Consider the following 72,089-nt stretch of genomic DNA (forward strand, 5'->3'; position numbering starts at 1 on the left):
CAAAACATTCAATTATGACACCTGACATTTCTTCTCCATCACAAATACATGTACAGTATCAAATGGAACTGCAACTAAAATTGCGTTGCGGTTGCTAGCATTTTGTTTCATATTTGGCATGTTCCAAAATTTCATACTGCTATAAAATTTAGAATAGAACAAACATTGTGTTGTACATGCCCTTTAAGATTGTTGTAAAATAAGTTACTAGAAAATAGAAGTTTTTGAATGTGTAAAAAAGAAACTTTGAAGTCGCTGTTCTGAAGGGTTTGTGCTGCTAACTAGCGCCTACATTTTTGGTTCTGCTCTACCTGGTAAAGCCTAGTATCGACCTGAAAAGAAATGGGCAAAAAGATAGGCCAAGAAATGCTGAAGAAAAGATTTTCCGTTTGCGATTTCTTTACCAGTATGCACCTCACAAGAAATATTGTTTTACTTTCAGATGGCGCAGTTTTACATGCCAGTGAATTGAAACGTCACTTTTCCGTACGGAATAATATCCGGCGCAATTATTACCACAAGAAAAAATGACAGATAATTGCTTGCCTTGCAGTTGTCAAAATTTCTTCGGTAAATACCAGGATTTTTTCTTGAGCTGTTTTCTTTTCAGCTGGATACTAGGCTTAAGGAGAGAATTTGTTCTGGTAATTAACTAATTAATGCAAATAAGACAGGGATTTTTTAAGTTATAAAGATTAGCCTTATTAGCCTATCGAACTACAGAAATTTTACTAGGAATTTTTGATATGTGCGAAGAAATAGAAACGAAAATACTTCATTTTTCTTGATCCAAAGGTGCATAGGAATTCCTAAATCCGTAGAACTACAGTATATCTGGCATCTCTGCCGGCCGACATCCAGTCTCTCGCTAAACGATTTTGCTCACGAGAGAGGAGAGACTCTGCGGCACTTTCTTTTGGCGCCCTGCGCTGTCATCCAATCGTGAATCGAGCCCGCTCCGGAGAGGCAAGTAATGTCCCACAGTTCTCAATTTACTCGCAATATGCACTGAAGGCGCGTAAATGTGACGCTTTTTCCGTACACATGTTTTGAACGAATCGCGAGTCCGATGAGTTATGCCAGTTTTCCCCAGTTCCACCATGATTGCGCACAAGCGATGGGGACTAAATACCTTACTCTGATTGTTTCTACATTTCACGTCGAGCTAGATTCGTATCAGGCATAATTCAGATCGTCTTTTCTAATTAAGAGCAAATTTATTGATCATACTGACGAGCTTACTCAGTCACATCCACCGTCTGTCTGGCTTGTAATTGTGACCCTTTGTCGGCACTATCCGCCTTTTCTAAGTTCTAAATTATGCTAACTCGGGGTGTTGCGGGTACGAATCAAGATCAAATTAGCGCACGTCTTTTTCCCAGGGCATTTGTTTAGACCCCCTTTAACTTCAATGAAGAGCTGAAAGGCGTTCGATCACCCAGTAAAGAACGTTAAAAACAACTTCCCAAATACAGCACTGTTTTATTGACTTCATTTCTTAAGAGACCACTTCAAAGTTATTTTTTATTCTCATCCTTTACAGTCACATTCTTGTACAAGAAGTAAGCTACACAATTTCCATTGCTATTACGATTTGAGTCCTTCGAAATGTTCAGTGTGTTGTCGATCGATTCGAACGTGTTCAAGCAAAACATATCCGGTGAAGCTGAAAGCTTTACGATATTCACGCTTATTTTGCAATAATGAGAACAGTCGATGATAAGTTTTTCGAAAAAGAACTCCTCAGTTCTCAATTCTATCGTAAAAGCCACGTCTTTCTCAACTGTGAATTTTCGTAGCAAACCACGCGGGCCGGAGTACTCAATCTCCATTTTAACTTTTAGTTTCGCATCGGCAGTCGGTTGCGATTGTGACTTAACAAAAATCCCCAATCCGTATAAACCAATTGGGTTGGACCTATAATTTTGGATTTGTAAGAACGTAGTAATACTTGAAAAAAATATCCAACGCTGAAAGTTGTGAAACCCCAAAGAGTCTTGCTTTCGATGCTGCTCATCTAGAACGATTCGAGTTAACGGGTACGCATCTCTGGACCGTTTGTCATCAACCTTGGTCCAAGTTTTGATAGCTTCACACAACTGCTCCGGCGAACAGTTGATGCTCGTACTGCCGGCGATCATTTCCAGGGTCTTACTCTCGATGGTCAGGAAAGCCTTTTGCTGGAAGCACGCAAGCGGGTTATCTTGTATAACAGCCAAGCAGCTTTTGTTTACGAATGCAAATTCATGCTTCCGGTTTTTGTTGAATACTTCCAGAACATTTTTTTCGTCGAGTTTGCAGGCAAAAAATTGTTCGCATTTTTCATTCACGCCTGTGAGAAGGTATTTTTGGGAGGCGTAATAAACTTCGATTACATTTTCCTGTGTGATGTCTATCTTGTGACAGTACATGTAGCGTAGAATATCGCGAAAAATGGGTGGTTCTATGTCCGTCACAACAACCGGCCGTTCGTTGCGTTGGGCTTCTTTGAACTGCCCGTTGAACTGTGCATAAAACACTTCACTAGCCAGCGTCAGTATCAGTTTGTGCCCATAAAACCGCTGTCCGCCGTTGCCCACCGAGAAGACTATGTCCGATAAGTACTCGTTATTGAACAACTGCTCGTCGCGATCCGCCAACGTTAGTTGATATTTAAACTCTTTTACTGCTTTCGCCATTGGACTGAAATTAAAAGAAGATTTATTCTCCAATCCAAACGAAATTGTAACCATGTGAAAATATATTTACACTTATAGGATTATACTGAAGAATTTGAATCTTTGCAACTGTCGATGTTTGATGCCTAACTAAACCGGCTAATATGCTGACACTAGAGTGTTGTTATCATTTCTTTCGACTTTTGTTTATTTTTCATTGATTTCATGGATTTCATGGATGACTCGAATGCAACCGATCCATTCACACGTGATACTGTTCATAAATCACGTAATGGCATTAGCATAACGTTTTTTAACAGTCACCATAATCTAGTAGATTGTGAACGATCCCTGTATGGAAAGGAAAGCGCAGCGACTAAATCTGCTGACTAGCCAAATCTTGCGATTTGTTGCTTAAGCCACAACTTAAGTTGATCGTTGGCAGATTCGTATCTAAAAAGCTGAACTGGCATTTGTTTATCGCACTTTGGCTTGTTTGGGTTTGGGTTTGGCTTGTTGAACAACTGCGGCGGTGGTGAAGTTCAAAAAATGAAATCAAATCTTACCGGTCAAATATTGCCAGCAAATGTTAGCACAGATGGCTATATTCCTGGATATAATCGCTTTTGTAAGCCCATTTTAAGGGTTTACTCGCAATAAATTTGAGAATTTGGTAATATTTTTTGACTCAGGTGGAAATTGCATAATGTTCGCTTCAATAGAATCGATTGAAATGATTTTGGAAATATGTACAAAAGTCAACGCTGAGCACTTGGGAAGCAATATGAGTGTCTCAACAAAAGCATTTAACCTATACGAATTCGTTGCTTCATTTTTCGAATCATTCTCGTATTATTTTTGTAATTTGTGATATGTTTGAATGGCTTCTATGCCGTGAAGTCTTTAAGTCGTTCGTCGTAAAATCACTAGACGAAGAGGTTAGGGCGGTGTCTCAAGAATCTGCCGTCGAGTGTAAAAACCTTGATGAAATCACCACAGCGGAGGAGCTGAAAAATGCACTAAAGCAACAATTCAACCTGCAACCTTTAATCACTCCTAGCACAGTTTAAAGCCAAATTAAACAAATTTTTAATGATTTTAATCATCACGTTTGCACAAACTTGCGATTGTTTTCTTTTTATCTTCTTCCACCTTCCATCCATTCCAACTGTCATCCATTTGTTACTCGAAGCGGTACTCGCCAATCACACCGACCGTCTACGGTCGATCCAGCACTTCCGGATTTGCCATCCTGGATCTGCATCACAGCCCCATTCGCTAGACCTCGTCGATACACATGGTTGCCATCTGTTCCCTTCACGGTTTCCTGTACGCGTCCTTTGTCTCCAGTATTTCCGCTTCTTTCCTTCCACAATGAACACCAGGTCTCCGACCTCCAGAGGCTACCGTTTCCAAAAACTTGCTAGCCAGGCACCGCGATCGGTGATACATGTTGCTCAGGGTTTCATGGTATTGATCGATGTTGTCCAAAACTGCGTCCTTCTTAGTCGCCGTTGCACGCATGAAGTGTTTCGGTGATATGATTTCTTGCTCGGCGTACGCCTGTGGAACGTACGTTAATGGTCGGCCGCCCGTCGTCCAGGACCCGTAGAGCCTTTTTAGCGGACCGTACCATCCGCTCCCAGACACCGCCCATGTGCGTTGTGCCGGGAGCGTTGAAATACCACGCTATGATGGACGAAGTGGCCCGTTCCACACACTCTCGACGGACTTTCTCGATCTCCTTCATCATCACCCGGTGTTCGCTCCGCGAAAGCACGCAGCGTTGTTAGAAAATATGTGATCCGCAGCGCCTCGCTGGCTCCGACGAAGAGCTTAGGGCTTATCTTCTGCTACATCATATCGCAGTGGCCGCGGGACTAGTGGATACCGGCCGAATCTCTAAATGGAAGGTGCTAGTGCGAACAGTCGCATTCGTTTACCGTTTTATCTCGAACTGCAAACTCCGGAAACAAGGTCTTCCAATAGAGACAACCACGGCGACGCCTGCCCAGGAGAAACATCTTGCTAGGCCGATTCCGGCTAAAGTTATTCCACTGCGCCAACAGGAATACTCGCGAGCGGAAATGTGTTTGTGGTGCGTTGTTCAAAGCGAGTACTATCCCGACGAGATGCGTTTGTTGTTGAACAATCGAGACAAACCGGCGGGAGAGCTTCTGAGTGTTGAAAGATCGAGCCCACTGTTAACACCATTTATAGATGAGTGCGGAGTCATTAGAATGGAAGGTAGGACAGCGAATGCCGAGTACGCATCCTTCCATACCCGATTTCCCATTATTCTACCAAAGGATCATCTGATAGTACAACGCCTCGTTGAGCACTATCCTAACCGATTCGGCCACGTGAACAAGGAAACGGTAGTAAATGAGTTGCGTCAACGTTATTATAACCCCTGTTTGCGTGCCATAGTAAACAGAGTTACAAGGAACTAGCAGAGATGCAAGATAACCAAATGTGAACCACAGACTCCGCGCAAGCAACGATTAACGCCGTACGTGAAACCTTTCATCTACGTCGGAGTGGACTATCTCGGTCCACTGGAAGTATCAGTGGGTCGGCGTCGGGAGAAGCGATATATCGTCGTTTTTACCTGTCTAGTAGCAAGGGCTGTTCATCTTGAGCTAGCGTATAGCTATAGATTCATTTGCAAATGGGGTTCTCCGGTTGAGATTTTCTCGGACAACGGAACCAATTTCGTGGGTGCCAATAGTCAATTGCTCAAGCAGATGAAGCCGATTAACGATGAGTGCTGTGAGACATTCACGGACGCGCGGACAAAAAGGGTCGTTTAACCCTCCCTCTGCACCTCACATGAGAGGTATTTGGGTACGGATGGTACGAAGCGTGGAAGAGATGATTAGAGCGTTGGGCGACGGTCGTAAACTCAACGATGAGATCCTGTTGACAGTGCTTGCGGAAACCGGAGATATTATTAATGCGAGACCACTCACCTATATGTCGCAGGACCCCACCGAATGTGAAGCGCTCACGCCAAACCACATTCTGTTCGGAGAATCTGCCAGGACCCACACTGAGTTGAAGGAGCCGGCTAATTTAGCCGAATTGAATTGAATTGCAAGAGCAATGGCTGTTTACGGGTTGGTTTTAGGCGACTCAAGCTGCATAAAATTAGCACTTAAATGGTGTTTATATAAGCGATGTTTAAGCTACTTTAAGTTTTTTAAACCAGTTCTCTTCCAACAGCTGATAAACAAGCTTAATAGCGGATTTTTCTACTAAAAAATTGCTTCTAAACAGCCATAAACATCAAACCGTTTTACGGTTGCTTAAAGGTGTTAAAGTGTAGAGTGGAAGCTTACATTAGGCTCACAGCTTTCAAAGTACTTCAAGGCTGCTTAAGGGTGTTAAAGTGGCTTTACAAACTTCTACCAAGTTTTCTTTCGGCTCGCAGCACACATACTGTCAGAGCATAGAATTTATTATAGAAATAGAACAATATCGACTGCTTCACGCTAGGCGGGCTAGGCTTCAGGTGTAAAGATATTCTCACTGTCTGTTCTGCAGATGCAAATGGGGCGGATCACACGGTGAGTGCTTATGGATCAAAAGATGGCGGGTTCATTCCCGGAAAAAGTAGCCTTTTTAAGTAGAGCTTAATTAAACAAATTAAAGTTATTCGAAATTAAAAATATTCCGTTCGAGACATGTTCACAGCAAAATAATAAAGGCTGCGCTCCATTTTTTAAATTTAAAAATAGATTTTTTTTGGCTGCATAATGATTGATGAAGCGTTGATTAAGCGACTAAAAAAGCAGATTGCAAAATTATTTCTCGTTCTAAAAATAGAGTTGACAGCATTGTGTAAATTGGCTTTAGGAGCGCAAAAAAGGTTCTCTTAAGCTTCATTGCAGCTTCGAAAGCAGCTATTAATTAGCCTGAAGCTTGATAAAATCACCGGATATAGATGTTTAAGAGCTGAAAAAAGGTTTTTATTTCTAAACCTAAACCATAGATCAGCCACAGGTTGAATATAATCAGCTATAAAAGCGTTTGATCAGCCTGAAATTGTTACTTGGGTATAGTTTAATCAGTTCCAGTGTAACCCGTCACTAGATCATTGGTCACATCTGAAAAGGATACTACGCCTATCCTACGGAAAGGAAAGGATAGACAATCAATCGGCGATCGCAATCGCTGAATCGGAAGCGTCGTCTAGGAAGCTGAAGCACACAGATGTGAAACTCCAGTTCATTAAGGAGTGCGTTCAGAAGCAGAGAGTTGCCGTGCGATTCAAATCGAGCGGTGACCAGCTAGTGGATTTATTGACTAAAGGCCTTCCGCCAGTGGCATTTAAGAAACATTGTTTGGCCTTGGGCATTCAATAGTGATTAGCTTGAGGAGGGCTGTTGAGATCAATCTGATCACAATTGATTTAACGTGCATTCCATATTGAGCAACCTTTATACTATATACTTTGGTATCGACATATGCAACCGTTTTTGATTTGAATAAAAGACACTTCGTTTTTGTACACCACACATGTAGGTTCTGCGCATTTTGTTTAGAATATCTCAGCTTCGTCCAAGGAGGTACAGCGTTCACATCCACTACTTCATGAAACATTACTAGACCCAGTCAGCATTTTCATATGTATAATTAGATTGCAAATAAGAGTTACGTACAAATATGTATCCAACAAAATCGTATTCGACGCGCAAAAGCCGCTTATCCGTATCATTTTGGAGGCGATATACGCACTGAGGAATAATCTTGTGCGATACACTTATATAGGTATTTCAATACGATAAGATCCGATTAAGCGCGACAAACTTCATACAGCTATACGACTTTGTGCTGAAAATCGTATGTTTGTCAGCTACTAGCATTATAAACGATAGAATGTCAACTTGTGCGCACTTTATTAAGCTTTATTCACGAATCCGAGTTTGTTAAGAGATATTTACGATAATTTTCGTACATTGATATACGAGTTGGTGCTGGCTGGGGACTCCTCGCCTCTTCGTCGGTTTCTTCGCTTGGTTCGATCACTGGCCACTGGTCGCGCGGTTGATACAGCATCGTTAGACCCTTCACCCATTTCGATTCATTCTGCAATGGTTTCCCCACTTGGTGAAAACATCCGCGACGGTTTGCTTGGTCGGTACCCATCGCCAGTCTCTCATGTTGGTTAGTTTCAGAATTTCACCAACTCTAAATGCGACGAATTGTTTGTATTTATATTGATCTGACTGCTGCCACGACAGCACATCGGGAATCGGTCCACAGAGTGGTGCGATCGATATGCAGCGTAGTCGTTTCCAGAAAGGTTTGGTTCATTCGAACGCCATCAGTTCAGTTCGTAGTGCCTCGACTTCCGGAAGCAAACGAATCCGCTGCTGCCACGGGTTCCAGCAGCGTTCATCGATCTCTTGTTCCCACTCAATCGCATTCACTTCGTCAAAGATGTTGGACGAGTATCTTGCCATGAATCGCGAACGGCGACAGTAGCCCCAAAGAGTCGACAAATCTCATAACACTGCTTAGGACGTTTCGCTTTGTTGGCCGTTTTTCCCCGCACAAGTAGGCTTGCATATCCGACCGGGGTGTTGCGAAGAAGGCTCGTTCGTTGGACTTCTGAGAACTGGACTTATCAAGGTTGAAGACGACTGCCTTCCCAGGTTTGGCGTCTCCTAATGCTGTCAGTATTTCCGGCGAATTCGATACCCAGTTTCGAATATTAAACTCAGCTTGGATAAACCTCACCTGTTTCGCTCGTTCCACCGCTTCTTCAGCCGTGTCGGAACTGTCGAAGTAGTAATCGACATAGTGCCGTTTGATGATGGCCAACGCTGCTTCCGGGAACTGCCCGGCATGCTCCGCCACATTTCGGTTCTTGACGGATTGTGCGGATGCAGGCGAGCACGTTGACCCAAATGTGGCAACATCCATCACGTATACACTTTCGACTTTTCTGCGCCGTTGTTTCGGAACAGAAACCACTGGGCGGATTTGTCCTTGCCAATGTCCCCACCGAAAGCAACCCGCCGCTCCCGGAAGTTGAGAAGCACCGACACCAACGGCACCAGTAGATCCGGCCCCTTCAGCAGCTTCAAGTTGAGGGAGATTCCTTGGACCATCAACGCAGCGTCCCTGATGAGTCTGACTTTGTCCGGCTGCTTTGGATTTAGCACCACACTCAGTGGAAGATACCACACCTTCTCGGGATTCGCAGTATGCGCAGCTCTTCGTCGGAGGCTTCATGGGCATATCCTTACCTTTTGCTTGGTAATCTGTGATCTGCTTCCGAACGATTTGGAATAGCTGCGGCAATTTTTCCAGCTTTCTCTCTGCTTGAGCCGTTTCAGCGTCATAGGGTAGCTGTCCGGAAAGCTCCCGTCGTCCTTCATCCAGAGGAAACCCGTCTCGAAGTGATCCCCTGCTGTATTCAGCCGATTCCATATCGGTACACCTGAAGATCGGCACAATAGACGACGTTAGAACCTATCGTGGAGCAAACATCGATTTTGACCACTGCCTTTTGAAGGTTAAAGTGCACCAAAGACTTTCCGTTGTTACCAACTTTCGTTACCGTTACTAGCAACGGTACAATCTAATGCGACTAGTTTCCTAAGGCCGCTACTGCCTTTGCGCAATGCTGCAGCAGGGGACCCGTCAAAACGTGGAACGATATAGACAGAAACGAAGGCAGCACATCCAGTTTTTCCGCCTAGAAAAAATGAAGTGCGAGGCCATGGAACAGCTGTATCGTTCCGAAGGGCAGTAAGTTAGAATGGGAAAACTGGTCTCAGATCATCTTTCACCGTCCATCGGCTAGCAAGTAGAATCGTGCAATCGCCAATCGCCAATGGACCGCATCTTTGCACAGCGACAGATCCTTTAAAAGTGTCGCAAATACTAAATCCCTGCGGACCACTTATTCATAGCTTTCAAGGCCACATACGATACAATCGCCCGTGAAGAGCTATGCAAAATTATGAACGAAAACGGCTTTCGCGGGAAGCTGACAAGACTGATTAAGGCCCCACCACGATGGATGGTGTACAGTGCTGAGTGAGGATATGGGCCCCAGTTCAACGTTAGTTTGAAGACTCTTGAAGCGCAGTCTTTTTCGGAATTGTTGCAAAATTGGAAGACTCTAGAAGCCTTCAAGGCAGCCGCAGGCAGAATGACCAGAGGCGCAATAATTGGCTGGTTCAGCAGTTCAGTTCGCTGGAGACGATTGCGATACGTGGAAATTTTGAGCCGAATCAGCAATCAGCGGCTCACGAAGTTTTTGGAGGCCGTGAAAGCAAAAACTCTATTGGTGATCTTCATTGCCGATGGTCAATTGGAGGTTGTTCGGGTCAAGAAACCGGCAAAGGAAATATGAAAATGGCCACTGAAAATAAGGCCAGCTGATATGGCAGCTCAAAGATGCGGGAGCTACCTTGAGTCAACTTTTCATAACTTTGTGCGAAAGCACGTGGCTGTTGACACGGAAATTGAAAAGCAGTGGGAGAGGAGGTGTTTCAAGCACTGCCAACGAATCTGACGGTGTGTAGCGTTGGCAGCAGAGCATGGACGAACTTTTCGGACCGAGACGTTCATTCTGTCCGAAGGCAAAAAAACTGATTTTACGAAGAAACTTGTTCTATTAGTACACCTGTGCGGAAGGAAAGATGGTACGTTTGCCCTTCTGTGGAACAATTTACGCTACTGTAAGACCGTTGGAGATCCCCAATTACGTTAGGCTCAGGACATGAAACAGTAGCTCCAATCTCGAAAAAACACCTGCCAAACTGAGGGAATTCTTTTCTCGAGTACATTGATTGAGTGGACGAGATCATTACATTAGGGACATTAACTCTGTCGAACGGGCAGACAGCTCTTCATTTAAGCAAATTTGAGTACAACTGAAGCAAGTTTAACTTGCTGCTCTCAGTATCCTGGATTTTTGTTGGCACATTGTTAGCGATTTTGATTATTTGTATCGATATTAAAAACAAGCTAATTAGTAAAGAAATTTTTGATTCGGTTTGAAATACAGCATGGGGTAGCTCTCAACTGGTTTAGTTGACTGTTTATTTTATGCAGTCGAAAAGATCGGTACTGCCCTTGCTGAGGCACTGCCTAATCGTACATCCTGGTGGTAGCTTTTCTGCGCAGCATTGCGAATTATTGAGTAAATCAAGAAATTTCAAATTTGGCAACAAAAGTTCCAACTCGTCGGTCACTTCATCTAATACGCTGTCGTTCAATGTTAACTTGTGCAGATTCTGTAAGGCCGTTAAACCGCTGCCTGATAGTTGTGAACGATGCACAATTAGTTCACGCAGATTGGATAGCCCTTCCAGCAGTTCCAGATGCCAGAACCACTGCAGCTCTAGCGTTCTAAGATGCGGGAAACCGTCGATGATCTTTCCGCTGGTTTCCAAATACAAATTGTACCAAAATTTCAAGTAATGAACGTTGGGAAAGATACGCTGCATAGTGTCGAAATGCATAGAATTCGGTTCTACGAATTCGACTATTTCAACACTGGACAAACAAAAATCTTTGTTTGTAAATGAGTCATGATGATGATTGAACAAAGAAAGAACCTGTAGAGAAAAAAAGAATGGTGAAGAAAAGTTAAAACAAAGTGCCAGTTTGTAATAATTTACCTTAAGATGTGTCAGCGCAGCCAAACACTCCAATGAAGCGGTCGGAATGACAGCTAACGCCAATTTGGTCAACAATGGACAAAACTTGCATAGTTGTTCCAAGTCCTGTTGATCGATTTCAATCGAAAACAGTCGAACAGATGTAAGCTTGGTTATGTCTGAGCAGTTGCGAAATATATCAAAACCATCCTCTAAGGAGACATTCAGATTCTCCAGTGGCAAATTTTGAACCACCATTGGTAGATCAAAATGTTTGCTGGTTGCTTGAAGGCTTCGTAGATTCGGAGCCAGACGAATGAGGTTCGTCTTCACTGGTAATGTACTGGCAGAACCCGGTTCAAGACTTGACAAGAGTTGTTTACAATGTAGAGAAACGAGATTTATGAAGGTCGTATTTTTGATTACCAGTTCTTCCAACTTTTCCAGGACCGGTAGCTTATCATCTGGTATGTAATGGCTAGAGTCAAGTTGAACCTTCTTAACACACGGACAGATGGTAAGAATTTTTAGTGCCAACGACTCTAATAGATCAAAATCAGAACAATCAAATTCCTCTAGGGATGCACTAAGTTGCTTGAACCATATCAGCATTTTCCTGATGTATTCTTCATCCAATTTGGCATAAGGGTCAAAACGAATGGAAACCACACGGTAGGATCGTGAAATTTTAGGCAGTGCATTCACGATATCCTTGTAGCAGCACAGTTTAATACGGCCTAAAAAGCTGTAGTCGAACGCCAGATCGTTCCATAGGGGACAGACCAGGGAAAGCATCTTTCTGTCCACCAGTTGAGGTAGATAGGCGAAGATAGCCTGTAGCGTTTCGCTGGGCAGGTCGTTGATGTGCAGAGCGCGCAAACTCATAGTGGCAACCGATTAACTGCCTCTATCTAAAAGAATATCCTCTGCGTTTTGGGGTCTTTCCTAACTTTTCCGATATAATTTTTGTACTTTTAAATAATCTACAATGTATCGTGATCGTACTTACAACGTTGTTGAAGTGCAGTCTTTCCGATTAAAAATTGATAGGATGTTGGCTGAAAACTAAACGAGCAAAAACGACTCTCCGCTACAACCCTACAACTGCACTGGCTGACTAAGTGACTACCGAGCTGAACAGAACAGATCAATGTACACTCTTAAATGATTCTACCTGTAAATTGGTCGGATTTAGTTAAAGTTAGGTTGAAACTACTCAAAATGCCCTTAAAGTGTACAAACTCAGATTTTGAGTATTTTTTCAACCAAAAAATTGGTAGTAGGAACTTAAAATTGCGTTATTTGTCATAGAGAATAATTCAATTATCGGTAGCAAGTAGCCAAAATTGGTTGAAATTTTTACCCAAAGTTTGAGTTTGTACACTTTAAGGGCATTTTGAGTAGTTTCAACCTAACTTTAACTAAATCCGACCTATTTACAGGTAGAATCATTTAAGAGTGTACATTTAAATATACCACCAGAGTGCAAGCGACATGCGACGCGACGCGACATTTCTTGCTGGGTACCCGCTTACGAAAAAGTCGGATGCCCGGCAGAAATCGAACAGAACCAGTCTTCATTTTTCGCTCGATTCTTTCAAGAAAAGTGGTTCATCAGATTTGCAGTTTCAGGCAAAAGGTAAGAGAATATTATGGAACATGACAACCCGAGTAACAATTTCAGGCTGATCAAACGCTTTTATAGCTGATTTTATTCGACCTGTGGCTGAACTATGGTTTAGGTTTAGAAATAAAAACCTTTTTTCAGCTCTTAAACATCTAAATCTGGTGATTTTATCAAGCTTCAGATTTGTTAAAAGCTGCTTTCGAAGGTGCGATGAAGCTTAATTGTTGTTTTCGCGCGCTTTTAAATAGCCAAGTTGCGCAACGCTGTCAATTCTGTTTTTAGAACGAGAAATAGTTTTGCAATATGCTCTTCCAGCCGCTTAATCAACGTCTCATCAACCTTTATGCAGCCAAAAGAAAATCTGTTTGTAAATTTAAAAAAATGTAACGCGACATTTTTATTTTGCCGTGAACATTGTCGAACGCGATATTTTTTATTTCGAATAACTTTAATTCTTATAAAGTAAAGCACAGCTAATTAAAAATGCATGTCTTTTTTCCGGGAATTGAACCCGCCAATTCTTTTGATCCATAAGCACTCACCGTATGATCCGCCCCGTTTGCATCTGCAGAACAGACAGTGAGAATATCTTTACACCTGAAGCCTAGCCCGCCTAGCGTGAAGCAGTCGATAATGTCGATAACTGACAAACTTTTGCTGTCAGCCGAATTGCGAAATTTTATGAACTGACAGTATGTGTGCTGTGAGCCAAAAGAAAACTTGGTAGAAGTTTGTAAAGCCACTTTAACACCCTTAAGCAGACTTAAAGTAGATTGAAAGCTGTGAGCCTAATGAAAGCTGGCACTCTACATTTTAACACCTTTAAGCAGCCGTAAAACGGTTTGATGTTTATGGCTGTTTAGAAGCAGATTGTTTAGCAAAAAAATCCGCTATTAAGCTTGTTTATGAGCTTTTGGGAGAGAACTGGTTTGAAAAACTTAAAGTAGCTTAAACATCGCTTATTTAAACACCATTTAAGTGCTTACTTTATGCAGCTTTGATCGCCTTAAACCAACTCGTAAACAGCCATTGCTGTTTAAATAACATATAACACGCTACATATTTGCTTCCCACAATAACCCCACAGCAGATCGTGTTCATTGCTGGTTGCGTTGACAGAAATCCAACAGATAAGGACGATCGGTTGCGTGCAATCTCAACACAAAAATCATGAGTAACACTGTCATCGAATACTGAGAATTGATAAGAAAACAAATAGTTATGTGGTTAAAGCTGTGTGTGGCGATGACTCAAAAATTGATCACTGATTTTCCATCCCTGGGCTTAGCTCATAAAGACATAATAGAGCTTGCTAAATTGCGGTTGTGTTGGTGGTTTGTTTTCCCCCAATTTGAAAAACGTCATGGAAATACTAACAGCAGCAGCAACAAATCGCGTGTACGTATACGCGGCATATAGTGTGCGTACGGTAGCTGTCAGCAATCTCAATGCAGATTGTATAGCGGAGCGGAACCAAAAATGCGGAGCCACAACGAAAATAACCAGAATGGAATAATAAAAATATTGGTTGCCAGTTTCATGGAATTTGAGTGCCCGACTTTACTCGTCCAATCAAAAACCACCCATTTTTCAAAAAAGCATGTTTCGCAACATGGACACACCGCGGCGCGCGAATGTTGCTTAGAGTTTTAAGTATACGAGTTTCACGCGCCGCGGTGTGTCCATGTTGCGAAACATGCTTTTTTGAAAAATGGGTGGTTTTTGATTGGACGATGGAATTAACGCGAGTGTCTCGTCTGTTTGTCTGTGCGTCAACCGTTTGAGATTCATGGAGCAATCTAAACAATGGATTTGGCACGTGGTAATAAGGATAGCCAACGATTTAATCAAGCTGCCAAGGTAGCGCATAATCAATATAAAGCGCGAAAACGCATATCCCGTTGAGTATTTTTATATCTACATTTACTTCTTCCGCTGTGCCTTACGAGAATGGTAGCTAAAACCCTTCCTGATTCAGGCGAATCAAACAGAGGGGATGTAGCGTGTTTTCCTAAATAGTCTGATGTTTTATCAAGGACACATGGTTGGTATTAAGTCAGATTGAACCAAGTGACAAAACCATGATTTCGAGAAAAACGTGTTCAAACTTTACTGTTCTGTATGGTTCATAGCTATCAATCGTTCGAAATCATCTTATAACTTTAGCTGTTTGAAACATTTAGGTGGTCTGGTTAGAGTAAAATATAACTTAGAAAATTCTTGATTGTTTGCTATCATTAAAACATATTTTTTTTATTTTACGACTTGATCCGGTCTGATTTGACACCGACCACATTGAAACTTTAATGATAAAAACGCCAGAATTAATCCAAATGTGGTTTATGTGGAACGTATTGTTCCCTGATTTTGGTGTTAAGTCGATCTGAAATCTTTGATGATCTGAAATATTGAGATCTGAAATATCTCAATATAAAGTTATATAAATATTTTGGTTCTAACTTTAAGAACTGAGTAGAAGGACATTAGATATGTTCTTTAAGTGTTTCAAAAGAATTCTAATTTTTTATGAGACTGGGCCGCAAAAAAGCCATTGAGATCTGAAATATCCAAGGATTTTGTATTGTATTGGTTCAATTTCAGGCAAATAACTAATCCAAAAGATTGTCCAGTTTACTAGAACGAAGAATGTTTTTATAGTTGCGGTCCAACGAGGGGTAGCGAATTCGATAGCAAACGTCTGCCCGGTATAATGCAATCAATATTTTCTGCAATCATAGTTCTGGCGGGACAGATTTTAAATTTTGTATCGGTTCTAGAAATGACTACTTTTTCAAAATGTTCTTCCTCGAGCAGCACGTTCTTTACAATTTGTAGATTTTTACCCATTTATCTGAGCCCGGTTTGCTTCATTTGTAGTTAACACGTGTTTTAATTAATAGAAGGTTGCCAATTTTTGACTAATCAATTTTCATACGCGCTATTGAATTGTAAATCACAATACAATTTTCAAGGATACCAAAGTATCGTGGCTAGCCACGTCGGGTCAACCTAGTTCTAAAAATAGAATTGACAGCATTGCGCAAATTGGCTATTTAAAAGCGCAAAACAGTTTTCATTAAGCTTCAATGCAGCTTCGAAAGCAGCTATCAATTAGCCTGAAGCTTGATGAAATCACCAGATTTAGATGTTCAAGAGCTGAAAAAAGGTTTTTATTTCTAAACCCTAACCATAGATCAACCACAGGTTGAATAAAATCAGCTATAAAAGCGTTTGATCAGCCTGAAATTGTTGCTTGGGTTGTGCACTAGTTGAAAGTCAACCGCGTGGCTGGCAAGCCACGGTCCTTTTCAACCGAACCGAGTCTCAGCGGGAGTAATGCTGACCAAGTTAGGTCAGAAAGTTTTCCCACAGCTTTCGTCACCTTACTGAACGGACAGCAGCCCCAGCGCGAAGCTGGTTACTAAATTTTGACTTCCGATAGATAGCAGCACCAAAACGAGAAGCACGAAACAGATTCACCAGGCACCTCCTGCTTGAACACCAACCGAATCGATACCGCCAGATCCAGCATCAGTCGGCCGGCCCACCGTACATCGTACTTACACTGTCACACCCAGTAAGTTTAATAAATCTTTAATTGAAAGACCTTGTTTGGACTTCGGACTGGTGTCCGATTGTCCCCGAGCTGACGTTGAGCCTCCGGATCTCACGCTCGAGCTAACCATAAAAAGAGGCCTTCGGAGCCCAGCCCCGGATAGTCCCCAGTTGTTCGGCCAGCGACTGGGGTCGATTGTCGTGGTCCTTCCGACGCGTAAATAACAGTCTTTCGGTGCAGGTCGTAAAGCTTGACGGCAACTTAATCCGGAGCATTCCCGGATAGTCCCAAATATAGCCTAAAACTTGCACAACAAAAGTTCGAGGAAAGAAAGAAAAAACAGAAAAACTCAGGAAGGGCAAAGACAGCAAAACTCAAACTCAGGAAAGAAAGAAAAACTGAAAGTTTTTCTTTTATGCTTTAGTTTTTTTGGTTGCTTTGAGTTTTCCCTTGAAGTTTTCTTCTTTTCCTCAAATCTGTTTTTTTTTTGCTTTGAATTATCCATCCTTTCTTTTGAATTTTTAGTTAAAAGGCTTTCTTTTAGTTTAGTCAGTGGTTTAGTTTAGTAGTTTTAGTTAAAGCTGGACGGATACGTTGGGCAAGACATGTTGCTAGAATGCCGGACAACTATCCTGTAAAAATGGTTTTCGTATCGAATCCGGTAGGAACAAGACGAAGAGGAGGGGCACAGCGAGCGAGGTGGAGCGAGCACTGGGAGCCTACGGAGCTGAAGACCAGCTGCCATGGACTGAAATAGATGGAGAAATTATACTGCGCAGGCCTTGTCGGGCGGACAATCCTCAATCTAATTCAACCATTACAATGTCAGCCTGCTACCGTGAATTAGCAGCAGACTCAAGCACCGTGTGAGGCAGATGGTAATCCGCCGGAGTCGACAAGTCACCTGAGCATTCTAGTTAGTGGACATGTCCGGACTTCATCCTATACCAGCAGCAACCATAGCTGAGACAACAGTTCGACAATCTGTTCTTGCGGACGTTCCAGAAGATCCAGTTGAGGTAACTGTCAAAGACCCAATAAATCCAGAGACCTTGGAAGAGTGAGTGAGTGTGTGTGCGTGTGTGTGTGTGTGAGTTAGAGAGAGAGAGGGGAGAGAGAGAGAGGGGAGAGAGAGAGAGAGAGAGAGAGAGAGAGAGAGAGAGAGAGAGAGAGAGAGAGAGAGAGAGAGAGGGGGGGGGGGGGAGAGAGAGTCATCAACATCACAAATACACGACTTGATTCAGGTACAAGATTTATTTCAACCTTTGATACAGACTTAGCTGCCATATTTTCTATAAACACCGGTCAGTCAAGCCCACTAAGCTGACTTTACTTCCGTTTAAATTTACTTTGTGCACATTGAGTTTTTACAAGTTTGTACAACAAATAAGCCACGCAGTTTGTCTCATCCGTTTGTCCATATGGTCTGAAGGTTGTATTTTGCATCGTTATCAATCCATCGATCGATAAAAAACCTTTCAAGCAAAACAAATATAACGGGTTAAGAGACCTTTCAAACTGCACCGCAATTCTAAAATTGACGTTAGCGGGGATCGTCATTTTCTTGAACAGGCACTCTTCGATACGCAGCTGGTTCGTCACCGATACAACTCTTTGCTCCGAGTATTCCGCCATTCCATCAACTCTAACCAAGATTTTCAATGTTACCTTCCTATCAACGGTAAAAAGTGGTCTCCATTGCGACTTAACAAAGATTCCCATGCCATACAAGGCAACAGGTTGGGCACTAATCATATCCATTACTGTGTGAAGATTATGGACATAGTGGAATGATGGGAAGTTATAGAGTTTCTCGCAATCCAACTCGAGACGCTTTCTGTCCAGTACAATCTGTTCCAGCTGGTTAGCGTCTTCAAGTTGCAATTCATTTACTTTGGCCCAGTTTTGGATTGCTTCTTGCATTTGTTTTTCCAGACAGCTTATTCGTGTGCTGCCTGCGATAATTTCCAAAGATTTTTTTTCGAGTGTAAAGAAATTTTCATGCTCAAAGCAGGCGAGTGGATTATCCCGAATGGTAGCCAAACATTTCTCGTTTACAATGGCAAATTCGTACTTTCTGTTGTCGTTAAATACTTTAAGCACATTTGAATCGTCTATATTACGTGCAAAAAATTCCTCGCACATTTTGTTCAGCTCAGGCAGCATATATTTCTGCGAAGCGTAATAAACGTCGGTTACCGTTTCTTCGCTGAGAGTTATTTTCTGACAGTACATGTACCGTAGAATGTCTCGAAAGATGGCGGGTTGAATATCAGGCACCGTAATAGGTTCACTGTTGGGCTGAGCTTCTTCGAACTGACCGTTAAACTGGGCGAAGAAAACCTCGCTGGCAAGAGTCAGGATCATTTTATGACCATGTATCCGCTCGCCTTCGTCTCCAACTAAAAATACCACATCCGCAAAATACTCGTTGTTAACCATCCGTTCCAGGCGGTCAGGTAGTGCCGGTGAATGGATGAATTCCACTGCCATGGTTGCTGTTCTGAAATTGAAAGCAAAACGTGATGATTTCGGTTTGGACTGTTATGGGCTATACCTATACAATAGTTGGTTATAGTAGAATCAAAATTTCTCGCTGATTCATGAATTCTACTAGGACACTCGAAAATAATTTGCAGTTCATAAAATATTACCTACCTGCTATTAAATCGTTGTAACTGCAACTTTTAAAGTAAAAAAAAAAGCACTTTTAACGTCACAGATTCGTAGATAGGTGATCTACGTTTAATCGCAAATGTTAGCACCGTATGAGAATTTAAAACGAGTCGAAAATTAAATAGAAACTAAAGGAAATCCCGATTTTATTCGCTATCAAACTGTTTGTAATCGCACTATTCTCAGGTCGCTATCCAGCAAGATCAACTGTTATTTTGATAAATCAGATCAGGCAACAAAAACAAGGCAGGCGTTTCGGATTTCAGGGTTCAATTCACATAGCAAATTGAGAGCTCCCGCGCAGAGCTGCCATAAATACTGATATTTGTGCATGCATATATCTGATGGGACATTTGGGACCCTAACCGTTTTCACCGGATTATTTTATTTTCTCGATCTAATCTTTTAAATAACATAAATAGTTTATGAAGTACTTTAAAATTCAGAAAAATTAGTAGAGCCAGAAATCACAGCAACTGAAATAATTGACCTGTTCGACAGAAACTTATGCGCTGACGGTGGTGGTCTTTGGAACTAGCCGAACGGTGAGAAAGTTGACAGTTTGCTTGAAGAATCGGAAAAAAGTTCACTTTTTTAATTTTTGACGTAGGACTACGTCTTTGTTTACTATACTGAGACTGGGAAGCACTTTGTAAAAACGAAAAATAGAAGTGTAACGTTTGAATGAAATATTTCAAACGCTAATCCAGCTTTCCACGAGCGATAATGGCGGATATTGAGCACAAGTGGGCACAATCTTTTGACATTCATTGGAGGAGCGTCGAGTTCGCCCTGACGGAGTTACTATGGATACATTCATGATTGTTTGTTGTTCGAGTGTAACAATGTAAACATTGTTTAATTTTGCAGATCGCGTTAACCTTATCGGAATCCGGTTATAAGGTGAGTCATTTGAATTGGCAAAATATAATCATGTTTTTTAATCAACACTTTCGTTTAGGTTGGCTTATTAGACATTAATCTGTGCGGTCCCAGCGTTCCATTCTTGCTAGGACTAGAGGATCACGATGTTCACCAATGCGAAGAAGGATGGGTACCGGTTTATACCAGTGCCGAAAAGAAACTGGCCGTTATGTCGATTGGTTTTCTATTGAAGAGCCGAACCGAAGCTGTTATTTGGCGAGGATCCAAGAAGACTGCAATGATCAAACAGTTTTTAGAGGAAAAAAATTTCGTCCATAGAATTCTTTCGTGCGATTACCTGGGTATAAAGGGAAATTTAAGAGTACCAACAGAGAGATCGCTGGTTCGACCGATGGAGCAGATTTAGATGAGTTCAGCTTGGATGATGCCGACTACGACACCATTGCCAACAATGCCATGCGAGTGCAGAAAAGGCTGCACAACGAACAAAACGTGTTTATCATTCAACCATACATAAAGTGGGGACCGAAAAAGTCTTCCAGCAAATCAGAACATCAACTTGCGGAGGCGGAAGCGTTGGTTCGTTCGATACCCAAATGGACAGTAGAGTACGCCCTGAAAGTTCCGCTGGAATCGCTAGATAAAAAGCATTTTTTTGGCGTTGGGAAACTGGAAGAAACTAAAATGTGTTTGCAAAACCTGCAAACTTCTGGAACGTTAATCACTTGTGTATTTGTCAGTAAGGGCACTTTGTCTCTGGTGCAAAAGCAGATACTAGAAGAACATTTTAAACTTCCCGTAATGGACCGTTATTCTGTAGTAATACAGATTCTGCGCTTGCATGCCATAAGCACTGAAGCTAAACTGCAGGTTGCAATGGCCGAAATTCCATACATTTGGAATCAGATGAAGAATCAAGACTCAGTACTAAAAGTCGTATTTATCTTACCGAATCACAAAGGCACATGCTTCGCATCCGCGAGAGAAAGCTGAAAAATGAACTGGCATCTATTCGGTCGCATCGCGATTTGCTCCGCAATAGACGCAAACAGAAAGCCTATACAATTGTTGCTGTCGTTGGCTACATCAGTGCCGGTAAAACCTCTCTGATTAAAGCCTTCACCGAGGAAAAATCTCTCGAACCGCGGAATCAGCTATTTGCCACGTTGGATGTAACGGCTCATGCTGGCTGGCTTCCATGCAAGCTGGAAGTACTCTTTATGGACACCCTCGGTTTTATGGCGGATATCCCGACGGGACTGATCGATACTTGCCGATGTCATCGTCCATGTACAGTTGCAAGAAATTGAGCGGCAAATTCTGGTCGTTACCGGTCGCCAAAAGCTTATTATACGCGTTCCTATGGGCGGCCAAGAGGTGGCTTGGCTATACAAGAATGCAGCTGTAACGGAAACGGCTGCCGATCCTCGGGATAGTCAGCGGCTGCTGGTCGGAGCGGTGATTACCGAAGCCAAACTACAACAGTTTCGGCATCTGTTTGTTTAGAAAAGGGCTTCGTTAGCCTACGCCTAACTTCATCCATTAATACAACGAGTTGTGCAAAGTAATTAAGTCTAGTTCATGTAAATAAACACACAACTGGTTGATAGCAAGAATGAAAAAATATTATCTTATTGAACGAAAAATTCGACTTTTTGTATTCAATAACCAGGTCCATCACGCTTTCAAAGCGCTCGAATATATGAAAACCTTGAAAGACGATTTTAATGTGCAGCCGATTGCATTTCAACATTAAAATTTACGACCACAAAAAACTTAAATCAATAATTGTTGGTGTCTAATTTTAACGAATCTAGCAATGGCTGTCATCCAAGCTGTAACATTAACCGAATTAACCGGCGAGTTGTGTCTTAAAGCTAACAAGTCGTAATTAATTTTATTTATCTATTAATCGCTGATCTGCTAAATTGAACAATGTTTACATTTTACTCTCGAACAACAAACAATCATGCATGTATCCATAGTAACTCCGTCAGGGCGAACTCGACGCTCCTCCAATGAATGTCAAAAGATTGTGCCCACTTGTGCTCAATATCCGCCATTATCGCTCGTGGAAAGCTGGATACCGTGTACCCCCGTTGGTATGACCTTCTTTAGGGTACCGCCAGAGTGCAAGCGACATGCGACGCGACGCGACATTTCTTGCTGTAGTTATACGCCCAGCCCTTTTTTGCCCGAAGCAGGACTGTGCATTTAGCAACATGAGAGCGAAGTCGTGTCGCGTCGCTGTCGCGTTTACTCTGTACGGGGCCTTAATCTGAACATTTTTAATCTGTACCCCGGCGGTATGAATGCGTTCACATTAAAACCCGATTAAGCGTCACACACAATTGACGTTAAAGTGAACCGGTAAATTAAAAAAAAGCAAAAAAATCTTAATGCATTTCCTCTTGCTCAGGAGCTTTGGCAATATAGCTCATATGCAACTTATCTCTCTCCAGCACCATTTTCAAAATCAAAATAGACCATTTTAGTCGAAACTGCCGAGCCAATTTCGTATTATACAAACCGAACCTTTAGAATTCGTGCATGTTTGAGATGTTTTCAAAACGTTTGTTTTCGTCAAATCAAAACAACAAGTTTATAGGGTGCACGTCTTGCGCGTGTGTGAAAATGAATAGAGTTACCAAATATTCAGATTAAAAATGAACTCGCCCAATCTGAACGAGCTGTTTTTCATATTAGCGGGGGTTGAGTGTAGCTACTATACTACTGAACGAAACATAACAGTTCGTTGGATAAATAAAATGTCCAGCAATTTTATAGTAACATATTAATAAAAAAAATTCAGCTCTTAAACATCTAAATCTGGTGATTTTATCAAGCTTTAGACTTGTTAAAATCTGCTTTTGAAGCTGCGATGAAGCTTTATAGAGGTTTTTGCGCGCTTTTAAATAGCCAATTTGCGCAATGCTGTCAATTCTATTTTTAGAACGAGAAATAGTTTTGCAATATGCTCTACCAGCCGCTTAATCAACGACTCATCAACCTTTATGCAGCCAAAAAAATCTATTTTTAAATTTAAAAAAAATGGAACGCGTCATTTTTATTTTGCCGTGAACATTGTGTCGAGCACGATATTTTTAATTTCGAATAACTTTAATTCGTATAAGTAAGCTAGCTAAATTAAAAATGCATGCCTTTTTTTCCGGGAATTGAACCCGCCATCTTTTGATCCATAAGCACTCACCGTGTGATCCGCCCCATTTGCATCTGCAGAACAGACAATGAGAATATCTTTACACCTGAAGCCTAGTCGTCTAGCGTGAAGCAGTCGATAATGTCGATAACTGACAAACTTTTGCTGTCAGCCGAATTGCGAAATTCTATGATCTGACAGTATGTGTGCTGTGAGCCGAATGAAAACTTGATAGTAGTTTGTAAAACCACTTTAACACCTTTAAGCAGCCTTAAAGTAGTTTGAAAGCTGTGAGCCTAATGAAAGCTTTCACTCTACATTTTAACACCTTTAAGCAGCCGTAAAACGGTTTGATGTTTATGGCTGTTGAGAAGCAGATTGTTTAGCAGAAAAATCCGCTATTAAGCTTGTTTATGAGCTTATGGGAGAGAACTGGTTTGAAAAACTTAAAGTAGCTTAACCATCGCTTATTTAAACACCATTTAAGTGCTTACTTTATGCAGCTTTGATCGCCTTAAACCAACCCGTAAACAGCCATTGCTCTTGCAATTCAGCTATCGTTGTTACTTGGGGAGTGTTGACAAAAGCAAAAATACTTCCCTTTCTTTTTTTCTCACGCAAACCCCTGAACTAGAGTGACTATATACAGAGTGGCGACAATGTCAAAATTGGAATTGATAATTATCCACGGGAATGACGCTTCCAATACCAACCTGTACAAAAAAAAACGTAGCCAACATAGAGCGGGCCCAAGCTGACAGCTTCATAGATGGGCTCAAGCTGACAGCCGAGTCGGATGTGTAAATTGTTAAATTTTGTTAGTTATAGTTTGATTTTAGCCAAGGTTTTAGCATCACATAGCCAATGCCAGGCAGGCAATTTATGCGAAATACATGAAACTGTGAAAATGGCTAGTTAAATTCGTTTTGCGAAATCGCTTTGCGTTTGCCGCACCCCATTGACATCTCTATCCAGCTTTTTACGAGTCATAATGGCGGACGTGTTCGTAATATTTGAACAGCATTTTTGACATTTCCCTAATACATCGCACGTTTTCTTTCCGCGCGTTCACGGTAAAACTAAAGGAATGCACGGAAGGAAAACGTGCGATGTATTAGGGAAATGTCAAAAATGCTGTTCAAATATTACGAACACGTCCGCCATTATGGCTCGTAAAAAGCTGGATATCGAGCTGCAGTAAACGTCAGTGACAGCATGTCCGGGGCTCAAAATTTGACAGCGGGCCCAAATCAGACTGCTGGCAGTTGAGTGAAACGCAGTGCTGACATGCTATCTCATTTTCGCACACAAGAGATGTAGGCGGCGAAAACATGGTTGCTTGCCGATGGGTTGGTTTGCCGCCTTTTTCATGTGAGCAACGAAAATGTGACGTCATATCAGTCCCCTGGTTTTTACTACTTCAAAAGTTCGCGATCGCAACGGTAATAATTTTGGATTAAACTGAACAGGTGATTTGATTGTTAACATAGAGAACAATATTTTTATCAACAAAATGCTTCTTCCACTTAATTATCTCGAAAAAGTATTCATATTGGCTATTTTTTACACCGAAATTACAAAATTAATTCATTAGGCCTTCGGCACAACTGCATCAAAACCCTCCTGTAAGTATCAGTAAACATTTCGTTCTTCAAATTTCAGAATGACGACCATGGTGAGAGAATTCATTAAATCACTATCGATGTTAGACCGCCTTGAACAGCTGGTTAACAACGAGTGTTTTGCCGACGTAGTATTTTTAGTAGGAGACGAAGGTGAAAGGATGTACGGCCATAAAAATATTTTGATACTGGCCAGCAAAGTGTTCTTCGCACAGTTCAACGATCGGTTCGCAGAAGCTCAGCCCAACAGTGAACCTATTACAGTGACTGATATTCAACCTTCAACGTTCCGAGATATTCTACGGTATATGTACTGTCAAAAAATAAATCTCACCAAAGAAAACATGACTAATGTTTATTACGCCTCGCAGAAATACATGCTGCTTGAGCTGAATGAAACGTGTGAGTACTTTTTCGCACATAATGTAGATGAATCAAACGTGCTTAAAGTGTTTAACGACAATAGAAAGCACGAATATGCCGCTCTAAACGAAATATGTTTAGCCGTCATTCGGGACAATCCGCTCGCCTGCTTTACACACAAGTATTTCTTTACCCTCAATAAGAAATCTTTGGAAATGATCGCACGCAGTACACGAATAAACTGTCTTGAAGAACACATGCAAAAAGCAATCCAAAACTGGACTAAAGCCAATAAATTGCTGTTCGAAGGCGCTAACCACCTTGGGCAGATCGTACTGGACATGAAGTATGAACTCGATTGTAAGAAACTTTATAACTTTTCCCCATTCCAATATGTTGGAAATCTGTACACATGGATGGAAATAAGTAGTGCAGAACCGGTTGCTTTGTATGGAATGGGCATTTTTGTTAAGTCGGAATCGAAACCGGATGCTGATGAAAAGGTTACATTGAAAGTCTCGGTTACAAATGGCAAAATGTCGATTTGTTTCATCCCAAAAATTGTAGCTCTGACGAAAAATCTGCGTATCGAAGAGCTCCTTTTTCCAAAAATTGTGATTGCCGCTAAACCCAGCCTAAGAATTAATGTGGTTTTTGAGAAGTCTTCAACCTCGCCAAATTTGTTCTGCTTAGAAAATTTTTCTTCGATCGATGAATTGCTAAAAGTTCAATCAAACATGAACTGTGTGGCTTACCTGTTGTACAAAACTGTAGCTCAATAATCGTACCATGACATGTAAGTTAGCATCTGAGTGGACTCGGCCGATGCTATGCCTAACGTCGCGGTCAAGTCAATAGAGTCAATACAAAGCGAAAAATAAATAGGAATAACTCAAGTTGAGTATCTGTTTGTTAATGAGTTTTAATTAGAAAAAAAATCTGAGGGGTTGTGCACAAGACACGACCGCTTAGGTGACGTAGGACTACGTAAATCTCTTTGTAGCGATAGTAGGATGTATCCATGTATGTAATAATACGATTCTTCATGTATACAACCTACATACGCAACATTTATCCTACTAGTAACATTGTATACGTTCAATCTTCAACCGATTTCGGAGTTATATCCATGAATTGATTGAATCTATTTTATTGAAACGAGTCACACTAAATCAATTTTCATGATCTGTTTCTACGTTGAATAGTGCTTTTCCTTTGGTAATCGGTAGACGGTACGCACAAGTTTTCAAAAAGCTGAAAAATTTGCGCAAAACTTTTCTGCAGTTTACAAAAGAAAAACACTGATAGTAAAGCAATTACAAGCTGCAGACGTCTTGGAAGTGGCAGAAAATGTCGCCCGTGACCAGTAAACTTATTCCTGCCATTTTCTGGTCGTCCGCAACGGCGAAAAGTTCAACTTTTCGCTCGTTGCCTGTGTTATTATGGTATTAACTGGGCAAAAAAATATAATAAACTCTTCAATCGTTGTGTAATCGGTAAATTGGAGTACCGATAACCGCTAACCAGGCACGGCTTGTTGCAACCGACCAGCCGGAAAACCTCAGCAGCTATGCGATCGACGAAGCCGTTCGTGTATAGTATGAGTCACGATTAAAAAATACCAGTCTAGGTGGTGTAATCGTTGGTTACATATTTCATATAAAATTAGCTCTGCCAATTTAAAATGTTTTTTTTTCAATCTGCTCATAATTCCCAATCCAAATTCCCTAAGTCCATCTCTGAGCAAGCTGTCGACTGTTTGATTGATAGCGCTCCAAACCTTCGGGTGGAGCGGTCACTCACACGGGAAAGCTTGTTCGGTCATATCTAAAACAACCTGAGGAAGCTGTCTACTGAGTGGGTGATATTCCTCCAAGTCTCTCGCTTTGCGACCGGGACGGACGAGTCACTCACTTGGGAAAACTCTCTCGGGCATAACTAAACAGGTTTGAGAAAGCTGTCAACGAGGTGAGCGATATTCCTCCAAGTCTGTCGCATTGCGACTGGGACGGACGAGTCGCTCACGGCGGAAAGCTTTCTCACTAATCTGCAAGAGAAACGGTGATGCGATCGACTGAGTGAGTTATATCCCTCCACGTCTGGCGTCTCACGTCTGGGACGGAGGGGCAATTCGCTCGGGAAAGCCTTTTCTAATACAATCAGAAGATTCCTCTGCAAGTGTGATAACCCTCCACGTCCACGTTAGACGGAGGGATCCCCCCTACAGGGTTGCTCACAGATACCACTAGGAATACAACCAAGGTATTCAAAACCTAGGGTATTATCCAATAAATAATTGTTGCCAGGACAAAAGATCGTTAAAAATTGGAAGTCTTTAAAAGATTCCAATTTTTAACTGACCGAAATTATAAAAGGGCTAGGCTCGATAAACAGCAGATCATTTGTTGTTTGGAAAACTTAACGATCAGTGCGCGAGGATCGTACTTGTTTTAACTTAAAAATTATTTTGTTATTGATAGCCCTCCCATGGGTAGGTGGTTTGACGCGTACTTCGGCCAAACGACCTAAAAATTCTTAGTTCCGCATGTAGAATGTTTATAGTTTAAGTTGGATATATGTGTAGTATGTAGTATTGCATAATTTAGCTTTATGTGTAGCATGTGTCTCGTAAAGCGGAATGGAGCGAAATCGAACGGATTTGATTTTAAATTCAATCCGTTTGGGCCGAAGCACCGGGAGGGCTTACTCGGTTCCCTAGATGAATTGCTGGTATGCACAGAAATTTCTCTAGAAAACTGAAACCAAATCCTACCCACCATTCATGAGATTTTGACTTACTCATGAAAATTAAAATGTATCGCTAGTTAGAACGAACGAGTGTTCAAAAATGATGTGATGTCTTTATTTGCGTAATCGAGACATTTTCTATGAGATTGCCATAGAATTTGTGGCTGTTATGCGATTATGGACAGCACAGCACTGAAAAATATACACACACGTACATGTATACATGTGTATGCATGTATGAGTGTGCATGGGTGTATAGGTACAAATGAATATATATTTGAGTGTTCTATGATGAGTCGGAAATTCTTCTTATACCTATGCTGCCAAATTACAATTATTAATGGGCAGGAAGTTATAGTCAGTAGCTGTGTTTCCTGTATCAGTTTCCTATGCTATTACTATTATTACTAATATTGCTATCGTTGCTGTTACTGTCACCTCTATTGTATTGTTTTGGATGTAATTATAATTTTTTCTTTTTTTTTTTTTTTTCTTAGAATGATTTGCATGTCTTGTGACTAACCGCGTTAACGGTATTCAACTAACAACATAAAATGATCATGTATGACGGCGTCATAATGACGCTGTTTGTCTCCCAAGGGCCTTCCTAATGCTGATGAGCCTCTGTCGGAGAGTCCATCAAGTCGAACGGTGGCAACTCACCGGCGGCCTGCTCCTCTCCATTCTTGCGGCTGTCGTCGCGGTCGGACTTAGTGGATCACTCGAAAAGATTTATAGCCTCGATATATATCTTGTTCTGTCCATTGCCCAATGCTGGCAGACTTCAACTGAAATTCCATTTCTAACTAAATCTTTTTAGAGTTAAAACTTCTTCAAGTAAAAACAGGTATTCGATTCTCTGGCTGATTCAAGCGATAGCGAAGGGCTGTCCTCAATCATTTCCACTTCCTAAAATGGGGTCATAGTACATAATATATGGCCGTGGTATGAGGATTTTTTTTTCGATTCAATACCATCCTCACAGAATTATCAACGTCGTTAACATCTTATTAAGTCTTGCTTTAGTGACAGCTTGCACTTAAGACCTAACACGGCATATATACATATCTCCAAGTGAAGTTCTTTTTGATCCACCTCATCCCTTCTTAGTTACAGAATCATTTCAATTGACCACGGTCTGAAGAGCATACCGACAAATCGGTTGACTACCGCTACAAATATGCAATTAATGCCACCGGGAATAATACGAGCGAGTACCAGTCCCCATTATATCGCATCTGCTCTATTTTTCGGAAGTTCAAGTAGTTTTTCGATAGTTCTGAGCGATAATATTGCTCTTGAATAATATTCCGCACAAAATATTCGAAAATTTACGCCAACAGCTACAATACTGCAAAGATGGTAGATAAAGAAGCGGCTGTGGCTTTTAATGACCATAGGTTGTTGAACAGCGCTGGGTCAATCGTGATGACATGGGTATTTGGGAGATGAGTAGCGTCCATCCTAGCGAGTAGTTAGTCGGTAGTAGCATAGGTGATGGACAGACATAGAATTCTCGTGATATTACTAACTTGAAAATTGCAATCAACATGTTGACTAAAAAATTCCTCTTTTCTTTTCTTTTCTGCCTGATCTCTATCGCTTCTTCTCACGGCAACAATAATGTTGCCGTGAGGGGAGGCAAGAGACCAGCCACAGATGACCACACTGGTGACAACGATAAAGAGGACGGCCGGAGTGGAGCCTGCTTCAGGTTTAATAGGATTGACTACGAACAAGATGAGGAAACAAACAAAGGAAGGAGAAAACAAGATAAGTACAAGCCATCTTATGCTATATTGACCAAGCACACAATTATATCAAGCCAAGTTCTGTCACTCTTCTTCCGCCCATTAATCCATAATCACCAATACATTATGGAGCTAGCGTAATCCGCACGGATTCTTTTAACATTATCACAACCACCTTATCTCAGCCCTGGACAGACTTGGCTCTAACTGCCCCACCTTGTGCTGCAAACAGAAACAGAAACAGAACAGAAAATTATTTTGTTATTGATAGATAAAATTAAGATTATGTCGTTTGTGGTGTATAGAAAGGACAATACTAGGTAATTGTCAAGTCGTAAAAAAAAAGTGTATTGTGAATAATAAATAGTCTATTGTAAAACTTATATTCTAGTGCCAAACAATTATACAACAAAAATGGTTAAAATGAACAATCTACGAACACGTAACAAAGAAACAGACGTGAATAAAAAGATTGTAAAACTGCCAGTGAAAATATACAAGAAAACAAAAGGTAAAAATAGTTATAAGCAAATTTTAAAATGTGTAACGGTAGATTAAGGCTGGTGTAGGAAAGTTAAGGCTGTGTGTAAAAAGGCTAATATCCCTCGAATAGGTCCTCGAGGGACCTTTTATTCTTGGACTTTATTCCACAGGCGCAGAAGAGCAGCGCATCTGTATCCCGGTGAAGCCTGCGTGCCAGTCAGCATTCGGCGCAGCGCGATAGAATCGTTCGTTTGCCATCGGTCCTATGGTAGAGACCGAGACCCAGTACTTTCCGGCTCCCGTAGTACGAGCAGCGAAAGCCCCGATGTGGGTAGTTTAACCGCCGCCTGCAATTAAAACACCGGTGTAATCGGTAGCGTAGCTGTCGATTCTGCCATGACGGGAAGAACACAAGATCCCGTACTATCTAGTTACAGTGGCCGAGGCCACTTGGATCGTCAAAAGTCGTCGTCGAGGATATGTAAAAACACCAGCCTTAGTTATGCGCAAGTAGAATAGTTTTAAGTGAACATTGTTGGGAGAAGGGAAATAAACCGTTAAGTTAGATGTAAAATCCCGATTTTTAACCACAGCGATATTACTCTACCATTTTATCTCCGCTTTGCTGTTAAATTTCGTGGTCGAACTTGAAAAGAGTTTTAGTCCTGGTCGTTCAGCTTTCGTTCGCCTTGTGACCTTCGTATAATCTCGATCTAGGAGTCTTGGCAACATTATTAGCTGTGATATTACCCGGATTAGTGGTTTGTGTCCGGCGGTTTCTGTTTGCGACGGAAACACCCATTGTATTTGGCAAGCGCCGCGACGCACACCCGTTTCTACTCGTTTTAATACCGTTTCCCTTCCCCATCCTTCCCGCTGAGCAGTTGGCAGGAGTATCAGTGGCCAACTGCAAGCGGCGTGGCATAATTCTGGTCGTTTTGTTGTCGCGAGCAGCATATTTCCTGCCAATTCCAGAACTTCAGCAGCCAGATATTCCATCACTTCAGCGAGACGTGTGCTCCAGCTCCAACACACTCAGCATACTTTCCTTTCCTCAGCAGCCGATGAACACGACCAACGGACCAACTCACGACGAGACGATGTGCACCGTAAGGGTACCGCCAGAGTGCAAGCGACATGCGACGCGACGCGACATTTCTTGCTGTAGTTATATGCGCAGCCCTTTTTCGCCCGAAGCAGGACTGTGCATTTAGCAAGATGCCCGCTTAGGCGCGTCCAGCAGAAATCGAACAAAAATCTGGCAGCGAAAAACTTTTTCTGCCAGGCATTCTGCCAGATTTCTGGCCGCCGTCACCCGTGAAAACTAGCAGAAATGCAACAACCGATTCTGGCAGAAATTTCGCCTAACGGTTTTGTCTGCCAGATTTCTGTTCGATTTCTGTCAGCCATGTCGAACAGAACCGATACCGTAACCGATTCAACCGGTTTGTTTTTTGCGTAACTTTTTGATTAAAAAAAGCTGTCATCATAAATAAATACAATACATACATTTGCGCATTTCACACTACTTTATTGTTCATTCTTACGTTCAGCTTATTTTTGTTAGTTTTCGGTGCATTTCAGAAGCTGAAACCAGATGAGCGGGACCTTTGGTTTGAAAACAAAAAGAATGCACGGAGCACGCACGTTATTGGAATCGACCATTTAAAATGTTTCGTGAGGCTTTAAAAACAGAAACTAAATCCCGCAGAAACAGGTTGAATATTATTTTCTTACCTGTAATGCGGAACTGCAACATTAGGCAGCATCGTGTGAAGCACGTATCTCCCGTTTTAAAATGTCATTTTTGACATACAGAAAAGCGAGCGAAAAAGTACAAAGGTCCATGCCTAGTGGCATGGGCGCAGGCTTGAAGTAGGACTACGAATGTAGTGCAATTCGTCTCCCAATGCTAAAGCCGGTGATTTTTGTATGAATTTCATATATAGATGCTCAAGTTGCGCATTAAAAAATTGTGTTCTCACATGTGAGAAATTCATAATTTCAACTCTTCAGCTAATTTATATGGTGGACCTGAAAAGGTCCGTTTGTTAATCTCTAATTCTCAAATTTCTGACTCGTAGTGTCCATTGTCAACTTTCGTCCTTCAGATGGGCTTAGTGATGTCCGCTAATCGTTCGATTAATTCAACTAATCGAATAACACAAGGAATATTCGAATAATTTTTAATCGAATAATGCCAGCACGAATTAATCAAATAGTTCAACTAATCGATTAGTGCAGACAAGGCTCACCGATTAATCGGTAATCGAATAATTGAAAATTTCGGACATCACTATTCCCACCAATTTAAACCCTTCTTCTTCCGCGACCAAAATTTGGGTTTTCTAGCTTATTTAATATTCTATTATAGCAGCTTATTGTCAATTTCACTTGCAAATTGTACCATCCAAAGTGCGATATTGCTCATAAAGTGTTATTTTGCATTAAATCGTTTCGATCTTCGGCGCACTTTTTCGTTATCTGCCAAGCAATTGGACAATTTTCCTTGCAATTGACAATAATAGATCGATGTTTCGAATCCAACACGGTCGGCGTAATTTTCACTCCACACCAAACAATAATTGGCTGCTGCCGAGTTTTACCACCTTTGCCGCGTCCGGATCCGGACAGGGAGATAAAATCGTAACTCTCATTATTATTTGTAACCCAAACAACGCGAAAATGATGCCGTTCACAAAATCAATTCAACTGCTTCATATACTTATTCAGCAGTTCTTAAAAGAACTGATTGTCTTCTACCAGCTGTTAATAATACAAATCGAAGAAATTTACTGCTTGGCAGCAGCTTTTTTCGAACCGCATTCTCCGTTAAAACAACTTCTTTTGGCTTTGGAGTTTTTGGTGCCTTTGTTAAGGTCTTCTTTGACTTAGTAATCTTGCTTCTCGCTAGCAAGTTTGGTAGGCGAAGGCACCGGAAGCGCCAGTTCTTTGTTTGGACCAGCTTTCTCTTGTTGAAAACTAACTTCAAAGCCTTTTTCACGAATGTGTCCAACCTTGAAACGTCACAATTGTAGCTGGCGGCGATATACTTCTAGACGGCTTGCAACGAGGATCCGTTGACTCTTCGGTTTATTGGCGTCTCGCTTAGTGAATTTGGATGTCTTCGTTGCCTTATTCCGGGGAAGCAGCTGAAGCTCAACGATTTTCGAGCGAATTGTATAGAGCGTAAATTAAATACAATCAAACTTTGATCCCTTTGATTCAAAGGGAATTTAATCCATAGCTCTTCTCCTATATATTTCTGTCATCTGTGTTAGGGAAGCACTGGCGCGAGAAGGCAAAAATTTTTAGCAAAAATAAAATTAAAGCAACGTCATGAGTTAGAACACCGCATAGTGAGTCACCACATATTTAACGTTTTATAGATCAAATCAGAAGAAATTCTTCATGAGTTAAAGAATCAGCGACATTTGGAAATTTAATTAAAGAAATTTAGTATACAGAAAATTTAGAAAATTTTCATCTCTTCATAAACAAATTCGTTCGTCCTAAAAAGGACGGGTTGTGGTAAATTATGTGGTTGAACATCCGGCCAGCAGAATGGCTTGAATGTTTGAAACAACACCTCCCAGGGCAATGGTGACAATGGTTACCGAACAGAGCATTTTGCATTAATTCAAGCTCTTCCGCTCCCGCAACCAAATATTCTAATACAGCTGATAATAGATCGATGATCCGGTACCAACGCGTTCGGTGTACTCTACACCAAACAATGATCCGCTGCTGCTGCTGCTACTGCCGCTGCGCTGCGTTTCACCAGTTTGCCGAGTCCAGTGAGGGAGATATAACCGCAACTCTCTGCTGTCTGCTCTGTACCGTACCGACCGATGCCAATGCGAAAATGATGCCGTTCGCCGGCTTACTTCTGATTATATACCAGAGCAAACGGCAGCAAGTTGTAACAAAGGCGGAACAACGTAGGGCAGAGAATCATAGACACGAAAGAAAGGCGGTACAAGGAAACCGTACTCCGTACATTGTTTGCACAAAACCGGTGTCCGGTGCTTCCTTAATGAAGAGCTACCAGTTTCTGCAGAGCAACTTAATATGCAACATCGTCTTCATGCCACCGAAAACCAGTGGAAAGGCCGCAAAGCGCGATAGGAAAAAGAAGAAGAAGCCACGCCACTAGAAGAGCAACGCTATTTTCTTTCATTTAATGCCGACAGGGATGGCACGGCAACGGGCATGGCAGACGTGCACTCACAGTTGTGTGTGGTTGTGCCGGGTGAGTTTGCCAAGCGCGCCGTCTCGGAAGGTACCAAAGTATACCGGCCTATAGTAAATGTGTCTTGTCAGGCTTCTGTAACTATACAATTAGCCCTTTTTAGGGCCTAATATATAAATGAAGATGCAATTCAATTTTCTCACTAAACGCTTTGCCTCGAATTACGAAGTGGCGCAGTTTTCTTTTCAAAGAATTTTGCCAGGTAATGTGGCTTTTCCGTTTCATGCTTTCCAGAAAGAATCACGAAATGGCATAATTTTGCATATGTAGGTAGGTATATGATCAGTTGTATTCAGTAAGTATGTTATAGTACAGGACAATTATTCAATAACTTTTTCTGCTCATTAACGAGCGCTTTTATTGAAACTGTTGGAAATTGGTGTGGAACTTTTATATTTAATAATTTGGCTATACTATAATGGTCTTTTCGACTCCATAATGGATCTGTTGTGGGAAAGTTGCTGGAAAGAAGGCAACTTATTAAAACAAAATGAAACTGTGAATGCTTGCATCTGTTTGTTCATTTGTTACAATAACCTGATGCTTTTAACATGAGTTCGCAATATTTGTCGTAATGCCGTTTAAACATCTAATTACTGTACGTGTTAAAGCTTGGATAAATAAACTGCCAACTTGTCATGTGCATTTTTAAATGAGGAATATCATTCATGAGAAAAATCAATTCAACTGCTTCATATACTTATTCAGTAGTTCTTAAAAGAACTGATTGTTTTCTACTAGATATTAATAATACAAATCGAAGAAATTTACTGCTTGGCAGCAGCTTTTTTCGGACCGCATTCTCCTTGGAACGACTTTTTTTGGCTTTGGATCGTTATTCTCGGTACCGATGCCCATGCGAAAATGATGTGGTTCCTCGGATTACCGTTGGTTATATATCAGAGCAAATTGCAGCAATTTGTAACAAAGGCTGATCCACGTAGAAAAGGGAATGGCAGAGAAGAAAATAAGGCGTGACTTTGTACGTTGTTTGAAGCTTCCAGTTTCTGTAGACCAAGCATCGTCTTCATGTCATGGCACCGACAACCAGTGGAAAGGCCGCAAAAAGCGATAGGAAGAAGAAGAAGCCACGCCGCTAGGAGAGCTACGCTATTTTCTTTCGTTTGTTGACTACGGCTCAGTCAAGCATAATATCAAGTTATAGTGAGTGTGGCTGGCTGCCGGGTGAGTTTGCCATGCGCGCGCCGTCTCGGAACGTACCGAAACAGTCACCAAAGTACAAATACTCATAGTAAATGTATCTGGTCAGGTTTCTGTAACTATCCAACAATTAGCCCTTTTTAGGGCCAAATATATACATGAAGATGCAATTCGATTTTCTCACTAAACGCTTCGCCTCGAATTACGAAATGGCGCAGTTTGCTTTTCAGAAGATTTTGCCATGTAATACAGTTTAAACATGACTGGCGGCTCGTACGCGCATAGTTGATAAACTTCCAATTTGTCATGTTCATTTTAAATTGAGGAAAAATGTGAGAAAAATCAATTTAACTGCTTCGTCTACTTACTCAGCAGTTCTTAAAAGAACTGATTGTTTTCTACCAGATATTAGTAATGCAAATCAAGGAAATTTACATCTAGGCAACAGTTTTTTTCGTGCCACCTTCTCCGCTGGAACGATTTCCTTTGACTGGGGCTTTCGGTGCCTTTGCTACGGTTTTCATTGGCTTAGTAGATTTTTGTTCGGAGGCACCCGCATATTTACTCCAGTAGTACAGCTTTAATCGGAGCCGCCTTTGCAGCAGTTAGCAAAGATATTGTTTTGGTCCGTTTTATCAACCTTGAACAAATCGGAAGCGCCTGTTCTTTTTGTTTGGACCAGCTTTTCGACAGCTAATTTCAAAACCTTTTTCACAAATGTGTCCAACCTTGGAACGTCACAATTGTGGCTAGCGGCGATTTACTTCTAACGGCTTGCAGCGAGGATCCATTGATTTTACTGGGTATTGATAGCAGCAAAAACCATATCGTTCGCTGGCGGACGAGTCGGTGGCTTCTTCGGTTTGTTGGCGTCTTGCTTGGTGAATTTGAATGTCTTCGATGCCTTATTCCGAGCAAGCAGCAACCGCTGAAGTTCAACAATTTTCGAGCGGATTCTATAGAGCGTAAATTAAATACAATCAAAGGAAGCTTAACCCTTAGCTCATCTCGTATATATTTCTGTCATCTGTGCTAGGGAAGCATTGGCATGGGAAGGCAAAAACATGAAAATAATGAATATAGTCTAATATTTTCTCAATTATTAAACGTCTGTTTGGGAAACATGGAATCAATTGTATTGTTATGGATTTTTTGAAAAATTTCCAATCGATTGATACCAATATCTCTAGAATCTATTGAGGGATGACTGAGTTATAAGCGTGTAAACCATAACCACTTTTCGTTACATGTTCCCTTTTCGTTTTTCTGAAGTGCACCCCAATATAGAAATCAAAGAAGTAGTCCTACTTCAAAACGAAGAAGACGAACCGGTTCTGAATGTCAAATTTTGCCGGCGCCATATTGATTCTGTTCGATTTCTGCTGGGCATCCGAATTTTTCCTAAGCGGGTGAGAGCGAAGTCGTGTCGCGTCGCTGTCGCGTTTACTCTGTAGGGAGCCTAAGGCAAACAATATTTCAAATATTGCGGAGTTTCCACCTATTTAGAGTCCCACGCGAAAATTATTAGCGTGGTTATTTTCTGCGTTTAACACACATTTTTGAAAATTAGCAATTTCAACCACCAGGTTTTGGTTATTGCCTCCCCACTGCACCTCTCCTTGCTTGACAAGCATATTTTCAATGTATTTAGTAAGTACAGGGTAATTATTATTAAAAAACGAATTTGCGTAGAACTCGTTAATTTGCTGCCAGGTACAATACAACCTTTAAAATTATGCCACGCATGTGACTCCAAAGCTGCCTGTCCGATGTGTCGCAAGCTAGCTGTTTGCCGATGTGTCGCCGACGAAAGCCGCTGAGCGCGTTCACGGTAAAACTAAAGGAATGTACGGAAAGAAAACGTGCGATGTATTAGGGAAATGTCAAAAATGCTGTTCAAATATTACGAACACGTCCGCCATTATGGCTCGTAAAAAGCTGAATATCGGCACTGCGCTTGTTCAGTGACGAAAGTCTTTCTCCTTATGAGGAATGATAGTTGCTTACGAGATATTGTCTTGAGGTTTCAGCACAGATAACAGACATCCACTCAGGAACAAATTTTTCAGGAATTCTTGGATAAACTTTTTTCAGCGACATCATCACTATCCAGCTTTTTACGCGCTATAATGGCGGACGCTATAAATTCTGCTCGTAATATGCGAACATTCTTTTTGATAACTCTGCATCCATCAAAACTGGGCACTCTTCTCTGTAATAAACGGACTTTCGGGCAGTTTTATAAACGAACAAAAATACGCGTCGTACTCGGTTAACGTAGAGTGACTATATACAGAGTGGCGACAAGTCATCCCAAATGTATGCAATGCGGTTTTTCCAAGGTCTTTCTTTCTCTTTTCTGCATACGCGTTGGATAGGTCGTCTGCTCGATTGGAATGACACTGACAGATAATTATCATTCCAATTTTGACATTGTCGCCACTCTGTATATAGTCACTCTAGGTTAACGTTCTAATAGATCATTACACGGGAGCTCCTAACCACACTTTTTTGACAGCACTTGGTGGTTTGTTAACGTGGTGTTAACTTTTGAATTGAGTTTTCTATCTTTGTCCGGCAGATAATGATAGAAATTTATAGTTTTTATTGAAGAGAAAGTGCCTTACATGCGTTTTACAGAAATTGATGCAGTAATCCTTCACGAAATTTCAAATCGAAACTGCTGGATGTGACAAAAAACATGTAAACAAACCACCAAGTGGTGTCATTTGACGGCAAAATGACGTCATCGCAAAATGATCTATCACGAATGCTTGATTTATTCTTAGCTATAGACCAAATCATCATACCGTCAACTGACAGATACTGGCGCCCTTGTTTACATTTTGGAAAATTTTCCTTTTCGTTTATAGCGAATGTAGCGTGTGTTTTACCATTTTACAGGCATAATGGCTTTTTAAATTTAGTCCTAATGCTGTTTAAACTCGGTTTAAACAACAAACTTGCCGACTAAACAGCTGAAACTTTTTTGAACTCTGCGGTCTGTTTGTAAACAAGGGCGCCAGTATCTGCCAGATGACGTCACCTTGATTTGGTCTATTGCACAGGTTTGCTGAACAGCTACAGCTTATGTATTTGTTTACTATGTAATTCCCCCGAAGGGGTTTGGATATTAGGTCGACTGCTATAGGAATTTACATCAAAGTATATTTATGATTGGAAAGGTACATTACAATATCTTCCCTCTTAAGATACAACTTATTAACATTCATTAAACCTAGAGTGACTATATACAGAGTGGCGCCAAGTCATCCCAAATGTATGCAATGCTGTTTTTCCAAGGTTTTTCTTTCTCTTTCCTGCATACGCGTTGGATAGGTCGTCTGCTCGATTGGAATGACACTGACAGATAATTATTATTCCAATTTTGACATTGTCGCCACTCTGTATATAGTCACTCTAATTAAACCGATCTAAATTCATTCTTATAAACTATACAAATTTGTAATTCTCAAAACTCAAGTATTGTACTTGAAATAAACAAAATTTCTATCGACCTTCTTCTTAAACTTTCAGTAGGATGTCTTCTAGAGACTCCTAAATCACTACAATCATTCGAAACGAAATACTTTAGGATGTACTTCATTTCTGACTGGCGGTGGTATCTCGAATACTGGTGGAAATCCACAGAACAGCTCCTCGTCCTCGGATTCCGCATATCGCTTTCTTGTACCTCGAATATGTTCAGCCGTCTGCTGGTCCAGTATCTGAAGCGCCCCATCACGCCCACGTTCAGAATTTAGCACGAGTCTGATCTGCCCCTATGGGCCGAGACCTGTTGGACCTCGGTAGATTAATAGAAACACTACTATTTATCTAGCCTGAGTAAAAAGGTAAAGTTTATTGGTAACATGTATCGAGGTCATGATTCTTGGTTACATTATAATAGCGATTGATATGGAAACAATACTTATAATTCTATAAACACATGATCCTACAATAGTGAGTCGTTCTGACAGCTGGCGTCGTCTGATAGCTGGCGTCGTCTGACAGCTGACGTTATGTTGACAGCCGGCATTCTGCTGAAACCGTATAATAGATAGAGGTAATCTCTACGGGGGGCTGCCACTCACAGTGGCCGGCGCTTCCGACTGCAGGTCGCCGGCAACACTCGCGGCGTGTGGCCGTCGCACGCTGAATTATCTAATGTTACTATTGATAGTTTTTGGTGGTTAATCAATAACAAGATTAATGTTTTATGAAAGAATCTAAAATTGCTCGAATTCGATTAGTTTTTGAGTTACGCAAAAATTTCTGTTTTATTTGTATGAGAGTCCTTATCCCCCTACCACAGGGGTGAGGGGTCTCAAACCATCATTAAAAGAATGCTGGCTCCAAAACCCCCCCACATGCCAAATTTGGTTCCATTTGCTTGATTACTTCTCGAGTTATAAGGAAATTTGTATTTCATTTGCATGGGAGCCCCCCCCCCTCCTAAAAACCGAGAGGGGTCCAATTTCATCATAGAAAAAATTCATACCTCCAAAAACACCCACATGCCAAATATGGTTCCATTTGATTAACTAGTTCTCGAGTTATAAGGAAATTTGTATTTCATTTGTATAGGAGCCCCCTCTCCTGAAGCGGGGAAAGATTTCAATTCATCATAAAAAACATTCTTGTCTCCAAAAACACCCATATGTCATATTTTGTTCCACTTGCTTGATTAGTTCACGAGTTACGAGGAAATTTGTGTTTCATTGGTATGGGAGCGGCACTAAAAGCCTTTAAAGTTTTTAAGTGCTCCTCAAAAATTGTCTGGGATTGCAATTGCTTCTTACGGCAACTAAGCCAAGTGAACTCGGTAAAATTGTACTAGGTTCCTGGTCATTGCGCTATAGAGTGGAATGAACTTGCAGACGAACCAGCCAGATGTGGATCTAACCCTCCATTCACGGTTCCAAATCCATTTCGCTGCATCCCTGACTGTGTGCTGAAAAGTGAGCTGACACAACGGGAGAGCCGAACAGGCATGGCCAATTGGATGGCCGTACAATCCCTCATACAATCAAAAAAATTATAACGCCGTGTATTAGGGTTACTCAAAAGTTGACATCAAGAAATCTCAGCACGCTTACCGGTCTTGTGACAGGACATTGTGCGAGTAAATACCATCTTCGGAATCTCGGTTTCGTACAAGATAACATTTGTCGCTTGTGTAATGCCGAGCGTGATACCTCGGAACACTTGCTCTGCAATTGTGGAGCACTAATAGGACGTAGAGTGCAGTATCCCAAAAATGGTCTACCAGAGCCAAGGGAGATCTGCTTTGCGTCGCCGATCAAGGTAACAACGTTCAAAAACCAAGTCATCCCTGATTGGTACCTGTCTCGCTCCAGCTACGAGCCTATTACTTACTTAACAAGTGATAGGTAAGCTTGAAGCGTACAGTAAAAGAAATAAACGGGGCATAGCACAATAGTTCAAAATAATGGACGCAGTGGTAAGAGTACTCAACAGAAGAGGGAGTTTCATTAAGCAATTCTTGATAGTTATTCAAGATCAGTGTTATCGCTCAGAAGTACGAAAAATCGAGCAGATATAGTATAATGGGGACATGGCAATCGTTCGCATTATTCCAATTTTTCTCGGTGACGGTAATTGCGGCTTTTAAAAGTAGAGAGTGTTGGTTATTGGGTTATTAGGTTAGGTTACATGCTATACATGAAACTAAAACTGGCGGTTGCTGAAGGACTCAACAAACCACCTACTCATGGAAGAGAAATTAATGTATCTAAAGTAATTGCTCAGTAAGTGAGTAATTTTTATAAAAGAGAATTTGAATTCAAAGCATATTAATAGCTAATACAATAAAAACATTAAATGCATACCTGTCTGCAAGATTCTTGTGTTTCGCAACTTTTGATGCAATTTGCAATCTATGTTCAGTAATGATTCTCTGCTCAATCGCTTGCGATAGTGCTTTTCCACTCGCGCCTCCACATATTGCGATCTCTCTAAGGCCTAACTCAAGAGCATGTTTGTCGCTTAAGGATTACTCGATCTGTATAAAACATTTCAATTAAATTATGACTATTAAATTTTCAACCGTTACTCACCAGGTCATTGACTAATTCACAAGGGTATATTTTACGCTCAAGGATTGCAATTGGCAATCGTAAAGCCATAGCTTAGCCAGTACATTTCCTAAAAAAGTTATTTATCACAATTTGCTCCTAGTAGTTTGCGTCTCATGTGTAGTAATCCAAATATACCTGACGAATATTAAAGAAAAGATAATACCAATAATTCATACAATCAAAAAATATCGAATACTACCTATAGATGATGGTCTGCATGCAGATAGGATATATAAATTGCCTTTATTACAGTTCCAAATATACGTTTCCAACAGTCTATCCCGCAGCTCCCTCGCCGCAGTCAAGTTAAATGGAAATATTTGGACATCATTTCACGTTTTATCCAAAAACACTTCACGGACACGTCTAAACCACCGATTGAACTGTTTAGAGCGGAAGTCCAGCACCATCCGCAATTAAAAAAATAAAACAGACAAGCTATAAATAACACCGATTACACCATAACAGTTTAGCAGTTTGTTTTTGTTAGTACACTACACAGTAAAATAATTCAACCTGTTTTCACGTACACAGAAAATAATTTAATGCAATTTGTCACTTAAAGATTAGATTTTTTTTATTATTTGTTTTGCACTAACAAACTGTTCATAATATCAAAAAAAAATTTAATAAAAACAAAAAAACTCACAACTAAGCACATCACTCGTGACTCAAATTTTTCGTAATGGCGGTGCGGTTTCAAATGACAGAAAGAAAAAGGGCAAAATAAACATAAAATTGTCATCAAGAAACGCGTTTCCATAGTCGGTTGAAAAGCACTAAACTTATACTGTTACGATAACCCATAAAAATGTTAAAACTACCATGATATTCTTACAGTTAGTAAGTTACCAATTTTATGGTCCTGTTGACAATTCAATATTGTTATATCAAGCTGCAAAAATATTGTCATTAGAAGTATAAGAGAAAAGTCAATTTAACCAATTTATCCCCAACTCATCCAGAAGCTTTGTTAACCACATACCTTCTTTTGTTGCTGCACACAAGGCAATCAGTTCAGCTTCACCTGTCCCGCTCAATCCGGTCTTGAACCATTTAGTATTTGTATCCAATGGTGCCCCCACTGGCATACAATTGCTCTTCAACAGTTTCTCTACGTATTGAGATTGGAAAATCCCTAGCATCTGTTTTTCAGAGTCGCGATTTATTTCCTTATCTAGGAAATGCTTAACTTTAAATAAATCTTCCATTTGGAATAACCTTCCAAGCTTTTTCTTAATCCATACTCTATCACCAATAACCTTGGCAATGAGCAAAATATTGTCGGTATGTGCATCCGAGAATGTCCATTTTGAATAGACAGTCTTTACACCTTTTGGAACACAGTTGACCACTGTCCAGGTGTTATCTTGATGTAGCGAATCTATTTCTTCTTGAATAGCACGCTTCCATTCTTGCCAGTGTTTGAGTTTCTTTAGTTTTTCTATGCTCTGAGGTATCCCCTCTTTAGTCATAGTGGTTGTTTTGGCTGTAAATTCTTGATACCAGAACCGTTGTCTTTTATCCTTCTTTCTTCGTCGTAATGATTGTTGCTCTCTATGATCATTTCGAAGATCATAATTCTCGACTTCCTCAACATTATCGAAACTGACAAAGTGCATGTAGTTATGTTTAAAGGTGTCTAAACAACGATAGCCATCGTTTGTTTCCTGCTCTATGCTTCCGCAAACGTCAGAATGTAGTAGTACTAATATTCGGCTTCGTCTTGGTTGTTTCCAAAGATGAAATTTAAAAGCTGCTTGCTTCCCTGCCAAACAACCGTTACATTCATTTGCTGCATTTTTTATTGACGTATAGTTGATTCCCTCAACCATTTGCTTCCTCTTTTGAATGTTAATTTTCTTTATCTTCTCCGAAAATCTTTCAAAAGATAATAGTTGTCGCATGTTTACTGCGCTGTGCTTCCGTAAACATCCGAATTTTGCAAATTCTAATAACCATTTTGATCTTAGCTTTATAAAGCATTGGAATTTGAAAGCTGGCTGCTTTCCTACCAAACGTAGATCTGCTGTATCTGTCACTGAAGTATAGTTGATACCCTCAACCATTTCCTTCTTCCTTTTCGTTTTCTCCGACAATCGTACATTTACTGCTCCATGCTTCCATAAACGTCTGAATTTGACCAATTCTAACAATCGTCTTAATCTTGGCTTTCTTAAGTTTTGAAATCTGAAAGCTGCCCGCTTCCTTACCAAAAATACATTCTCTGTATATACTCCTGAAGTGTAGTTGATACCCTCAACCATTGCCTTCTTTTTGGTTTCCTCCGACAATCGTTCATTAGACAACGATAACTGTTATGTATGCACTCTACTCGATTCTAATCCACAAATTTTTCCGAGTGTGTACTCGTTGACTTGTCATCGTTCAGTTAGGAGTAAGATATTAAACCGCGCGTCACGCGTCATGCGAGTTTCTAAATTTCGCGATCCTTGTAATAAATAAAAGTAATGTTTATTAGTAAACGTTCCGTGTAGTATTTCATTAACGACTAATCACCCACATACCCGACAATTTGGTGTCAGAAGTCGGATTAGTCGAAAAACTTCTCTCGCTACAGAAGTAAGGTTAGAATCGCACCGAAGCGCATTCTTCTCGCGGTCAAAAATGGCTACCGCAAATCCCGAGTTTATGGAGGCTCTGTCCGCAATGATTGCACAAGCCCTCCGCGCATCGATTGGAAGTGCCGTCGCCGCACACGCTCAACAGGTTCCGGTAGGAGACGCTGCTGCTCCATCACCGAAAGCTCCTCCGTTCACAGTACAGGAGTACCGGTCATCAGAAGGAACGACCGTCGCTGATTATTTCAACCGTTTCGAATGGGCCCTACAGCTGAGTGGCATCCCGGAAGCCCAACACGCAAATTTTGCCCGTGTCCACATGGGGGCTGACTTGAATAACGCCCTGAAGTTTCTCATCTCTCCCCGCGATCCAGCAGAAGTTCCCTACGCAGATCTACGCACGACCCTTGTCAACCATTTCGACCGGATACGGAATAAGTTCGTCGAGAGCGTCAAATTCAGGAGCATCGTTCAGCAAAAGGGCGAAACCATCGCACAGTTTGCCCTCCGGCTGAAGCAGGGTGCTGCCTACTGCGAATACGACCAGTTTCTAGACAGAATGCTCATTGAACAGTTCCTGCATGGGCTCGAAGCAAGAGACGTATGCGACGAGATCATCGCAAAAAACCCGGATACTTTCAACGCTGCGTACACCATCGCGCACTCCTTGGAAGCGACCCGGAACACGACCCGAGAGATCAATACTAGCACACCACCGCCAGCGTACCCCGAAGCTACCAACAAACTTGGCTACGAGAAGCCGAGAACAAGGAAGTCGCCTCAATCTCGTCAGCGATTGCCACTCTTCCAACAACGAACGCAAGCTCACCCGAACATTGCTGGTGAATCCCGTCCCTGCAACGGCTGTGGCGGACAGCATCTGAGAAATCAATGTCGGTTCCGCAACGTCTGGTGTAACGCCTGCGGCAAGAAAGGTCACATAGCCAAAGTCTGCCGATCCGAGAAATCTCAGAATTCTTCTACTGATCTGGTGGAGTCCCAAGAAACGCCGACTTCCGAAGCCGACTTCGTGCAGTCCCTCCATCAAGTGCTCAACGTCTCATCCACCGGAAAGAAACTCATCGATGTCGAGATCGATGGCCGCCGCCTGCAAATGGAGCTGGACACCGGAGCGCCGTGTGGAATAATAGGAGAAACACAGCTTCGAATCATCAAGCCGAAGTTTTCGCTGCTGTCAACGAATCGGCAATTCTCCAGTTACACTGGACATCGCATCCAGTGCCTTGGTCGTCTCCCTGTGCAAGTATCCATCGGATCTACATCGCGCAGACTAAACTTGTACGTCGTGGCCGGAAAATCCGATTCTCTTTTCGGGCGCGAATGGATTGTTCATTTTGCTAAACAGATCAATTTGAACAGAATGTTCTCTGCAGATCAGTCCGTCAACTCACTCACGAGCACCGAACTTACTCCGGATCAAGCAGCTCACTTGTCGCAGCTTTTGGACAACTTCGACAGTATCTTCAGCGACATCCCTGGAAAGCTCGAAGGACCACCTGCGAAAGTGCACCTGAAACCAGGGACATCCCCGGTTTTCGCGAGGGCTAGAGACGTGCCTCTTGCGCTGCGTGATCGGTATGCAGCCGAGATAGATAAGAAACTAGCCTCCGGATTCTACGAGAAAGTTGACTACTCCGAGTGGGCATCGCCAACCCACATCGTCATGAAAAGGAACGGAAGTATTCGGATTACCGGTAACTATAAACCGACCGTCAACCCAAGTATGATTATCGATGAACATCCGATACCGAAAATCGAAACGATCTTCAACAAAATGAAAGGAGCCGCCTTGTTTTGCCACTTGGACGTAACGGACGCCTACACTCATCTCCCAGTCGACGATGAGTTCCGTCATGTGCTCACTCTCAACACTTCAACGCACGGGCTCATTTGTCCCTCAAGAGCCGTATATGGGGCTGCCAACATCCCGGCAATTTGGCAGCGACGCATGGAATCCATTCTTCAAGGACTGGATCACGTTGTCAGCTTCTACGACGACGTCATCGTATTCGCTAAGAACTTCGACGAGCTCCTGCTAGCTCTTACCGCAACGATGGACAGGATGAAACAAAATGGTCTACGACTCAACCGTACGAAATGCATCTTCGCCACGTCATCGCTCGAATGCCTAGGTCATCGGATCGACCGCCACGGCTTGCACAAATCGGATAAGCACGTTGAAGCTATACGTGACGCACCACGTCCGACCACTCCGGAGGAATTACAGCTATTCCTAGGTAAGGCAACCTACTATAGTGCGTTCATTCCCTATCTTTCTTCAAGGGCTAGAAGTTTACGCGACATGTTGCTAACCGATCCATTCGAATGGACACCCGAAGCAGACAGGGCCTATCAAGACTTAAAGCGGGTTCTGGTCTCACCCCAAGTGTTAATGCAATATGACCCTTCTCTACCGCTTATTCTTGCAACGGACGCAAGCAAAACTGGTCTTGGTGCCGTTCTCTCACACCGTTTGAGCAATGGCATGGAGCGACCGATAGCATACGCCAGTTGTACAATGTCCGCCACCGAACAACGGTACCCACAAATCGACAAAGAAGCTCTCGCCATCGTTTGGGCGGTAAAGAAATTCTTCCACTACCTATACGCGCGTAAGTTCACGCTGATTACGGATCATAAGCCGCTTACGCAAATCCTCCATCCAGAAAAATCACTCCCTACGCTGTGTATTAGTCGAATGGCAAACTACGCCGATTACCTGGCTCACTTCAATTTCGACGTGGTCTACAAACCAACCAGTCAAAATACGAATGCCGACTACTGCTCCAGAATCCCAAGCCAAACGGTACAATCTGATGTCAATCGCTTGTCTCTCCACGAGGGAAGAAATAACGAAGACGAGTTTGAACAGTTTTCCTTGCATCAGATTCAGCAACTGCCAGTGCGAGCGGAACACATTGCACGTGAGTCACGAAAGGACACGAACCTTGGAAGGATCATTCAAGAACTGGAATTGGGACGAAATTTAATGCAGCTGGGTTACAAGGCACCGGAAGCAAAATACACCCTAGTTGCTAACTGTCTACTCTTTGAGCACCGTGTTGTCATACCACCTACTCTTCGGCAAACGATCTTGAACGACCTTCACGTGGGACACATTGGAATCGTCAAAATGAAGGGATTGGCACGTTCTTTCGTATACTGGCCAGGGATAGACGCCGACATCGAAAACACGGCAAGATCCTGTACGGAATGTGCACAACATGCATCAGCACCACCGAAATTCAACACACATCATTGGGAGTACCCGAACGGTCCATGGGAGCGAATACACGTCGACTACGCTGGCCCAGTGGCAGGTTCGATGCTGCTAATCGTCGTCGACGCATATAGCAAGTGGGTCGAAGTTAAAATCACCAACTCAACTACAACTGCTGCCACGACCAGTCTTCTCGATGGATTGTTTGCCGCCTACGGAGCACCAATAACAGTTGTATCGGACAACGGTCCTCAATTTACTGCCGAGGAATTCAAATCGTTTCTCCAGCGTAGCGGAGTAAAGTACCACAAGCTCTCTGCGCCCTACCATCCCGCAACAAACGGACAAGCCGAGCGCTACGTCCAGACTGTAAAAAATGCACTTAAGTCGATGGGATCAACCAGCAATACTCTGCAAGCCAACACCTACGAATTCCTGCAGCAGTATCGAAAAGTTCCTCATTCCGAAACCGGAGAATCACCAGCAAAGTTATTTCTTGGTCGAAACATCCGAACCCGGTTGGATCTCGTCAGACCACAGGATGTCAGCACGAAGATAGCGGAAAAACAACGAGCAACGTTTGACTCGTCATTTCGTTCCTTCACACCGGGACAACACGTCTACTGCCTGTCGGGAAATCCTCGAATGGACAAGTGGATCCCAGGAATTGTATCTTCTCGTCAGGGAGATCTCCACTACGACATTGTTTACGAAGGAAAACATCTAAAACGTCATGTTGATCAAATTCGACGTTTCCACGACAACGAGTGCAGCCAGCAGTGCACCCAGTCTCCAAGTGAATCAAGCTCGAATAGAACCCTACAATTTCCACCGAATGGAACAGGTGAGGCATCTCGTCGTACACATTTTTATCGAGATATCGTGACGTCACCGCAATTCGACCGAGAATCAAGTTCATCGTCAGAATCGTCGTCTGAGGGATCCGACACACCAAATGGACGGTTCTTAACACCGAATAGCAGTCCAGGACGGTCAATCGAAGGCTCACCACCAGTATTGCGTCGTTCGGAAAGACAAAGTCGTCCACCGCGTCGATATTCTCCATAGTTGAAATTTCTTTCGCAGAAGGGGGAGGAAATGTTATGTATGCACTCTACTCGATTCTAATCCACAAATTTTTCCGAGTGTGTACTCGTTGACTTGTCATCGTTCAGTTAGGAGTAAGATATTAAACCGCGCGTCACGCGTCATGCGAGTTTCTAAATTTCGCGATCCTTGTAATAAATAAAAGTAATGTTTATTAGTAAACGTTCCGTGTAGTATTTCATTAACGACTAATCACCCACATACCCGACAATAACAGTATCAGCTTTACTGCTCTATGCTGCCGCAAATATCTGAATTTTACCAATTCTAATGGTTGCTTTGATTTTGGCTGTTTCAAGCTTTGAAATTTGAAAGCTACCCGCTTCCCCGCCAAACAACCATTACGTTCATTTGCTATCTCTATCACTTCTGAAGTGCAGCTGATACCCTCAGCCATTCCCTTCGTGATTAGCATCTCTATTCCCGGATTTGTCAAATGCGCCAGTCTTTCATGCCAAGTATTAAGACTCACTTGATATCTATCCAATGCTGAGCAGATTTCTTGTTTGTTCAATCCATTGACAAACTTCCCCGAAGTATCAACTTCGTTCTCGAAAATGACCTTATCGTACGTAAAAGTAACCCTTTTATTATCTTCACTCAATTTAATTATCGAAAGTGATGCACGCTTCGTAGCCCGAAGGTTTCCATTAACTTTTGCAGTTGTTTCCTTGATTGGTTTACGCAATTCCTCTTCTTCCGACAGCGACTCGTCATTCGCTCTGTGGTCACATGCTCCTGAATCTGCTATGGTTCTGATTATTTTGCTACCCCTATTGATGTTCCTGTCAATTCTCATCACGTATGCTCTCTTGATTTCTGTCTTGTTCTGCAAACGTATTTCTTTTTCATTGTACTTTCGCAACAGTGGACAATTACTTTTATAGTGCCCAATCTCATTGCATACGAAACATCTGCTGGTTAACTTCTTAGACTTTAGTGCAAAGTTGTGACTTTTCTCTTCTTCGGGTTCATCAACTTCTGCGTCCAAGAATACCTGCTTTAATTCGGCGATTGTTTTCTTACAGAGCTCTTCATGAGATTGGATCATTAGTGACCCCTTGATAAATTTGTACTTCGTCGGTATAGCAATTAGTAGAGCATGCATTTTCTCTGCATGCGAGATGTTAGCACCCATACGATCTAGCTCTCTTATCACTAAATCATACTCGTCGAAGGTCTTTTCCAGTGTCTGCAGATTCTTATACTTTATGCCGAAAAGTCGATCTCGCATATTTACTACTGCGGCTGTACCGGCTTTCTGGTACGACTTCACAAGAACGTCCATGACTTCCTTTGCATATTCCAGACCGATGACCTTGTTCAACACTTCGTTGTTGATCAGCATAATAATTTCATCCATGGCTTCGATGTCTTCGAATAGTCGCTTCTGCAGCTTTTTCTTTCTTGCTGCCTCCTGCTCAGGAGTAGCTCCCTCTACTGGTTTATAGAACGTTTCCTCCATCGGCGTACGCAGCAGTGTGTGTATCAGCTGCATTTTTGCCAGACGATGCTCCACACGCCACTTCCAGACTGGAAAGGTGGCTCGTTTGCCATCGAAGATTGTTACCCGATCGAAGCCTCGTACTGCAGTCAACGGCAATGTGAACTCGAGAGTGCCCCTCTCGTAGCCACCGTTCCGTCGACCGCTGCCGCCGTTGTTCCTATCCGCCATGTTGGCAGAATCGAAGTATGCAGAGAATTACCGGGTTAACCACCGAAAGTATAACGTACAGTAGTATTGCTGCAATCGGATCAAAAGATGTAAAGTCCCGTAAGTAAATTATATTCTGGAACCATTCGATTAACCACCGAAAATACACGTTCAGCAGTTTTGCTGCAACGGGATCAAAGGGTCTGACGTCCCGCGAGTAAAGCGAGCTCAGGAATTATCCAATTAACCACCGAAAATATCACGTCCAAAGTGTGCGATGTCCCACGAGTAAATCGTACTCAGGAATTATCCGGTTAACTACCGAAAATATCACGTCCAAAGTGCCCGATGTCCCACGAGTAAATCGAACTCGGGAACCATCCGGTTAACTACCGACAATATCACGTTCTGCAGTTTTGCTGCAGTCGAATCAAAAGATGTGACGTCCCGCAAGTAAAATGAATTCGGGGACCATCCGGTTAACCACCGAAAATATCACGTTCAGCATCAGCAGTACTGCACCAGGGTCAAAAAACTTGAAGTCCCGCAAGTAAATTGAGCACGGGAACTGTCCAGATTGAACCTCTTTCACCAATTAGCTGCTTTTCCGTCAGTTGCCGCTAGGTGCGCCGGTATCTCCGGTTAACGACTGGGTGTGTGGATTTCAAGTTTACTACTGGATTCGTGGACTGCCAGTTACCTACTGGGTCTGCTCTACCAGCTGACTACTGGTTAGCTTTTCAAATAAAGGAATTTCTTCCTAGGATTAGTAACCCTAATCCACAAAAACTCTAGTCTCCACTAGATGATCTTGAGGTTGGCTGGGCCTATAACCTGTTGGACCTCGGTAGATTAATAGAAACACTACTATTTATCTAGCCTGAAGCCTGAGTAAAAAGGTAAAGTTTATTGGTAACATGTATCGAGGTCATGATTCTTGGTTACATTATAATAGCGATTGATATGGAAACAATACTTATAATTCTATAAACACATGATCCTACAATAGTGAGTCGTTCTGACAGCTGGCGTCGTCTGATAGCTGGCGTCGTCTGACAGCTGACGTTATGTTGACAGCCGGCATTCTGCTGAAACCGTATAATAGTTTCCCTGCTACACTGAACGACAAATTGATGCGGTAATTCATTTCAACAAGACCAAGACTGATTCTGTCGATATCTGAAAAGCATATCAAAAAGTTTCATTAAATTTGATGTCTAACCCTTTTTACGTATTATTGTTTTTAACGGATCTATTTTGCTTTACTTGGTATTTCGTATTTCTATTTTTTTAAATATGAGGGCAATTTCACGAAGTACTAACCCGATTCAGCCAATGATGGGAAAATAAATGTTTTCAATTTATAATCATAATTTGCTTTCATTTAAAAACATATTAGAGAAACAGAAACCTTGTCTCCATCCTTTACAAAACACATCAAGACTATCCCTTCCCATAAAAAATGAAACGATATTAAACTGTTTAGCACAATGAGCTCCACTTGAGCCTGCTTGTCATTGACTTAAACTCTTACCCATATACTTCCTAATATTTTAGGAATATATATTTTAGGCATGAAATTGGGTATGAAATGGAGAGAGTTACCTGGAAGGAGCGTCAAACATAGCTCTGGCTCTCTCAAGCTCCCACCTGGCGCCTCCACGTAGATCTAAGTCAAATGATGACGGTCGATGGCCTTACCCGGAAATGCTTCATGTACTTACTGAAGCAGCTAAGCTAGGAGGTGCGAACTAGAGCGCCTGTTCTCCAGGTGAGGGGCGGCTCACACAGCGTCTGTCTCGTAACGGGCGGCTGAATATGAAATGCTGTATCCCGCAAGCTATACCTAAGATGGCAGACCCATCAGCGGGATGTAGGTATCGCGACCCCGGTGAGGTAGTATACCGAAAACTCAATTACCACGAACAACGAACAAAGAAATTCAGGACGGAACAATCGGTATAGGACACGGCAAGGGACAAGGAAACGATTAAGGGATAACGATTGGAAACTTGGTACCTGGAATGTCCGAACTCTCCATGAACCGGCACGGGCTGGCTTGCTTGCTCGAGAGCTGCATCAACTCGGAGTGGAGATCGCTGCTATTCAGGAAGTTCGGTGGCCAAATTCCGGAGAAAGGGAGTTCCGTGCAGTAGACCCTATTGCAGGCACTTCTTTTAAGTACCACATCTACTACAGTGGCGGTAAGAAAGCTGAACATGGAGTCGGTTTCGTAGTGTTGGGAAAACAAAAGCAACGAGTTATCCGGTGGAGGCCCGTAGATGACCGTATATGCGTGTTGAGGATTAAGGGCAAATTCTTCAACTATAGCCTAATCAACTTATACGCACCGACAAATGATAAATCCGATGATGCTAAAGACGAGTTTTACGACAAGCTTGAGAGGACCTATGGAGAGTGCCCAAAACACGACGTGAAAATCATCATCGGAGATGCAAACGCGCAGATCGGGAGGGAGGAATTCTTCCGTCCAGTTATTGGAAGACATAGCCTGCATCTGTCGACCAATGATAACGGTCTGAGGCTCATAAATTTTGCCGCGGCCAGAGGGATGGCCATCTGTAGCACCTACTTTCCACGTTTGAATATTCGGAAACAAACCTGGAGGCATCCAAATGGAGACTCTAGCTCTCAGATCGATCATGTCTTGATTGACGGTCGACACTTTTCGGATGTTATCGATGTACGGTCTTTTCGTGGACCAAATATCGACTCTGACCACTATCTCGTAGTGAGTAAGATTCGCGCAAGGCTGTCGAACACGGCGAAAGCTCGCACTGAAAGGACGCTGCGTTTCAACATCCAGCGGTTAACGGCAGACGGCGTTGCAGTGGAGTACGCCAGGAAGCTTGACCAGCGAATCGCAGAACAGCAGGTAGAAGAAGAAGATATAAATGGGCTGTGGAGGAACATCCATGGTGCCATCCAAACAACAGCGAGAGAGGTGGTAGGCACGACGCGTGGAAGACAGCGTAACAGCTGGTTTGATGCCGAATGCCAGAGAGTGACAGACGAAAAGAACCAGGCCAGGAGTCGCATGCTCACTGCGGCAACGCGTCAAAACAGAGAGAGATACAGAGAGACTAGAGCTGCGGAAAAAAGAATCCATCGTCTAAAGAAACGCGAGTACGAGGAGCACGTGCTTGCCGGCGCAGAGGAGCGATACGCCAGCAACGACACACGGAGTTTCTATAAAACGGTGAGAAGCAGGAATTTTGCCATGCCTGTGATGTGCAGTGATAGTGCTGGCAACCTGCTTACCGACAAAACGGCGGTAGCAGCCAGGTGGAAGGAGCACTTCCAGACACTATTGAATGGAGAGGTAAATGAGGAGATCAGCAGGGACAGGATAGAAATTGTAAGCGATGGTCAAGCTGTGGAGCCACCAACACAGGAGGAGGTTAAGAAGGCAATCAGTGAGCTGAAAAACGGTAAGGCTGCTGGGAAGGACGGTATCCCGGCTGAACTTCTAAAAGCGGGGAGCGAGCGGCTGTACGAAGCAATCCACCGGATCATTGTCAGGAGCTGGGAGGAAGAACAAATGCCGGAGGAGTGGTTGGATGGCCTCTTTTGCCCAATTTTCAAAAAGGGACATCGAATGGAGTGTAAAAACTATCGAGGAATTACATTGCTCAATTCTGCCTACAGGGTGCTTTCCCGTATCCTGTTCTGCAGACTGAGACCGTTAGCGGAGTCCTTCGTCGGCGAGTACCAAGCGGGTTTTCGTGAGGGTCGCTCCACGACGGATCAGATGTTTACCCTGCGCCAGTTGCTAGACAAGTTCCGGGAGTACAACTTGCAGACACACCATCTGTTTGTGGATTTTAAAGCGGCGTACGATTCAGTTAAACGAAATGAGCTGTGGCAGATAATGCTAGAACATGGTTTTCCGACGAAACTAGTTACGCTGATTCGTGCGACGCTGGATGGATCCAAATCATGCGTTAGAATAGCGGGTGAGACCTCAGCTGCTTTCGTGACGTTGGATGGACTGAAGCAAGGGGACGCACTCTCTAACCTGCTATTCAACATTGCCTTGGAAGGTGCATTACGAAGAGCAAACGTGGAAAGGAATGGAACTATCATCACGAAATCTCACATGCTTCTTGGTTTTGCGGATGACGTCGATATCATCGGAATCAACCGTAGAGCAGTAGAAGAGGCCTTTAGGCCCTTTAAAAGGGAAGCAGCGAGATTGGGACTTACCATTAATACCGCCAAAACGAAGTACATGGTTGCTGGTAGGGAACGTGGGAGCTCAAGTGGTGTTGGTGCCGAGGTGGAGTTAGATGGGGAACGATATGAAGTAGTGGAGGAATTTATATACCTTGGTACACTCGTGACATGTGACAACGATGTAAGCCGCGAAGTGAAGCGACGAGTTGCAGCCGCGAATCGGGCTTTCTACGGATTACGTAGCCAGCTGAAGTCCCGTAGTTTGCAAATTCGCACAAAACTGGCGCTCTACAGAACACTAATCCTCCCGGTGGCCCTTTACGGACACGAATCATGGACGCTAAAGGAAGCTGATCGGCGAGTGCTTGGGGTTTTTGAGCGTAAAATTCTGCGATCTATACTTGGTGGCAAAATGGAAAATGGAGTGTGGCGCAGACGCATGAATCACGAGCTGTACCAAGTATACAAATATGCTGATATAGTGAAGGTAGTGCAATGTGGCAGGCTGCGGTGGGCTGGACACGTGGCCAGAATGCCCGATGAAAGAGTAGCCAAAACTATTTTCAGCAGAGAACCAGGAAGAGGCCGTAGACTCCGAGGCAGACCCCGCACCCGGTGGGTGTGTGCTGTCGAAGACGATGCACGTTCAGCTGGTGTTCGTGGGGATTGGAGAACGGCAGCCCAGGACCGACGGTACTGGAGGACTATAATTCGTTCGGCGCAGGATCGGTAACGGACCGTTGCCACTAAAGTAAGTAAGTATATTTTAGGCATACCATAACAACTCATTAAAATATGTTATCATTTATCTTCTGCAATATTGTTGCAGGAAAACACTCAAAACACTCCACATAATTGGTAAAAGACGTGCCTATGACGTAAGAGCCCATGCTTCCCATTTGCGTCATGTCTGCACCTGATCAAACCCGCTAAATAAAATAGTCAAGCAAAAAAAAACAATAAACCAACTTACATACCTTTATGCTAACCTAATGCCAATTGACAAGCAGCCGCTAAAAGCGCAAAGCTGATTAATCCAAAATCCATAGCCTCTAAAATATTTCTTCATTTCTCCTGCCACGAAAATTTTTCAAAAAACTGTATTCCGGGTGGCGTTCCGTATGGCTCTAATCTCTTCTACTGCTGTTCCTTCCATGGCATGCTACTATTTAGCCGATGCTTTCAAGCGTCGCTTGCGACCGGCGATAAAATCGTAGAACTACTCTGCACCAGTTTAAACGATGAAAACTGCCCGGAAAAAACTTCCCAAAAGCATCCACTGCCATTTCCACAAAAAGTCCTGAAACTCCGAACGATGATGTTCCGTTTGGTCCGAGTCTATCCTACTGCTTTTCCTTTAGCATGCTATTATTTAGCCGATGCTATTAAATAAGCGTCGCTAGCGACCGGCTAGTTATCAAAAACAAGAAAAAAAACACAAAAGAAACAATTAGTACAATGCTAAGATTGTGTAACTAAACACTTTCTATTATGCTTTCTCCATATACAAAACGTTCCATACTTTCTAAGGCTTTCTTTGTTTAATAGACTTACCAGTTGAATAGGAAACAATTCCGCCACAAACGTTGAACAAAACCTGTTCGGAAAAACCACGGAAAAAGCTTTTCCCCAAGCTGCTGCGTCATTGCAAACCAACGAAAAACTTGCCGGTACACGTCTGTGTAGCAAGAAACCTTCGCACCAATATAAACTATTCACACGCGAAACCAAATTTTCTCGTCGCCACTGTAATAAACGGACTTTCGGGCAGTTTTATAAACGAACAAAAATACGCGTCGTACTCGGTTAACGTTCTAATCACGAATGCTTGATTTATTCTTAGCTATTGCACAGGTTTGCTGAACACTGAACAGCTACAGCTTATGTATTTGTTTACTATGTAATTCCCCCGAAGGGTACAGACGGTAGATAATCTACAGACGCGCAAAGAGCGTGGCATAAAACACCAATCGAACCGTCAAATCGAGACACCAAATGAGCAAAGTAAACAAACTTGTGTTTCGTATAGGCAGGGAAGACTAAGTTTTGTAATCTACCTGAAATATTAAAACTTTAACAACAACAACTAACAACATATGGATTAGTTACACTCGATATATCATATAATGCTTTGAAAAATTCAATTGGCTTGTTCAATTTGCAAAATATGCGTCGTAATTCGCGAAGTTCCATGGAACATACCTCGCGATTCACGCAACTTACTGCTGATTATAGGGAGATTGATCCAATTCTGACTGGTTGCCAAAACTGTTTAAATAAAATAAACAAAAAAAGTGTTGCCGAATTGGTAATTTTTCTCTTTGCGCGTCTGTAGATTATCTACCGTCTGTACCGAAGGGGTTTGTATATTAGGTCGACTGCTAGGAATTTACATCAAAGTATATTTATGATTGGAAAGGTACATTACATTCTCCTGTCTGGCAGTGTTGCTCTTTCTTTCGTTTACGCAAAAGAAGGAGAGCAATAGTTTTGTTTACATTTCGCACATTTTTTGCTTTCCTTTGGCGTAAACGGCGTAAACGAAAGAGGAAAGTGCCAGATTTGATGTATACAGAGTTGACAAAAAGATTGCTCGCATATTACGAACACATTTTATAGCGTCCACCATTATAGCGCGTAAAAAGCTGGATAGTTTCCCAACTAATTTGACATGTTTTATCCAAGTGGGGACCTTTCGCTTGGATGTCTGCCCAGTAAACCATTTGGTTTGTATCCAGCTTTTTACGAGCCATAATGGCGGACGTGTTCGTAATAATTGAACAGCATTTTTGACATTTCCCCAATACATCGCACGTTTTCTTTCCGCGCGTTCACGGTAAAACTAATGTCGAATTTGTTTATTCAATCCGGATTGGAACTGGATGAACTTTTTGTGTTCATTTGCTCCTATCTGACAGATAAAATTCATCCAGTTTCAACCCGGATTGAATAAACAAATTCGACATAAAGGAGTGTACGGAAAGAAAACGTGCGATATATTAGGGAAATGTCAAAAATGCTGTTCAAATATTATGAACACGTGCGCCATTATGGCTCGTAAAAAGCAGGATATCTCGATTGCAACTGAGATATACGAAATCATATCTGAACGAAAAAGTTATATTTCACGCCATATAAGAACATATATGTACCAAAGTGGAGGCGATAAACGTGCGAAAATTTTGACAGCTATTTATAATTCTATTTTGCGTAGTTTTTATAACACGCAACCACAGAGAACAGACATCCAAGCAAAAGGTCCCCACTTGGATAAAACTTATGTCAAATTAGTTGGGAAACTATAGTGATGATGTCGCTGAAGGCGCATAAAATTCTACACTAAACTCACAACAGCTATCTTCTGGCGCTAGCATAACGCTTATATTCCATATAAACTAGCGCCAGAGGAGCCAAAGGTTGTCAGTGTGCAAATCAAAAGAATCATTTAGTTGGGAAACTATAGTGGTGGTGACGCTAGCATATTAGGTGATTTTAATTTGAAATTTTATCCAACAATTCCCAAAAAAATTGTTCGTGAATGGATGTCTGTTCTCTGTGACGCAACTTAGTACTCCTGAATATAAGATTAAGATATAATCAAATATTGCAATTGTCTATTCTTCTTCTTCAGCAACATAGAGCCGGGGTGGCTCGTGCTGTTTCAAGCACTCGTCTCCATTCAACTCGGTCTTGGGCCACTCGTCGCCAATTTCCTAGTCGTCTCAGAAGTCGCAAATCGCTTTCGACCTGGTCGAGCCATCGTGCACGTTGGGCCCCCCTGTTCCTGGTGCCGGTGGGGTTGTTGAAGAGGACCGTTTTCGTCGCACTGTCGTCCGGCATCCTTACGACGTGTCCGGCCCACCGTAGCCTGCTAACTTTCGCTAGATGTACGATGGGAGTCTCCCCAAGCAGTGCCTGTAGCTCGTGATTCATACGCCTCCGCCACTCTCCGCTTTCAGTTTGTACTCCGCCAAATATCGTCCGCAGCACTTTCCGCTCAAACACGGCAAGGGCGCGTATGTCCTCCGTAAGCAGCGTCACGGCTTCAAGTCCATAAAGAACTACCGGTCTAATAATGGTTTTGTACATTGTTAGCTTCGTGCGGCGGCGTATGCTTCCTGATCGTAGCGTTTTACGAAGGGCAAAGTAGGCCCGATTTCCCGCTTGGATGCGCCGCTGGATCTCCTTACTAGTGTTGTTATCCGCGGTCACCAGCGATCCCAAATACACGAACTCTTCTACCACTTCTAGTTCGTCGCCGTCAACGGTTACCGTCCGTGGGAGGCGCGCATTTGTTTCCTTTGAGCCTCTTCCTTTCATGTATTTGGTCTTCGACGCATTTATTTTTAGCCCAATTCTCCTAGACTCCGCTTTCAGTCTGGCGTAGATTGCCTCCGCCGTCGCAAAGTTCCTGGCTATGATATCGAAGTCATCTGCAAAGCCTAGAAGTTGGCTACTCTTGGTAAAAATCGTGCCTCTCGTTTCAATGCCCGCTCGTCGGATCACCCCCTCAAGAGCGATGTTGAACAGCATGCAGGATAGACCGTCACCTTGTCTCAACCCTCGTCGCGTCTCGAAGGGACTCGAAAGTGTCCCAGAGATGCGTACGAAACACATCACTCGATCCAATGTAGCTCTGATCAGTCGCGTCAGTTTGTCCGGAAAACCGTATTCGTGCATTATCTGCCATAGCTTGTCTCGATCGACTGTATCGTATGCTGCTTTGAAATCGATAAAGATGTGATGCGTGGGCACGTTGTACTCCCGACATTTCTGCAAGATCTGTCGGATAGTAAACATTTGGTCCGTAGTTGCGCGAGCCCCCATGAAACCCGCCTGATAATTCCCTACGAAACCTTGTGCTATCGGTGACAGCCGGCGTAACAGGATCTGGGAGAGTACCTTGTAGGCGGCGTTTACCAGCGTAATACCACGATAGTTGCAGCAGTCTAGCCGATCACCCTTTTTGTAGATGGGACAAACCACTCCTTCCATCCATTCCTCCGGTAGCTTTTCCTCCTCCCAAATCCTCGAAATAACCCAGTGTAGAGCCTTTGCTAGCATTTCCCCGCCATGTTTATAAAGCTCTGCCGGTAGGCGGTCCTTCCCAGCGGCTTTATTGGTTTTCAGCAGCCTGATTTCTCGTTTGACTTCTTGGAGATCAGGTGCTAGGACATCACTATCTTCCATGGGCGCTCCTAGGTTAATTTCCGTTCCGCCTCCTTCTGCGACTTCGCCATTGAGGTGTTCATCGAAGAACTGCTTCCACCTGTCGACCACCTCGCGCTCGTTTGTAATTAGATTCCCTCCCTCGTCCCTACACATGTCAGGTTTCGGTGTGTAGCCCTTCCGAGTTTGGTTCACCTTCTCATAAAACTTGCGCGTGTCATTAGCTCGGAATAGTTGTTCTAATTCTTCACGATCTCTGTCCTCCTTTTGGCGCTTTTTTCTCCGTCGTGGTCAACTGGTTCCTAGCTCGTCGGTACTTGGCCAGGTTCTCTCTAGTGGCAATACTTAGATAATTTTTCCAAGCGTTTTTTTTCTCCTCCACCGCTTGTTGGCATTCCCCATCAAACCAATCATTTTGTGTACTCCGAGGCTCAATACCTAGTGCCGCGGTAGCGGCCTCTCCGATGGCCGAGCGTATTCTGCCCCAACCGTCTTCGAGGTTTGAAGCACCAGCTCCTCGGAAGAAGGCAGTGCCTCATTCAGTACTCGCGCGTAGTTCTCGGCAGCTTGTGGGTTATCTAGCTGCCTGATGTTCAGCCGAGCAGGGCGGCTTTGACGTGTCCGGTATACGGTGGACAGCTTTGAGCGCACATGTACTGCTACTAGGTAATGGTCAGAATCAATATCCGCACCCCGACGGGAGCGTACGTTCGTGATGTTAGAGAAGAACCGGCCCTCTATGAGAACGTGGTCAATTTGGTTCATTGTACGTTGGTCAGGTGATCTCCAGGTGGCTTTGTGGATATCCTTGCGCGGGAAAAAGGTACTTCGGATCACCAGGCCTCGGGAAGCTGCGAAGTTTATACATCGTTGGCCGTTATCGTTTGTGTCGGTGTGCAGGCTATGGGGTCCTACCACCGGTCCACTATGGGGGATTTCCATACAAGCAGGCGGACAAAAATATTTTCGATTTTTTTCTAGGATTTTTGACGTTTTTCTAGTTGATATGATTAAAATATGTTGTTAGAGTACATTTGTAAACGTTTCACGAACATATTTTGAAAAGGGTTTAACTGTTTACCTTTATCATATGTGAAAAACTAATATGGGTCATTCCACCTCAAACGTTTGGATTCGACCATCAGCGATTTCAACCAAAGTTGGCCTTATTGTTCATTCCGACCCCACAACCAGTTTCCCGAAGTTTTACGCCGATTGATCAATTCCCCTAGCAGTGGCGCTGCTTCCTTTTTTACAGATTTTTTACAGATTTTCAAAAAAAGTCATTTTTCGGGCTTAAATATCTCTGCAACAGTTTGATGTGGAGACATGCCAATATACTTTTTCTATGGGTTTTTGACCGCGCAATCGAATGATGTTATCAGTTTTGATCTAATTTGTCAAGATCATACATTTTTTCGCAATTTAAAACCGAGGGGCAAGACACTGTCGAAAATATATTACTTTTCCCTATGGAAATATTTTTCCAACCTTATAATATATTGACCTTTCCCGAAACCGATAACCGATAACCGAAAGCCCTATAAAGTTACATTTATTTATACATTTATAGGGTTTTAATAGAGCCTAATATATTAATATTATGATAATATTATGAAGTGTCTTGCCCCTCGTTTAAAACCAAAAATGCGAATATCTCAAAACACCCCCAATTTTATTTTCAAATAAATATGTTAGTAAGAGTATGTTTAAATACGTTTACCTGAAGCTTCCAGACATTTTTATGACTAAATAATGTATTTTAATGAAAAAGATGCATTTTCAACATAGAATCAACATAATAAATTTTGATGTTCTGGATACTTTTGTATGTATTTAAATAAAAGTAATAATTTCGTACAAATTTGTATAGTTCTATTATTTAATTGTGCTATTTATTTGTGCAATATAATGCATTTCACTGGTAATTATGGTATTTAACTTAATGGAGTTTATCAGGCCAGTTAAGTTATTCATTCGTCCCATATAAGCTTTGTAAGATTTACCGAAATTGGTCCATAAGTTCAGCAGACCTAGAACATATCTTGAAATAGGCCATAGGTATAAAAATTCAGCCCACTCAATATGGATTGCAATTTACAATTTTCGAAGACATTTCTTCGATGAACTTAACAGGAGGGGCGCATGTTTTCTTCATAGTTCCATTAACGTTGTATGAAGGAAATCTCGATAGTGACTCCCTATGAATTACTTCATATTGAAATCTGTTTAACCCAGTTTCTAAATATGATTATATTAAATGCTTCTTCTGTTGACATAATTTCACGTTGATCAGTTACCTGTGCGCGCGCGTTTGTGTGTGTGTGTGTGTGTGTGTGTGTGTGTGTGTGTGTGTGTGTGTGTGTGTGTGTGTGTGTGTGTGTGTGTGTGTGTGTGTGTGTGTGTGTGTGTGTGTGTGTGTGTGTGTGTGTGTGTGTGTTATTTGCTGGAAATATATATAATCTTGAAATCTCCCATGGTGACTAGAAATTTTCAAAACACTATATTTCCCAGAGTGGCGCATGGTGGCACGAGGGGCAAGACACTTCATAATATTATCATAATATTAATATATTAGGCTCTATTAAAACCCTATAAATGTATAAATAAATGTAACTTTATAGGGCTTTCGGTTATATTATGGGTGGGAAAGGTCAATATATTAAGGTTGGAAAAATATTTCCGTAGGGAAAAGTAATATATTTTCGACAGTGTCTTGCCCCTCGTGGTGGCACGTAATTCTTTCATAAGTTGATAGTATATACCTGAGATTTAACCCAGAAGGCGGAATTAACCTGGAGATATCTGGAGAAAAAAAGTTCTCGACTAAGAAAGCAGAAAATTCTCTTATTTTTCTATATTTTCCTTCTTCTCATGCTTTTTATTATTATAATTTTTCCTCTAGCCGTCTAAACCATTTGTTTTTCGGAAAGCTCATTTCATTACCTTTCTAATGATATATAACACATAAGATTCAATTTTGGAAATAGTGCTCAAAAATTGATTTGAAAGTAAACGTGTTTGAATGGCAAAAAGCGTATATGCCATATCGTTTTTCAACTTTGACAGCCTCTATCTCAGAAACAACATCGACTAGAGACTTGCTATTTTGGATTTTTCTTAATTGAAGTGTTTGCTATCAATAGAAAATTTCATTAAGCGGATTAGTGAAAGTCAGTTTTCTGATTTTTGTTCGCCTGATATCTCATAGTGCGTGGCGAGTCACGGCGAGTGACAATTGTCGTATTGAGTCACGTGAGTCGCAGAATAAGGGTGAAAGTGTTAATTATCTTCTTAGACCGTTTTGTAGCAATCTAAGATTACTTTTTATGGTTTTCTACGTAGTGTTGAGACGGGTAAATTTATGATAAAAAGTTATCATCTTGGAACAGTAACTTCAACTTAAGGATTTTCAAGCAGTAACACAAGCATCTATTCGAATAAAACTGTTTTTTAAAAGAAGACATAAAAGGCAGATATTCAAGAGCATCATGCAAGCAAAATGTTGGATGGAACGTGTTTTAATTTAAGCAACCGTATACCGTATTGATCGTGAAGTATTAGAAACATTAATTCATTTTTCAATTACACATCGAAATAGTTAGTCACCCATGTTCTCAAATTTTTTACACATAATAAAGAAGGCTACAAGTGCAAATGACTTTAAAATATATTCCTTACATTTCATTGTAAATGTTCAAATATTTCTCTGGAATAATATAGCTGCATTCATTAATTACAATTAATTTAGTTTTAATTTTCATGCAAGTTCCACCATATTTCAGAACTATTTCTTCTTCTTTCTACACACACTAATGCAACCCTCGATGGTCACATACCTGGTATATATCAATTTACTTTGGCTGCTGCCGAGTTTTACCACCTTTGCCGCGTCCGGATCCGGACAGGGAGATAAAGTCGTAACTCTCATTATTATTTGTAACCCAAACAACGCGAAAATGATGCCGTTCGCAAAATCAATTCAACTGCTTCATATACTTATGCAGTAGTTCTTAAAAGAACTGATTGTTTTCTACCAGCTGTTAATAATACAAATCGAAGAAATTTACTGCTTGGCAGCAGCTTTTTTCGGACCGCATTCTCCGTTAGAACTTCTTTTGGCTTTGGAGTTTTCGAAGCCTTTGCTATGGTCTTTATTGACTTAGTAATCTTGCTTCTCGCTAGCAAGTTTGGTAGGCGAACGAACCGGAAGCGCCAGTTCTTTGTTTGGACCAGCTTTCTCTTGTTGAAAACTAACTTCAAAGCCTTTTTCACGAATGTGTCCAACTTTGAAACGTCACAATTGTAGCTGGCGGCGATATACTTCTAGACGGCATGCAACGAAGATCCGTTGACGCTTCGGTTTATTGGCGTCTCGCTTAGTGAATTTGGATGTCTTCGTTGCCTTATTCCGGGGAAGTAGCAACAGCTGAAGCTCAACGATTTTCGAGCGGATTCTATAGAGCGTAAATTAAATACAATCAAACTTTGATTCAAAGGGAATTTAATCCATAGCTCTTCTCCTATATATTTCTGTCATCCATGTTAGGGAAGCATTGGCGTGAGAAGGCAAAAATAAGATTAAAGCAACGTCATGAGTTAGAAGACCGCATGGTGAGTCACCACATATTTATCGTTTTATAGATCAAATCAGAAGAAATTCTTCATGATTTAAAGAATCAGCGACATTTGGAAATTTAAGTAAAGAAATTTAGTATGCAGAAAATTTTCATCTCTTCATAAACAAATTCGTTCGTCCTAAAAAGGACGTGTTGTGGTAAATTATGTGGTTGAAAATCCGGCCAGCAGAATGGCTTGAATGTTTGAAACAACACCTCCCAGGGCAATGGTGACAATGGTTACCGGACAGAGCATTTTCCATTGATTCAAGCTCTTCCGCTCCCGCAACCAAATATTCTAATATAGCTGATAATAGATCGATGCTCCGGTACCAACACGTTCAGCGCACTCTACACCAAACAATGATCCGCTACTGCTGCTGCCGCTGCGCTGCGTTTTACCAGTTTGCCGAGTCCAGTGAGGGAAATCGCAACTCTCTGCTGTCTGCTCTGCTTCTGCACCGTACCAATGCCAATGCAAAAATGATGCCGTTCGCCGACTTACTTCTGATTATATACCAGAGCAAATGGCAGCAAGTTGTAACAAAGGCGGATCAACGTAGGGCAGAGAATCATAGACACGAAAGAAAGGCGGTACAACGAAACCGTATACTCCGTACATTGTTTGAACACAGGGATGGCACGGCAACGAGCATGGCAGACGTGCACTCACAGTTGTGTTTGTCTTAATACAGTTTAAACATGTAATTTCTGACGGGCTCATACTAAACTGCCAACATCACTTTAAAATGTGAGAAAAATCAATTTAACTGCTTCGTATACTTTTTATTCAGTAGTTCTTAAGAGAACTGATTGTTTTCTACCAGATATTAGTAATGCAAATCAAGGAAATTTACATCTAGGCAACAGTTTTTTTCGGGCAACTTCTCCGCTGGAACGATTTCCTTTGACTGGGGCTTTCGGTGCCTTTGCTACGGTTTTCATTGGCTTAGTAGATTTTTGTTCGGGGCACCCGCATATTTACTCCAGTAGTACAGCTTTAATCGGAGCCGCCTTTGCAGCAGTTAGCAAAGATATTGTTTTCGTCAAGGGGTCGGTCACTCGGCACAGCCGTTTTTATGTTAGGCGACTTGAAATGAACCGAACTGTGCCGATGCTGTACCGAAAGTGCCGAACTGGAAGATTTGTTAAATTCGTTAAAATCTGATAGATCTGGCAACCGTGCGAGATGATTTTGACAACTGGCAGTGCTCCCATTTCATATGTAAAATTGAACCGGAGGTGTGTAAAGCCCTATAAATGTTATTTTTATAAGGCTTTAGAGGTGTGCCGTTTGCTATCTCTGCAGTGCCGGGGCACTATGTGCTGAGTGTCCGACCCCTTGGTTTTCGTCCGTTTTATCAACCTTGAACAAATCGGAAGCGCCTGTTCTTTTTGTTTGGACCAGCTTTTCGACAGCTAATTTCAAAACCTTTTTCACAAATGTGTCCAACCGTGGAACGTCACAATTGTGGCTAGCGGCGATTTACTTCTAACGGCTTGCAGCGAGGATCCATTGATTTTACTGGGTATTGATAGCAGCAAAAACCATATCGTTCGCTGGCGGGCGAGTCGGTGGCTTCTTCGAATTGTTGGCGTCTTGCCTGGTGAATTTGAATGTCTTCGATGCCTTATTCCGAGCAAGCAGCAACCGCTGAAGTTCAACACTTTTCGAGCTGATTCTATAGAGCGTAAATTAAATACAATCAAAGGCCAGCTTAACCCATAGCTCATCTCGTATATATTTCTGTCATCTGTGCTAGGGAAGCATTGGCGTGGGAAGGCAAAAACATGAAAATAATGAAATAATGAATATAGTCTAATATTTTCTCAATTATTAAACGTCTGTTTGGGAAACATGGAATCTATTGTATTGCTATGGATTTTTTGAAAAATTTCTAATCGATTGATACCAATATCTCTAGAATCTGTTGACGGATGACTGAGTTATAGGCGTGCAAACCATAACCACTTTTCGTTACATGTTCCCTTTTCGTTTTTCTAAAGTGCACCCCAATATAGAAATCAAAGAAGTAGTCCTACTTCAAAACGAAGAAGACGAACCGGTTCTGAATGTCAAATTTTGCCGGCGCCATATTGATTCTGTTCGATTTCTGCCGTGCATCCGAATTTTTCCTAAGCGGGCAGCTTTACCTAAATTTAGGTGATTTCGACGTTTTCATTAGGTACTTTCCTGGTAGAGTGTAGATTCCATGCATTTAAAGCAGCTGTCAAAATGCCGCTAACGCAAAGTCGCAAACGCACGTATTCTGCACCGGTGGCACCGGCCTTTAAGCCTTCGGCGCAACTGCATCAAAACGATCAAAACCCTCATGTAAGTGTTTATCAGTAAACATTTTGTATAATATTTATGACATTGTCATAATCATTATTATGATTAAACATTAAATTAAATTAATCTTCTGCGGCTGAGGTGCCCTAATCTTAACGATTATGCTGACGCGGTAGTCTGGTGATGGACTTAACTTAATAATTCTTATGTATGTTCAGGTTATATTTATTTTAGAGTTGAAAACATGTTTAGCCAAGTGTTTAGCAACCTATTGGATATACATCCTATAATTAATAATTAATCCGCAGATATTTTGGTGTCTGTCAGACTACAACTTCAGCCGCAGAAGGTTAAAGTATAATTAAAGCAGTTTTCTTGTTCCCTTCAATTGCAGAACTACAACCATGGTGAAAGAATTTACCGAATCTCTATCGGTGCTAGATCGCCTGGAACAGCTGGTCAACAACGACTATTTTGCGGACATTGTATTTTTAGTAGGAAACAAAGGTGAGAGAATGTACGGCCATAAAAACATACTGACGCTGGCCAGCGAAGTGTTCTTCGCACAGTTTAATGGTCTGTTCGTTGAAGGCCAGCAGTGCGATAAACCTATTTCTGTGACTGACATTGAACCTGAAACATTCCGGGATATTCTACGGTACATGTACTGTCAAAAAATAAATCTCACCAAACAAAATGTGACTGAAGTTTATTACGCCTCGCAAAAATATATGCTGCTTAAGCTGAATGAAATGTGCGAGCACTTTTTTGCTCACGATCTGGATGAATCAAATGTGCTTAAAGTGTTTGACGACAATAGAAAGCACGAATTTACCAATGTAAACGAATTATGTTTAGCTATCATTCGTAATAATCCACTAGCTTGCTTTAAGCATGAAGATTTTTTTACTCTCGAAAAAGAATCTTTGGAAATTATTGTACGCAGTACACAAATAAACTGTTGTGCAAACCAAATGCAAGAAGCAATTCAAAACTGGGGTAAAGTTAATGAGTTGCAATTCGAAGACGCTAAACAACTTGCACAGATCGTATTGGACATGAAGCATCGCGAGTTCGACTGTGACAAACTCTATGGCTTTGCCGCATTCCAGTATGCTAACAATATACAGTTTGAAATGACAGTCAAAAGTTTAGACCAACCAGTTGCTTTATATGGAATGGGCATTTTTGTTAAGTCGGAATCGAAACCGAATGCTGATGAAAACGTTACACTGAGCGTCTCGGTTACAATTGGAGGAATAATGCAATATTCAGAGACAAGAATTGTACCTTTGACGAAGGATCTACGCACCGAAGCGTTTCTCTTTGAGAAAATTCTGCTTAATACAGACTCCCCTGCCTGCAAGATTACGGTGGTCTTTGTAAAACCGCCTACTTCGACAAAACTTTTCTGCTTAAACGCGTTTTCATCGATCGATAAATGTCTAAACGTAACGCATTCTACTCAGTGTACTAACTGCGTGGCCTATCTGTTGTACAAACAGCTAGATACAGTAGACTCGAAGAGTCAGTAAAAAAAGACAAATAGGTAATTTGGTATGCATTTCAACGTATGTAAAAGGTTTCAGGGGAAGGAAATATCAAGATTTTTATAAAAAAATACTAGTTAAAGGAACGAATAAAATTATCTGTTAATACTAGTTTCAGTTTGCTTTTGTTCTTCCGTAGTCTTTCGATTGCATTTAGGATTTACTGTGCCTTCCTGTAGCATTAAATGCTGCATGAATTTAAAGTATGATCTGAGTGTACGTTTTATCAGCACGTTATCAAACATCTTGAAGTAACTTTCTGCCCGTATTGAACTGTAGTTACAACTGTCTGGTACAAGAGTTTAATTTAAACCTTGCTAAAATGCGACTCTGGATAAAACTGTATAAAGACAATCTTATAAGTTGCTATGGTATCACATAACAGCGACGCTTCACGCTTGCTACGATGGATCCGAGAGTTACAATGTTCAACAGACAATGAACAGGAAAAATAATTCTAGAGAAAAATATACGTGTGTGAACACGAGAAAAAACTTATGTAAACTTAGTAACTAAATCAATCCAACATGTTTTTTCCCAGCCCAAAAGTAGTTGTCCATCTATATGAAACGATTACTTGTTGATATTTATATTTAAAAAAAACCTTTGAGGTACTCTATTATTTGACAATATAATGATCATATCATTTAAAAAACCACTTCTCCAAAAACCAATCACCCCAAGCTCAACGGGTTATTCTTCCGGGTCGCTTCCATGGTTTTGAACCACTCCTTGAGCACCGGCGTCATCTTCAGGCTGGCCGGTTTAGCGTCGGACTTCTTCCGGTACAGCAAATAGCTGACGCAGTTGTTGCCAGCATCGACTCTCAGGTCGGCTATCGCGCTGTCGATCGAGGTGAAACTGGGCAGGCAGAACAAATCCGGCAGCGCCGGACTCTTCTCGAAGCTCGCACTGATTTTGCAGCCCGACTTGGCGCTGATGATAATTTTCTCGAACAAAAGCTCCTCGGTGTGCAGATCCGTAGTCAAGGCGATGTTTTTGACCGAGTAAAAGTTTGTTTCGCCAGGACCGTTGAAATTTTTCACCACCACATTTAGCGTAACGGTCGCCTCGGTTACGGGTTCCGTCATTGCTTTGACAAAAATACCCAATCCATACAGAGCAATCGGTTCTTTGCTGGATATTGTCAGCTCCGTTTGAACATTCGGAACGTACAAGAACTGACCGAAGTTGTAGAGTTTCCTGCAGTCGAGCTCCCGATGCTTCATATCTTCGACGATTTGTGCCAGCTGACGAGCATCGTCGAACTGCAAATCGTTGATTTTAGCCCAGTCTTGTATGGCCTCTAGTATATGCGACGTTAAACAGTTGATTCGCGTGCTGCTCACGATCATTTCCAGAGATTTTTTGTCGAGCGTAAAGAAATCTTCATGTTTAAAACAAACCAGCGGATTATCACGTATGATGGCCAAACATTTCTCATTGACGAAAGGAAACTCGTGCTTTCGATTGTCGCCAAAAACTCTGAGCACATCCTGTATATCGATCTTATGAGCGAAGAATTGTTCGCACATTTCATTCAACTCGGTTAGCATGTACTTCTGGGACGCGTAATAAACGTCGGTAACATTGTCCCGGGTGAGGTCTATTTTTTCGCAATACGCATAGCGCAGGATATCCCGAAAGGTGGAAGGGTCAATGTCCGTGACAGCAATAGGTTCGGTCTTTTGTCGAGCTTCCTCGAACTGCCCGTTAAACTGCGCATAGAAAACCTCGCTTGCCATAGTCAGGATGTTTTTATGGGCGTACATCCGTTCACCGTCGGTTCCGACCGCGAAGACTACATCCGAAAGGTACTCATTGTTGACCAACTGTTCCAGGCGATCTGCCAAGGGCAAGGGAAAGGTGAATGTCGCCATCGCGTCCATGCTACAATTTGTAAGCATTCGTTTGCTGTTAAACGTGATTTCAGAAAATTGCTGAATTACTTACCGTTGGTTGGTTGTGGGTAGAAACAACCGTATATATCAATTTACCGCGGCACTGTTCAAACAAAAATCAAATTGCATTCGATGCAACAGTTGTAATACAAGTTGACGAGTAGTGCAACATTAACTTATGTTTACAGTAATATGTAACTAATTCGACGTTTTTAAACCATTCGAAGGCGAGACAAATCAAATACAGGTTATTCTTTGACCTCTTTTCTGATTTATCGTTATTAAAATCTCAAAATTTAATTACGTATTCGTTATTCCATAAAAACTTGAAGCCGGTATGCAGTATATTTATTGTTACTTCGTCCTAAGGTTACATCCACGTTCACGATTCCACAATCACAATGACTGATTGACAGATTGAACATTGAATGCACTTTGTGGACTTTGTGCTGTCACAGCACTGCTCGAAATCGGGCCACTCACTCAAGCCCGCTTAAGCCTAGTATCGACCTGAAAAGAAATGGGCAAAAAGATAGGCCAAGAAATGCTAAAGAAAAGATTTTCCGTTTGCGATTTCTTTACCAGTATGCACCTTACAAGAAATATTGTTTCACTTTCAGATAGCGCAGTACAGGCAAGTAAATTGAAACGTCACTTTTCCGTACGGAATAATATCCGGCGCAATTATTACCACAAGAAAAAATGACAGATAATTGCTTGCCTTGCAGTTGTCAAAATTTCTTCCGTAATTAGCAAGATTTTTTCTTGAGCTATTTTCTTTTCAGCTGGATACTAGGCTTTACGAAAAAGTCGGATGCCTAACAGAAATCGAACAGAACCAGTCTTCATTTTTCGCTCGATTCTCTTTATGTCAAATGTGACACTCACTTTGAGGCAGGAGAAAAGTGTGGTTCATCAGTTTTGCAGTTTCGGGCAAAAGGTAAGAGAATAATATGGAACATGGCAAAGCAGGTATAATTTGATTGGAGAAAGCTGAATCGGTAAAAAACCGGTTTTTATTCGAAGCCTCTGGCAGAAATCGAACAGAAATCCGGCGGAAAAACCGCAAGGCGAAATTTCTGCCCGAATCGAATGTGTCATTTCTGCTAATAGTTTTCACGGGTGACGGCGGCCAGAAATCCGGCAGAATATCTGGCAGAAAAAGTTTTTTGCAGCCAGATTTTTGTTCGATTTCTGCCGGACGCGCCTAAGCGGGTTTTCGGATGAATTGAATCCCAACTGCGGCCTTTTGCATCTATACCGTCTGTCTAGGATATTCAATCCCTGCCAAAATCTTGCAAAATAATAATTAATTTAAAATTCTGCTTAGTTTTTGTTATCACAACTACCAGTCATAGGCGCTGCGCACAGTAAAAATCGAGTAGTTGTAGCTTCGTACAACCCGAAACTTTTCGTTGCGTATTTGGCCATTCTCCCTGAAATAAGCATAATACCAGAGACAGACCACGAATGGATGTCTGTTCTCTGTGACCATTTCTACGCGAATTTCAGAATTTACGCGGTTTTTTTACGCGAATGTAGCAATTTACGCGGTTTGTTTTACGCGAATTCCGGAATTTACGCGGTTTTTCTTACGCGGTTTTGATTCACGCGGGATGTATCTTTCGCGTAAAAAGCGACTTGATTGGATATCCTTTTTATTATAAATCTAACAGAATGGTAATGGTGCTCATAAACAACCATACTTTGTTAATTTATATTGAAAAATACTATGCACATGCGAGATTTGCGGCTCGAAACCCGCATGACAACTTGAACTTATTATCCAGCTTTCCACGAGCGAATAATGTACCCACTTGTGCTCAATTGCCGCCATTATCGCTCGTGAAAAGCTGACGGATTGCCTTTGTATCCAGTTTTCCACGAGTGATAATGGCTGCTATTGAGCACAAATGGGCACAATCTATTGATATTCATTGCAGGAGCGTCGAGTTCGCCCTGACGGAGTTACTATGGAAACATCCATGGTTGTTTGTTGTTCGAGTGTAAAAATGTAAACATTGTTCAATTTTGCAGATCAGCCAAAGAGGAACCTAATTGAACGGACAACAAGTTTTATAGATTGTGGCTTTGCAGTTTTCGTAAATTT

The 72,089-nt window shown here is 42.0% G+C and overlaps 3 protein-coding genes and 1 pseudogene across 3 annotated transcripts; 3 read left to right on the forward strand and 1 right to left on the reverse strand.

Annotated features, from left to right (window-relative positions):
• The first annotated feature begins 18,989 nt into the window (after window positions 1-18,989).
• Window positions 18,990-21,335, forward strand: LOC128746461 (putative GTP-binding protein 6; annotated as a pseudogene).
• A 22,959-nt stretch (window positions 21,336-44,294) lies between these two features.
• LOC128746462 (uncharacterized protein K02A2.6-like) lies at window positions 44,295-48,557 on the forward strand. The gene has a single exon (XM_053843508.1). The coding sequence runs from the start codon at window positions 44,295-44,297 to the stop codon at window positions 48,555-48,557; it is 4,263 nt and encodes a 1,420-aa protein (XP_053699483.1).
• Window positions 48,558-66,514: 17,957 nt separating this feature from the next.
• Window positions 66,515-68,305, forward strand: LOC128733714 (BTB/POZ domain-containing protein 3-like). The gene is made up of 2 exons (XM_053827485.1): window positions 66,515-66,570; window positions 66,923-68,305. Exon 2 carries the CDS (start codon window positions 66,933-66,935, stop codon window positions 68,061-68,063), a length of 1,131 nt encoding a protein of 376 aa, XP_053683460.1. The 5' UTR covers window positions 66,515-66,570; window positions 66,923-66,932; the 3' UTR covers window positions 68,064-68,305.
• Window positions 68,306-68,654: 349 nt separating this feature from the next.
• LOC128733702 (kelch-like protein 40b) lies at window positions 68,655-70,359 on the reverse strand. Its single transcript, XM_053827474.1, has 2 exons — window positions 70,032-70,359; window positions 68,655-69,968 (listed from the first exon to the last, which is right to left on the reverse strand). Exon 2 carries the CDS (start codon window positions 69,965-69,967, stop codon window positions 68,753-68,755), a length of 1,215 nt encoding a protein of 404 aa, XP_053683449.1. The 5' UTR covers window position 69,968; window positions 70,032-70,359; the 3' UTR covers window positions 68,655-68,752.
• Between the last annotated feature and the right edge of the window lie 1,730 nt (window positions 70,360-72,089).

This window comes from Sabethes cyaneus, chromosome 1 (genome assembly GCF_943734655.1).
Source record: "Sabethes cyaneus chromosome 1, idSabCyanKW18_F2, whole genome shotgun sequence".
Taxonomy (NCBI): domain Eukaryota; kingdom Metazoa; phylum Arthropoda; class Insecta; order Diptera; family Culicidae; genus Sabethes; species Sabethes cyaneus.

What these genes read in the sequence shown, in the direction of transcription:
- LOC128746462 (XM_053843508.1), top strand. Translation starts at nt 44,295, where the DNA reads ATGGCTACCGCAAATCCCGAGTTTATGGAGGCTCTGTCCGCAATGATT.
- LOC128733714 (XM_053827485.1), top strand. Translation starts at nt 66,933, where the DNA reads ATGGTGAAAGAATTTACCGAATCTCTATCGGTGCTAGATCGCCTGGAA.
- LOC128733702 (XM_053827474.1), bottom strand. Translation starts at nt 69,967, where the DNA reads ATGGACGCGATGGCGACATTCACCTTTCCCTTGCCCTTGGCAGATCGC.